General features: G+C 42.5%; 1 protein-coding gene across 1 annotated transcript; it reads left to right on the top strand.

Moving 5' to 3' along the window:
• The first annotated feature begins 35702 nt into the window (after positions 1-35702).
• Positions 35703-66994, top strand: LOC114260163 (uncharacterized). The gene is made up of 6 exons (XM_082876449.1): positions 35703-35876; positions 35969-36297; positions 36362-36856; positions 37112-37194; positions 65431-66027; positions 66702-66994. Exons 1-6 carry the CDS (start codon positions 35703-35705, stop codon positions 66992-66994), a joined length of 1971 nt encoding a protein of 656 aa, XP_082732575.1.
• The last annotated feature ends 5095 nt before the right edge of the window (positions 66995-72089 follow it).

Genomic DNA, 72089 nt, shown 5'->3' with positions numbered 1-72089 from the left:
GAAGCAAAACTTGGCAAAAATGGCCTGGCCGGTCGTCCGGTCGGATGTCCACTCGGACGTTCAGAGCTTTGAACCGTTTGAACTGCTGCTGTGCTGGGCTGTTTGAACCTTTGTTTTTGGGCTATTTGAACTCCTGATTTAAGCAAATATTAAATACATTCTAACAACATTTAGGATAAAGGTTTAGGAAAGAAATAATGGGGTAAAATAAATTGTGATTCTATTTTTCTCTTCTAAATAAATTAAAACATAATTAAATAAATCATCAAAATAAATTGTGAATCTATTTTTCTCTTCCAAATAAATTAAAACATAATTAAATAAATCATCAAAATAAATTGTGAATCTATTTTTCTCTTCCAAATAAATTAAAACATAATTAAATAAATCATCAAAATAAATTGGTCTAACAATCGCCCCCTTTTTGATGATGACACACAATGATGTTTTGATTTGTTTTGGGAGTAAGAAAAGCTCTCCGTCAAGTCATGCTCCCTGAATTCATTTCTAAATACATAGGTTAGCACATGTGTAATAAATAAGCTTTAATTAGAGACATGATATGAGACTAAGATATCAATCTATAAATACATAACATCAGATTAGTTTTCAAATAATACCATAATTTGAAAATAATACCATAATACATAACATCATAATTTTCTCTCCATGTGACATTATCAAAAGGAAATCATGGCTCAAAATTTGAAGGAGGAAGAGGAAAATGATAGTGATAAATGACATTAAAAACAGATAACCAAAACATATATTTATATATATATATATATATGATTTGCCCGCCTCTCTCTTTTCCATCGAAAATTGCATCAGACACGCGGCCTCGCTTTTACGTTAGCCAACCGACAAAAGCAAGATGAGTTAATCAACTTCCTCGGATCTCTCTCCCTCTTGTCTTCTTCTTCTTAATCTCTCTCTTCTCCTTCTTCTTAGCCGACTGACAAAAGGACACTTCTTGCCTGTTAAGACCACTTTCAACGCCGATAAACTTGCTTTGTTGTATGTGAATGAGATTATTAGACTTCATGGAGTGCCGATGTCAATTGTGTCAGACCGAGATCCGAAATTGGTTTCCAGATTTTGGCAGAGCCTACAAAGAGCTTTTGGAGCCGAGTTGAGGTTTAGCACAGCTTTTCATCCCCAAACTGATGGGCAAACAGAGAGGACGATTCAGACACTTGAAGATATGCTTAGACTATGTGTATTAGACCTCCAAGGAAGTTGGGGAGTACATTTGCCTTTGGTGGAATTTACCTACAACAACAGCTATCAAGCTAGCATTGACATGGCGCCGTATGAGGCACTGTATGGAAGGAAGTGCAGGTCGCCGATATGTTGGACCGAGGTAGGAGACAAAGCTCTGCTTGGTCCCGAGCTAATTCAAGTAACGACCGAGAAGATTAAGCTCGTTCAGCAAAGAATCAAAACCGCACAGAGTCGATAGAAGAGTTATGCCGACCAAAGAAGAAGAGAGATGGAATTTGAAGTCGGGGACCACGTGTTCCTAAAGATTTCGCCGATGAAAGGAGTTACAAGATTTGGGAAGAAGGGTAAGTTAGCACCCTGTTAGATCGAACTTTTTGAAATTCTTGAGAAGGTTAACCTCGCTGCCTACAGACTTGCTTGGCCACCAGGATTGAGCCAAGTCCATAATGTATTTCATGTTTCGATGTTGAGGAAGTATATTCGAGATCCGCTACATATGATCGACTATTTCGGAATTGTAATTAATGAAGATTTAGGCTACGAAGAGAAGCCGATACGGATTGTCGATAGGCAAGCGAAGCAGTTGAGAAGCAAGTCGATACCAATGGTCAAAGTTGAATGGAAGGAGCATTACGGAGGGGATGCTACATGGGAAATGGAAGAGGAAATGAAGGTCCGGCACCCAGAATTGTTTTCGGAACAAGGTAACTCAAGTTTGGGGACCAAACTTCTTTAAGGGGAGGAGGATGTAACAACCCTCATTTTGACATAGTCATACTTGCATACATTTATGAGTGATCTTGTTTTAATATGTGCATTTGCAAATCTTGTCTTGTTTTGCTCGAATGATTGCTTGCACGCTTTGTTCTTGTCTGGTGTGTTGCCGGGGTCATCTTAAGCCTAGACACCTTCGAAACTTTTGTCACTTAGAACTATCTTGGAACCCCGTTGGTTGTCATCCATCTTCACCCTGGCATATTGGCCGAGATGTCACCATCTAGGCCGAGGTGTGCGTCGCCTAGGCCGAGATGTGCATCATCTGGGCCGAGATGTTGATATGTAGCCGTTACAGATCCTTGATCCTTGCATGAGTGATTTTGTTCCTGGAATGGTATGACCTAGACCGAGGTGTGGCACAGTTTAGTCAAGTGTTGTCCTTCCAAGCCGATGTCCTTGCCCCTTGATTGCCGGAGTCTTGTTGTTAGCCGATGTCATTACTTGCCGGTGTGTTCGTGCCGCCTAGCTTGTTGAGTACACTTTGTCTTGGTCTTGTCTTATCAAGTCAGTCACCTTTTTGAGTTGAGCGAATCAGCCGATGCCACGTGTCCCGACAGAGGGATTAAGTCAGTGTTTGTCGTGTGAAGCATATCATTTGTATCAATCTTGCCTTTTTAGAGAGAGAAGCTCTAGTAAGAAGGAGGAGAAGTTTGAGCTAGAGAGGGTGACTTCCAAGCTTGATCGTTAGAGCTTGAGCCGTTAGATTCGAGTTTTGAGGTTAGAATCTTAACCTATTCTTGCTGTCCTTATTGATCATTTAGCTGCATTGCACGATCAAACCTGTTCTACATGCCATTCATCGATTTAAAGTTGGTTTAGAAAGAGAAAATGGTTTTCATGTGTTTTTGAAGAAAAGCTTCGTTTGATCCGAAAGTTTGCATTAAAGCTCATGTTTTTGTGTTTGTTTTGGTAAGATCCTTGAGTGTGGGTACCCAGGTCAATGTTTTTGAATTCATAGCATGAAGTGCCAGGTGTTGTAATAGCGAGTTTTGATCTTTGCATTCATCTTCCTCATGCTCATGTTCTTCAAGTTCTTCATGCTCATGTTCTTCATGTTTATCAAGAGGGAAACCCAGATTTTCCCGACTTCGCTTCTGAATGTGGCCATTGAAGCTACACCTCGGCAAGGAGGTGTGGGACCTCGACCTAGACCTGGTAGTCGCCCAGCGTGTTTTCCAAGGATAAGAAACTGTGTTTCGATTTGATTGACTTAGTTTTGAGGAATGCCGAGGTCATTTGCATGTGAGCTAGACTTGTTTTGAGTAGTGCATTCAATGGGCTTTGCCAGGTGTTCGTCAGGACTTGGACTTGCCTTGACCCCGTCGTTTGAAGAACTAGGTGAGTGGTATTTTTAATAAAGGTATGTTATAAGTTTTGATAAAGACCTTGCTTTGCTTTGTTTGAAAGTGTTTGTTAAGCATGAATAATTGTCACTGTTTTGTATATCAAGTATGACCTTGTCTTGTTGACGTTCTCGGAAAGTCCCTTGTGCTGGAGGACTCTAAACTTCCGCAGCACATCATGTCTTGAAAGTCCCTTGTGCTAGAGGACTCTAAACTTTCGCAGCACATCTTGTCTTGAAAGTCCCTCGTGCTGGAGGACTCTAAACTTTCGCAGCACATCTTGTCTTGAAAGTCCCTTGTGCTAGAGGACTCTAAACTTTCACAGCACCCTTGATTCGTACTCTAGTGTTAAAGGGCTACGGGCCTTGGTAACATAGGTCCCTCGTACTGGAGGACTCTAAACTTTCGCAGCACATCTTGTCTTGAAAGTCCCTTGTGCTAGGGGACTCTAAACTTTCGCAGCAGATCTTGTCTTGAAAGTCCCTCGTGCCGGAGGACTCTAAACTTTCGCAGCACATCTTGTCTTGGAAGTCCCTTGTGCTAGAGGACTCTAAACTTTTGTAGCACCCTTGTTTGAGATGCCTCTTTTGCTTTGTCTTGACTTGCCACGGACGGTTTACCGCGTGGACATGTTTGCCGAAATGTTATCTTTTGTAATATATGATGCTAGCAAGTATCCCTAGAAACTTTGAAGATTTGTTTGATGGGCGAGGTCCATTCCTTGTTATACATAGAGTTTGTCTTGTATTGTTTTGAAAGGATTTCGGCTATTATTCATGCAAACCCCTTTATTATTTATACCATTCACTGAGTATCCAAGCTCACCCTCTCTATATATATGTAGGTGATGAACAAGAAGGCGGTGACGCCTAGTTGTGATTTCTGGAGCTTGTTTTGGGTTTTGATTATGTTGGCTTAACCTGCATTTATGTCGGCAGTCTTGAAAATCATGCTTCTCGACTTGTAATAATTGTATTTCGAACACGTCGGCTGAGAAGCCTTTTGATCAAGATGTATGTTTTTGTATGATTTTTATGTCGGCAAAGAAGATGTCGGCAATCCGGCAGACTGTATTCTTAGACCTGTAATACGTACAATTTGTTTATGTCGGCTTGTGGAGCCCTTTGCTAATGTGAAAAACAAAAAGGGGAATTTGTACTTTGCTTTGTTTGTAATTAAGTTATAACCCATATGTAAATGGTTGCTATCTCATTTGACTTATGCACAGCTCTTATGGACTACTCTGTTTGTATAAATCGCTTCCGCACTTGTAAGCCCCATATAATTATACTCTGTTGTGTGTGAAATTTGTCAGTTGGCCTTTGGTAATCTTGGATTACTGGCCATCACAGCACCAAACTACTAGGGGCGGTTTGGGGTCGTGACAGAATGGTATCAGAGCACAAGTTCCTTGGTAGACGTTATTCACACACTTTGAGTCCTAAAGAGCATAGGATTTCCCCTTAGAAGGAAATTAGGATTGCATCATATTGCCTGCTATGTGAACAAGGTGTACATTGTCTCGGCATGCTTAACTGTTACTTGCCTACGTGATTACTTGCTCATTTTGTTTTAAAGCCACATTTTGCATACTCATAGCATCATGAGGAGAGGTAGACCTCCAGTTGGCCGAGATCAGTCGGAGGACAGAATAGACAGGCTGGAAAGGCTAGTTGAAGGTTTGGCCCGCGAGTTAAGGCAGACAAGACAGCAGTACGCTAGTGCTACATCGACTCAGGCCAAGCAGACAAACGGCTAGAATGCAGTTCGACCTCCACCCCCACCAGTACCGCAAGTGCCCCCACAACCAGCTTTATATGGGGACGGCACGATAGCTTTGATTAGAGAGTTTAAGAAAATGAAACCGCCGAGATTTCAAGGAGGCATAGAGCCGATGAAAGCCGAAGCCTGGGTCTTGGAAATGGAAAAGCTATTCGAGATCTTTCCCAGGACCGACACCCAGAAGGTGACATTAGCAGCTTTTACACTAGATGACGACGCCCGCAGATGGTGGATGATGGTTCGAGAAAGCAATCCAGACTTGACCTGGACCCGATTTTTAGAATTGTGCTACACCAAGTATTTTCCCTTAAGTGTTCGGAATCGCAAGGCTACCGAGTTTCAGACTTTGACGCAAGGCAGTTGAACCGTAGTTGAATATGACCATGCCTTTACCGAGTTGGCAAGGTACGCACCCCACATGGTCAATGATGAATATATGAAGGCTAGGAAGTTCAAAAGTGGGCTCCGTGGACCGATACAAGACCGCGTTAACATGCTCAACATGCCGACTTATACCGAAGTGTTGGACAAAGCTATTCTGGCTGAAGCTAACTTGAACAGATACTAGGGTTCGGGAGAGAGCCAGAGGAAAAGGCAGAGTTATGACAACCGTCGAGCACAGTTTCGTACCAAGAAGAAAGCGAACGTCAGCAGTTCAAGCAACCCAAGGCAAGAGAGTGGTACTAAGCCGATACGTTCCAGTTGTGGGAAGCCACATTTCGGGGTCTGTCGTCAGGCGTCTGGGGCTTGTTACGAATGTGGCGAAATAGGTCATTTTGTGAGGGACTGTCCGAAAACGAAGGCCGAGGAAAGCAAGAAAGATGAGAATACTTTGGGCTCCGTGCAGAAAGGTAACACTGGGAAAGGACCGATGAGGCAAGGCAGAGTTTTTGCACTGGTGCCAGGGGACACTCAAAATGCTGAGACAGTGGTGTCAGGTATGCTTTCAATTTGCTCTCAAAGTGCATATGTATTGATTGATTCGGGTTCTACGCATTCATTCATTTCTACTAAGTTTGCTGAGAAGATGGATAGGAAACTAGAACCCCTTGATTATGTACTATATGTATCTACTCCATCTGGGAGAACCATGAATGTTGCATCCATCTATCGAGCATGTGCCATTGTGATTGGAAATGTTGAACTTTTAGCGGATTTAATGCCTTTGGACATAACTCATTTTGATGTTATTCTAGGGATGGATTGGTTAGTGGCAAATCACGCATCCATAAATTGTGTTTCAAAGAGTGTTACGTTGAAACCCCCAAACCTAGCCGAGGTCACGTTTCAGGGAAAAGGGGTGGTATCCCCACCTTACTTAATTTCATCCATGAAAGCCTATAGATTGATCCAAAAAGGGTGTCAAGGTTATCTGTGTAGCATATTAAGTAATTTGAATGGAAGTGTTGAGCTAGCCAATGTCCCAGTGGTTAGTGAATTCCCCGACGTCTTTCCAAATGATTTGCCTGGTTACTTAGCTGATAGAGAGGTAAAGTTTACGGTTGACATCATCCCGAGAACCCAGCCCATCTCTAAAACACCTTATAGGATGGCCGCCGCCGAGCTTAAGGAATTGAAACTTCAACTACAAGAGTTGCTAGATAAGGGTTTTATTAGGCTGAGCACTTCACCCTGGGGAGCACCCGTCTTGTTTTTTGAGAAGAAGGATGGCACACTTCGTCTTTGTATTGATTACCGGGAACTGAATAAGGTAACCATTAAAAATAAGTACCCGTTACCGAGGATAGACGATTTGTTTTTCCAGTTGCACAGAGCACGAGTCTTTTCCAAAATTGACCTTAGATCGGGCTGCCATCAGCTTAAAGTCAAAGCCGAGGATGTTTAGAAGACCGTTTTTCGGACGAGGTATGGCCACTATGAGTTTTTAGTAATGCCTTTTGGAGTGACCAGTGCCCCTGCAGCCTTTATGGATTTGAGGAATAGAGTCTTTAAGCCATACCTAGATGAGTTTGTGGTTGTCTTCATCGATGACATATTGATCTACTCTAAGAGTAAAGCCGAACACGAGGAGCATTTGAGACTTACCTTACAGACTTTGAGGGATCGGAAATTGTATGCGAAATTTAACAAGTGTGAGTTTTGGCTTTCCACTATTTCATTTTTGGGTCATGTAATTGATGAAGAGGGTATTTCGGTCGATCCTAGTAAAATCGAAGCCGTTGTGAATTGGCCGAGGCCGATTAATGTGTCTGAGGTTCGTAGCTTCCTGGGATTGGCTGGTTATTACAGAAAATTCGTAAAGGATTTCTCAAGGATTGCAATTCCGTTGACATAACTGACTAAGAAGGGAGTGGCTTATGAGTGGACTAAGGATAGGGAAGCAGCCTTCCAGGAGTTGAAGACGAGGTTAGTCGCAGCACCAATTCTTGTACTACCATCAGGTAATGAAGAGTTTCATGTTTACAGTGATGCCTCGCATAAGGGTTTGGGTTGTGTATTAATGCAAAAAGGTAGGGTTATAGCATATGCATCTCGCCAGTTGAAGCCACATGAAAAGAACTATCCCACCCATGATTTGGAATTAGCAGCCGTGGTTTTTGCTTTGAAGATTTGGCGCCACTATTTGTATGGAGCTTCTTGTCAGGTTTTCACAGATCATAAAAGCTTGAAGTACTTGTTCACTCAAAAGGAAATGAATATGAGGTAGAGAAGATGGCTTGAGTTGTTGAAAGATTACGACATGCAGATTCAATATCCCCCAGGAAAAGCTAACACCGTAGCCGATGCTCTGAGCAAAAAGGTGGTTGGAAATTTGGCATGCCTAACCGTGATCTCAGTGGAGCCGACTATTGTTGAGGAGGTAAAGACAACGCAAATGGAGGATGAATTCTTCAAGAAGGTAGCCGACGAGATTGTCACAAAGCCGAGATCCGGGTACACCGTAGAAAATCAAGTACTCAAGTTTGAAAGAAGGTTGTGTGTGGCCGACGTCCTAGAGTTGAAAAGGAAAATTTTGCAGGAGGCTCACGGTTCCAAGTTTGCTGTTCACCCCGGGAACACCAAGATGTATCAGGATGTGAAGCAGACGTTTTGGTGGCCAAATATGAAAGGAGAGATAGTCGAGTTCGTGTCCCAGTGTCTGTATTGTCAACAAGTAAAAGCGGAACATCAAAGGCCAGCAGGACTTCTTCAACCTTTGCCAATTCCTGAGTGGAAGTGGGAGAACATCGCCATGGACTTCGTGGTTGGTTTGCCGAAGACAAAAAAGGGTATGGATTCGATTTGGGTTATTGTGGATAGACTAACTAAGTCAGCACACTTCTTGCCTGTTAAGACCACCTTCAACGCCGATAAACTTGCTTTGTTGTATGTGAATGAGATTATTAGACTTCATGGAGTGCCGATATCAATTGTGTCAGACCGAGCTCCGAAATTGGTTTCCAGATTTTGGCAGAGCCTACAAAGAGCTTTCAGAGCCGAGTTGAGGTTTAGCACAGCTTTTCATCCCCAAACTGATGGGCAAACAGAGAGGACGATTCAGACACTTGAAGATATGTTTAGACTATGTGTATTAGACCTCCAAGGAAGTTGGGGAGTACATTTGCCTTTGGTGGAATTTACCTACAACAACAGCTATCAAGCTAGCATTGGCATGGCGCCGTATGAGGCACTGTATGGAAGGAAGTGCAGGTCGCCGATATGTTGGACCGAGGTAGGAGACAAAGCTCTGCTTGGTCCCGAGTTAATTCAAATAACGACCGAGAAGATTAAGCTCGCCTAGCAAAGAATCAAAACCGCACAGAGTCGACAGAAGAGTTATGCCGACCAAAGAAGAAGAGAGATGGAATTTGAAGTCGGGGACCACGTGTTCCTAAAGATTTCGCCGATGAAAGGAGTTACAAGATTTGGGAAGAAGGGTAAGTTAGCACCCCGTTACATTGGACCTTTTGAAATTCTTGAGAAGGTTAACCTCGCTGCCTATAGACTTGCTTTGCCGCTAGGATTGAGCCAAGTCCATAATGTATTTCATGTTTCAATGTTGAGGAAGTATATTCGAGATCCGCTACATTTGATCGACTATTTCGGAATTGTAATTAATGAAGATTTAGCCTACGAAGAGAAGCTGATACGGATTGTCGATAGGCAAGCGAAGCAGTTGAGAAGCAAGTCGATACCAATGGTGAAAGTTGAACGGAAGGAGCATTACAGAGGGGATGCTGCATGGGAAATGGAAGAGGAAATGAAGGTCCGGCACCCAGAATTGTTTTTGGAACAAGGTAACTCAAGTTTGGAGACCAAACTTCTTTAAGGGGGGGAGGATGTAACAACCCTCATTTTGACTTAGTCATACTTGCATACATTTATGAGTGATCTTGTTTTAATATGTGCATTTGCAAATCTTGTTTTGTTTTGCTCGAATGATTGCTTGCACGCTTTGTTCTTGTCTGGTGTGTTGCCGAGGTCATCTTAAGCCTAGACACCTTCGAAACCTTTGTCACTTAGAACTATCTTGGAACCCCGTTGGTTGTCATCCATCTTCACCCCGGCATATTGGCCGAGATGTCACCATCTAGGCCGAGGTGTGCGTCGCCTAGGCCGAGATGTGCATCATCTGGGCCAAGATGTTGATATGTAGCCGTTACAGATCCTTGATCCTTGCATGAGTGATTTTGTTTCTGGAATGGTATGACCTAGACCGAGGTGTGGCACAGTTTAGTCAAGTGTTGTCCTTCCAAGCCGATGTCCTTGCCCCTTGATTGCCGGAGTCTTGTTGTTAGCCGATGTCGTTACTTGCCGGTGTGTTCGTGCCGCCTAGCTTGTTGAGTACACTTTGTCTTGGTCTTGTTTTATCAAGTCAGTCACCTTTTTGAGTTGAGCGAATCAACCGATGCCACGTGTCCCGACAGAGGGATTAAGTCAGTGTTTGTCGTGTGAAGCATATCATTTGTATCAATCTTGCCTTTTTAGAGAGAGAAGCTCTAGTAAGAAGGAGGAGAAGTTTGAGCTAGAGAGGGTGACTTCCAAGCTTGATCGTTAGAGCTTGAGCCGTTAGATTCGAGTTTTGAGGTTAGAATCTTAACCTATTCTTGCTGTCCTTATTGATCATCTAGCTGCATTGCACGATCAAACCTGTTCTACATGCCATTCATCGATTTAAAGTTGGTTTAGAAAGAGAAAACGGTTTTCATGTGTTTTTGAAGAAAAGCTTCGTTTGATCCGAAAGTTTGCATTAAAGCTCATGTTTTTGTGTTTGTTTTGGTAAGATCCTTGAGTGTGGGTACCCAGGTCAATGTTTTTGAATCATAGCATGAAGTGTCAGGTGTTGTAATAGCGAGTTTTGATCTTTGCATTCATCTTCCTCATGCTCATGTTCTTCAAGTTCTTCATGCTCATGTTCTTCAAGTTCTTCATGCTCATGTTCTTCATGTTTATCAAGAGGGAAACCCAGATTTTCCCGACTTCGCTTCTGAATGTGGCCATCGAAGCTACACCTCGGCAAGGAGGTGTGGGACCTCGACCTAGACCTGGTAGTCGCCCAGCGTGTTTTCCAAAGATAAGAAACTGTGTTTCGATTTGATTGACTTAGTTTTGAGGAATGCCGAGGTCATTTGCATGTGAGCTAGACTTGTTTTGAGTAGTGCATTCAATGGGCTTTGCCAGGTGTTTGTCAAGACTTGGACTTGCCTTGACCCCGTCGTTTGAAGAACTAGGTGAGTGGTATTTTTAATAAAGCTATGTTATACGTTTTGATAAAGACCTTGCTTTGCTTTGTTTGAAAGTGTAACGCCCTCAAAATTAACCCATTATATATATCATTGACATTCATTATTTAAAGAAGACAATCTATTAATTCATTCATCAGAGTATTACAAAATAAAGCATTACATGTATCATCGAATAAAATGCCCTACAGGCTTACATCTTTCCAAGCCAACACTTGGATACAAAAAAAAATATGAGTTCTAACTCAATACAAGAAAAGCCCTAGGCTTGAATGTTTACATGTACTAATAATTTAAGACAGTTAACTAAAAGTAGTCTTCTTCAATCCAGAAGCCAAACCCTCCCAAGCTAATTCCTTGGAGGTAGTTTATCACCTGAACCTGAAAATGATGTTCCCATAAAGGGTGAGCCACAGCCCAGTAGAAATATACTAAACCACATATAAGCAATGAATAAAGCAATAGCATTCAACAGATGGTTAACCAAGTTAATCAATTACTTTATTTTACAGTCTCATGACACTATTGTCTAAGATACGTTTTACTTTCCAATTTTATCAACATGGCTCAGAACCCAGCCAAACTTACAACAGTGAATCACATATATCATATTCACATCCCTCTAATATCAACAAACAAATGAGACTCAAGCTCAAATCAAACACTTCATACTTCCAGATTGATACACATTTTAGTGCTGTATCAATAAAACACTTCTATATAAATAAGCACACATAAAAGTGATGCTAATGGAGTCCATCCCCTATCTCCTCCCAAACAAAATCCGGTTTAGAGGTCCATCCCCTATCTTCCCCTAAACCGTGGAGTACATCCCCTATCTCCTCCCACACACAAACAATGTATGCAAATGCAATGCTCAATCAATACACGTATTTTCTGTATCAATGCCACAGTCAAAATTAATGACTTAACCAATGTGATTAGTTCCAGTTATTCCTAATCCACATGCAATGTCTACAACAATCATGACTATCCTCCACCGATAGCCCAAAACAGTTATTTCTAAACTGACAATAACTATGTCCACAATTCAATAGACAAATGATTCAAATTATCCAATTATGCCATTTAATCAATGAATTCCCCAATTCCATGAATTTAACCATCTTTTCCCAATATTTACCAAAGTATTCCCAACATATTAAAATACCAAAACTTAGAACATAACCTATAAAATGGAGTAGGAAATCCCTACCTCAAAGAAAACAACCCAAAAGGTGAAGAAAGAGATGAGTGCCCAAATACCAAAGTGCTCCAAATCGCCAAATGCTCAGATTAAATGGTAGCCCTTGCCTCACTCTATCTTTTATATGAAGGATCTAGGGTAGAAACACACCCTAAGTGGATCAAATCTAAGAAAGAAGGTGAGTAGGGAGAGAGAGAAGTCGGACCTAGGGTTTGGAATCAAAAGAAAATGAAAAAGACTGATTAAATCCCGCTGCTGTGTATATAAACTGGACAGGCTCGCTCGAGCGAAGACTTGGTCGCTCGAGCGACCAGACACAGAGAAACTACGCTCGAGCCAAGGAAGCCTTGCTCGAGCCAACAACTCAAATGCTCGCTCGAGCGAAAGAAAGCTCGGTCGAGCGAAGAACTCAAACCCTCAGGTCTGAACCCAGACACACGCTCGAGCGAAGAAACTATAGGTCGAGCGAAGGATGAACTAACTCGCTCGAGCGAAGAAAAGCTCGCTCGAGCCAAGAATGCACAGCTACAGGTCCAAATCAAACACCACCTCTCGCTCGAGCGAACAACTCCTCGCTCGAGCGAAGAACCAAAAACCTGGACAGCAACTCTTGGTTTCTAAACCCAACCAACCTGAAACAAACCTGCCCAACACATCCTATAATTCCAAATGGGAAAATAAGGAATAACAACAACAACCATTATACAATGACAGAATCTACGGAACAGTCCGGATACAATAATTAAATGGGAAAAGACCGGGGTCGCTATAGAAAGTGTTTGTTAAGCATGAATAATTGTCCCTGTTTTGTATATCAAGTATGACCTTGTCTTGTTGACGTTCTCGGAAAGTCCCTTATGCTGGAGGACTCTAAACTTTCGCAGCACATCTTGTTTTAAAAGTCCCTTGTGCTGGAGGACTCTAAACTTTCGCAGCACATCTTGTCTTGAAAGTCCCTCGTGCTGGAGGACTCTAAACTTTCGCAGCACATTTTGTCTTGAAAGTCCCTTGTGCTAGAGGACTCTAAACTTTCACAGCACCCTTGATTCGTACTCTAGTGTTAAAGGGCTACGGGCCTTGGTAACATAGGTCCCTCGTGCTGGAGGACTCTAAACTTTCGCAGCACATCTTTTCTTGAAAGTCCCTTGTGCTAGAGGGCTCTAAACTTTCGCAGCACATCTTGTCTTGAAAGTCTGTCGTGCCGGAGTACTCTAAACTTTCGCAGCACATCTTGTCTTGGAAGTCCCTTGTGCTAGAGGACTCTAAACTTTTGTATCACCCTTGTTTGAGATGCCTCTTTTGCTTTGTCTTGACTTGCCACGGACGGTTTACCGCGTGGACATGTTTGCCGAAATGTTATCATTTGTAATATATGATGCTAGCAAGTATCCCTAGAAACTTTGAAGATTTGTTTGATGGGCGAGGTCCATTCCTTGTTATATATAGAGTTTGTCATGTATTGTTTTGAAAAGATTTCGGCTATTATTCATGCAAACCCCTTTATTATTTATAGCATTCACTGAGTATCCAAGCTCACCCTCTCTATATATATGTAGGTGATGAACAAGAAGGCGGTGACGCCTAGATGTGATTTCTGGGGCTTGTTTTCGGTTTTGATTATGTCGGCTTAACCTGCATTTATGTCGGTAGTCTTGAAAATCATGCTTCTCGACTTGTAATAATTGTATTTCGAACACGTCGGCTGAGAAGCCTTTTGGCCAAGATGTATGTTTTTGTATGATTGTTATGTCGGCGAAGAAGATGTCGGCAATCCGGCAGATTGTATTCTTAGACCTGTAATTCGTACAATTTGTTTATGTCGGCTTGTGGAGCCCTTTGCTAATGTGAAAAACAAAAATGGGAATTTGTACTTTGCTTTGTTTGTAATTAAGTTATAACCCATATGTAAATGGTTGTTATCTCATTTGACTTATGCACAGCTCTTATGGACTACTCTGTTTGTATAAATTGCTTCCGCACTTGTGAGCCCCATATAATTATACTCTGTTGTGTGTGAAATTTGTCAGTTGGCCTTCGTTAATCTCAGATTACTGGCCATCACGGCACCAAACTACTAGGGGCGGTTTGGGGTCGTGACAATCCCTTTCTTCGTCTTCTTGAGAGAGATAGAACAGAGAGACGGAGCAGAGCAGAAAGGCTGCGAAACTCAATATGTTCTGTGTTAGGTCTCTGACTCTCCTAGCGTTTACATCTCTACTTCTACCAAATGGCCTCGTCCCATCCCCTCACTCTCTTTTCGGATCTGAATGACCCCTTAAGCGCTGCTGGGCCGAGTGCCCCAGCTCCTACTCTTCCCAACCTTCCCATGATGTCGATTAAGCAAATAATGGTAGCTCAATCAGACATTGAAGCAAATCATTTCACATGACGTCTTGTATGGAGACGGTGACTGCAGTCACAAAATTGGCTCACCGACTGCAAAACAGGACGAGTGAGCTCCATCTGATCAACGCCTAACTCTCTCTGCTCAAGTGCATGTACAAGGATGCGCGAGCAGAGATATGCACACTAAAGGCCAAAAATAAAGAGCTTAAGTGGCAGGCCACCTCCAGGGCCTGATTTGGAGCATCTACGTTCTTGGCCTTTGATAGTTGGCGGGGAGTTCTCACTCTCGACGAAAGTACGGGGGCAGGGCCTTCAAGGGCCTCCCAAGGTAATAAAAAGAGGAAGAAAACAATGGAAGAGATGAGTAAGTGAGATCAGCGTATGACCGTAAAAAAAGGAACGGTTTTTTTTTTATGTAAATTTTTTTATTTTGATCAGCGTATGGCCGTAAATAAAATGAAGGGTGTTTTTTTTTAATGTAAATATTTGTATTTTGATTTATTTTTGTTTTTATGTTTAAGTACTGAAAAATGAAATTAAAAACCAGAAAATAAAAAAAAATTAAAAAATTAAGCCCAAACAAAAAAATAATAATGAGAAAAAAAAGAAGAAATTAAGCCTAATAGCAAATTAAAAAAAAAATTAAAATAAAATAATGCCAGCAGAAATTAAACTTAATGGGACGTTGGTGTTGCTGGAATGGTAATGCAAAAAAAATACCATGAGGGTTTAAAAAAAACTCAATGTATGCAAAGTTAATTTTACCTCAAGATGAAGAACCCAAAAAAATTACACAGTTGAGAATATCAAACTGTTAAGGAGAATAAATGCATGAAGGACTTGAGAGCATTCAACTAATACAAATGTTTCCATATCAATGTAGCAATACGCCTATATGATTTTAACAAAAATTCAAGTTTCATAGTCATAACAAAACTTTTTAAGTAGAAATCGACATTCCAAGCTCGCCACGAATAAAATTGAAGCGATCCTCGCTCAGGGGTTTTGTGAAAATATCCGCCAATTGCTAGTCGGTGTTTACAAATTCAAGTACAATATCTCCTTTTTGAATATGATCTCTTAAAAAATAATGTCAAATTTCAATGTGTTTTGTTCGTGAGTGTTGAACTAGATTTTTATGTAAATTGATGGCACTAGTATTATCACATTTAATAGGGATATGATCATAATATAAATCAAAGTCCTCCAATTGTTATTTCATCCAAAGTATTTGGGCACAACAACTTCCGGAAGCTATATATTCAGCTTCGACCGTTGATAAAGCAACTAAATTTTTCTTTTTGCTAAACCAAGATACTAATGAGTTACCAAGGAAATGACAAGTGCCACTTGTGTTTTTTCTATCAAGTTTTCATTCGGCAAAGTCGGTATACACGTAACTAATTAAATCGAATGCAACACCTCTTGGATAAAACAGTCCCAAATTTTGAGTGCCAACAAGATATCTAAAAATTCTTTTAACAACACTAAGATGTGATTCCTTAGGATTTGATTGATATCTAGCACACATACAAACACTAAAACATAATATCGGGTCTACTTGCGGTTAAATAAAGAAGTGAGTCGATCATACCTCAATATTTTGTTTGATCAATGGACTTACCTTTTTCATCCTTGTCTAGCTTAATTGATGTGCGTATAGGAGTCTCGGCTACTTTTGAGTCATACATACCAAACTTTTTGAATAGTTCTTTTATGTACTCAGCTTGGTTGATAAAAATTCCTTCCTTACATTGTTTGATTTGAAGTCCAAGGAAATAATTTAGCCCCTCCATCATGCTCATCTCAAACTCACCTTGCATATACTTAGCAAATTCCTTACACAAGTTTTCATTAGTAGCACCAAATATAATGTCATCCACATATATTTGTACAATAAATAAATAATCATTGTTAGTTTTAACAAAAAGTGTTGTGTCAATTGTTCCTCTAGAAAAATTATTTTCAATCAAAAATTTACTCAATCGTTCATACCATGCACGAGGTGCTTGTTTCAAACCATATAAAGCTTTTAATAGTTTAAAAACATGATTTGAAAAAGCATGATCTTCAAAACCTCGGGTTGTTTAATATAAACTTCCTCATTTATAAAACCATTTAGAAATGCACTTTTTACAGCCATTTGATAAAGTTTGAAATCTCTCAAACATGCAAATGCAAGTAACATACGAATGGCTTCTAATCTAGCAACCGGAGCAAAGGTTTCATCGAAATCAATACCTTCTTCTTGATTGTATCTATGTGCAACAAGTCGAGCCTTGTTTCTTATAATTGTGCCGGATTCATCAAGCTTGTTTCGAAAGATCCATTTGGTACCGATAATGGTATGATCTTTAGGTTTTGGCACAAGTCCCCACACTTTATTTCTCTCAAATTGGTTAAGCTCTTCATCCATAGCTATCATCCAATGTTCATCGAATTCGGCTTCTTGAAATTTTTTAGGCTCAATCTGTGAGAGAAAAGCCAAGTTACTACAAATGTTTCTAAGTAAAGAGCGAGTTTCGATACCTTTTGTAGGGTCACCAAGGATTAAATCCTTAGGGTGATTATGAACAAACATCCATTCTCTTGGAAAATCATCATTGTTTCTTCCTTCTTCTTGAGGTGGGAGAATAGGTTGTTCAATCTCTTTGTTCAACTTACGTGGTTGGTTCTCTTCTTTGTAGATACTTGAATCTTCCACGTTTGGTTCCAAAATTATATCATCACTAACAATTTACTTTTGAGCAGAGATGTTAATTTCATCAAATGCCACATGTATAGATTCTTCCATAACAAGAGTTCTTTTATTAAAAGCATGATAAGCTTTGCTAGTTAGGGAATAGCCAAGAAAAATTGCCTCATTAGATTTTGAATCAAATTTACCTAAGTTACCCTTACCATTATTATGCACAAAACATTTACAACCAAAAACATGCAAGTGACTAATGTTGGGCTTTCTATCATGCCAAAGTTCATAAAGAGTCTTTTTGAGAATAGGTCTAATCAATGCATGATTTAAAATATAGCATGCGGTGTGAACGGCTTCGGCCCAAAAATATTTAGGAAGATTATTTTCACAAAGTATTGTTCTACTCATCTCTTCTAAAGTTCTATTCTTCCTTTCTACTACACCATTTTGTTGAGGGGTTCTAAGTGCTGAAAAATTATGTCCAATACCATGCTCCTTACAAAACAATTCAAATTTCTCATTTTCAAGTTCTCTACCATGGTTGGTTCGAATATTAGTAATAAGAAAGCCTTTTTCATTTTGAATTCTACGATAGAGTTTTGTGAAAGAAGAAAATGCTTCATCTTTGTGTGCCAAAAACATAACCCATGTAAATCTTGAATAATCATCAACAATAACAAGACAATAATGTTTACCATCTAGACTAGATGTCCTTGATGGACCAAATAAATCCATATGCAATAGTTGTAAAGGTCTAGTTGTGGAAATGTGAGATTTTGATTTAAACGATGTTTTAGTTTGTTTTCCTTGTTGACAAACACTACAAAGATGATCTTTTTCAAATTTAATTTTTGGAAGTCCAATGGCCAAACCCTTTCTCAAAAGTTTAGCAATTAAATCCATATGAGCATGACCAAGTCTTTTAAGCCATAACGAACTATTTTCATTATTAACTTATAAACATTTAACATCACTAGCATAGAGATCATTGAGATGAAAAACATAAACATTATCATGACGATTACCAATGAATGAAGCTTTATGATCATTTGTGCTTTCAATTGTGCAATGTGATTTATCAAAAATAACACGATTACCTTTATCACACAATTGACTAATACTAAGTAGGTTATGCTTAAGTCCATCAACAAGTAAAGCATTTTCTATAAAAGGGTTAGGAGAAATACTGATGCTACCAATACCGATGATTTTTCCTTTCTTGTTGTCTCCAAAAGTAACAAATCCTCCATATTGTAGACACCCCATTATTTACCGTCCTAAAGACTTGGACGTCATCGTTTGAGGGCTCGATGATTGTGCATGTTCGCGCTCGTTTGCAGTCCTCGGGGGTTTTCAGCTGCGCACTTTGCCCTTAAGTCTCTAAACTCTCTTGGTTTTGTGCTTGTTTTAAGCCAAACCTTGGTGCCCCCTTTTGCTTGGAGAGAGAAGTAGAGGTGTAGACCATTTTTCTCCCCTGCCAGCCAGTTTTCTCCCCTGTAGACCACCTGTGGTGGTCGGTCAGCTAGGGTGGGTGGTCGGTCGACCACCTTAAGTGGTCAGCAGCCTTCCACCACCTTCTTCTTTTTGTGTAGACCACATTTCCCCTTATGTCGACCAGCTTTTGTCCCTGTTGACCACATTGGGTGGTCGATCAGCTAGGTTGGGTCGGTCGACCACCTTGACTGGTCGGCGGCCTTTCTGCACTTTCTGCAGATATTTTTGGTGCCAGCTGTGCCAGCTGTTAAGCACAGAATGCATCCTCCCTGCACGTAGGGAGGGATGAAGCAAGCTTTTTGCTTGCTTGCTCTATATAAGGGGAGGTGCTTCCCCCTTATTAGAGGTTCAGAAAATTTAGAGCAAATTTTCCCCTCTCTCTCTCTCTAGAATTCTCTCTCGCTTCTCTTTTAGTGCTTGAAAGTGAGTTTCTTTCACATATTTGCACACAACCTCTTAGCCAAACACCACCATCATTGAGCTGATGTTCTTGGGGGTGATATTTGGGTTCTAAAAGCTAGTTTTGGGATGAAGAAGTTGTTGTTTTGCTGTGGTTGTTCAACGGTGAGCATCTCCCTCTTTTAAGCTTATTTTTGTACACAATCTTGGCCACCTTTGCATGCTTTTTTTTTTGCCTAAGTTTCAACTGCAAAAAGTTCTATATTTATGTGCTTAAAATGGTTGTTTATGGCTTTGTTTGAGTTAGGGGTGGTTTACCCCCTTTGGTGGCTTGTTTTGCCTTGTTTTGTGCCATCTTTTAAGGCCTTTGAGACCATCTCTTTTTGGCCCTCTCACCACTGAAGCTCAGAGGAATTTTAGTGGTGGAAAAGTAGTTTTGAGGCCCCAAATGGGTGGGGGTGGTCCCCCCTCATCTTCTCTTGTTTTCATGTGTTGATGGCCCTCCAAAGGAGCATGTGTTTCTACTTCTTGGTGGCTTTGTTTAGGCTCATTTTTGTGACTTTTCAGATCTTCCATAACTCTTTTTTAGGCTGTCTTGGTCACCTCTTGCATGCTTCTTGTACTTGTAGTGTAATCCTACTTGTAGCCTTACAAAGTAGCATGTCTTTGTGCTTTGAATTTGCTTAGTCCAAGCATGTTTTTAGCCATTATTTGACATGTCATAACTCTGATTTATGTTGGTTTGGTTGCCTCTTGCATGCTCCTTGCACTTGTAGTGCAATTTTCTTCACTAGCCTATTGTATTTGGTGTTTTAGCCTATTGATCTAGCATGTGTATGCTCTACTCCGGCACATTTTTGGTTATGTTTTAGCATGCTTTAGGTCTTATTTGAATGGTTTCGGTCATGCATGCTTCGCTTTGCATAGCTATAGTGTATTTGGCTTTACTAGCCTTGCACTTTGGGACCCCTAACATGCTATATTTGTGATGTGTGCATGATATGGCTTCACTTGATATGTAATTTCAGAGCATAAACTTCTATCATACTCTCATGTTTATCACTCTTTCATTGTGTTTAAGAGTTGTGCCCTTATGCCTTGTTTGTGAGCTAATTCAGGAGCCTATCTTTCTTGCCATATATGTTGCAAGTCCATCATGTTTTTGCTACCATTTTGACCTGCCTTAGGTCTGTTTTGAGTGCTTAACGTCATTTGAGTATTGCTTAGTATAGTTGTAGTGTAAAGCCCTTGACTAGCTTTGTATTTCAAGTCTCTTGGCATGCTTTATTTGAGCTATTTGCATGATATGACATCACTTGGCATGTAATTTTAGAGCATATGTCATTGCCACACTCTCATATTTTCCACTCCTTCAATGTGTTTGGGAGTTGTGTCTTCTTGCCTTGTTGGCGAGCCATCAAACATGCATATTTTCCTTGTGTTATATGCCTTGATCTTAGTATATTTCAGCCACTATTTTGGCATATTTAACCTCTCTCCGAGGTTGGTTTGGTCATTTATGCTTAATATTGTATGCCTATAGTGCTATGCTCTTTGCTAGCTTTGATGCCTTAGCTTCTAAACATGCCATGCATGCGTTGCTTACATGATAGAGCCTTGTGCATACCACTCTAGCATTGGTAGAGGAGAATGTTGTTTGCATGTGTGTTGCACTGCATTGTGTTTGGATCAGACGTTAATCCAAGCACGAGAAACGAGGGGCGTTTCATACTTGAAGTGATGAAACATGCCTCATTTCTTGGTCCCCGTCCCCCTTGATTATGCATGATAGGGTGGAGGCCTTTCGAGTCTTATGTGTGCATTCATCGAGTTTTGCGCAAGCTTGATCCTTTGGCCATCATGCATTGAAAATGTTTGGTTGTTGGCTCGAGAGTCAAGTGCCATACTCCTTTGAGCTTGAGATATGACAAGGAGTGTGGAAGTGCATACATTTTCTTGCAAATACATTGTCTTGCCTCTGTCTGTGCTCTGTTGCAGCAACAGGATGAATTTCAGCCCTGAAGGTGTTCTTGAGATCAGAAAGAAGTAATTTGAAAATCGGTGTAATTTCAAAAGAGTGCAAACAGAGGCGTCTTGAGGCAAGGCGATGGATTTCCGGGAGGACGCAACCGAGCATGCATATCTCCCTCACTCGCGAGGCCATTTATCACTTTTGCTAGCTAATTGTAGTTGATTACCTGTGTTGTATTTAGGTTAGTGCTTTGTAATATTCTAATTAGCTTAGATTAGCTAGTTATTCAATTTGGTTTGTAGTAATTAATTAGCTAGAAGAGTTAGTTAATTAGTTGGTTTGTAATAGTTTGCTTAATTAGCGTAGCTAGTTAGCTTTTATTTTATTCAGACCCTCCGTCGAGAGGGAAAATGTTGTAATAAGGGTGCGTGCGTTTGTGCATGTCTTCCAACCCCATTTCTTTCTCTTTTTTATTTACCCGCTTTCAGTGGTTAGATTAGGGCATGTTTCAATTAGCATACTTATGTTTTGCATGCATGCATCATTCATTTGTCAAACTGCATTGTATTTCAATACACTTACTTGAATATGTGTTTCAAACCATGTTATTGAGTGTTGCACTCATATGCCATCTTAGATAGATGAGCCTATTTAGTTGCATTTTTGTATATGTTGCATTAAGCATTTCACATAGTTAGGATCATGCATGATTTCTAACTAGTTTCCTGTTTTGGCTCGGAGTACACCGTAAGTGTTTACGTTTTAGCATCCTCGCAGCACATCTTGTTTTGAAAGTCCCTTGTGCTGGAGGACTCTAAACTTTCGCAGCTCCCTCCTGTTAGGAGGCTACGGGCCTTTGTAACATAGGTCTTTTGTGCTAGAGGACTCTAAACTTTTGTAGCACCCTTGTTTGTGATATCTCCCTTACTTTGTTTTGTTTTGCCACTGACGGTTTACCGCGTGGGTTTGTTTGTCCGGAATGTCATCATATGTAATGTGTTGATGCTAGTAAGCATCCCTTGCAGCTTTGAAGATTTGTTAGATGGACGAGGTCCATCCCTTGTTATGTAAAGATTTGACATGTATCGTTTTGAAAAGACTTCGGCTATTATTCATGCAAACCCTTTATTACTTATACCATTCAATGAGTATCCAAGCTCACCGTCCCTATATATATGTAGGTGATGAGCAAGAAGGCGGTGACGCCTAGATGTGATTCCCGAGCTTGTTTTGGATTTTTGTCATGTCGGCTTGACTTGTAATTATGTCGACAGTCTTGAAAATCATGCTTCTCGACTTGTAATATTTGTATTTCGTACACGTCGGCTTGAGAAGCCTTTTGATTAAGATGTGTGTTTTGTATGTATGTTACGTCGGCAATGAGGATGTCGGCAATCTGGCAGACTATGTTCCTTGACCTGTAGTTCATGCATTTTGTTGATGTCGGCTTGTGAAGCCCTTTGGTTAAAATGTAATATGTATTTTGGACCTTACTTTAATTGTATTCAAGTTGTAAAGCTGTGTAAGGATGTTTGCCATTCCATTTGACTTATGCACTACTCTTATGGACCACTTGTATTTGTAAATCATTGCTTCCGCACTTGTGAGCCCCATATCTTTATACTCCGATTGTGTGTGAATTTTGAAAGTTGGCCTTCGGTAATCTCGGATTACTAGCCATCACGGCACCAAACTACTAGGGGCGGTTTGGGGTCGTGACAGAATGGTATCAGAGCCCAAGTTCCTTAGTATACGTTATTCACACACTTGAGTCCTAAAGAGCATAGGATTTTCCCTTAGAAGGATGTTAAGAATTGCATCATATTACTTGCTATGTGAACAAGGTGTGCATCGTCTCGACATGCTTAATTGTTATTTGTCTATGTGTTTATTTGTTCATTTTGTTTTAAAGTCGTATCTTGCATACTCATAGCATCGTGAGGAGAGGTAGACCTCCAGTTGGCCGAGATCAGTCCGAGGACAGATTAGACAGACTGGAAAGGTTAGTTAAAGGTTTGGCCTGCGAGCTAAGGCAGACAAGACAACAGTATGCTAGTGCTACATCGACTCAGGCCGAGCAAACAAACGGCCGAAATGCAATTCCACCTCCACCTCCTCCAGTACCACAAGTGCCCCCACAGCCAGCTTTATATGGGGACAGCACGATAGCCTTGATCAGAGAGTTCAAGAAAATGAAGCCACCGAGATTCCAAGGGGGTATAGAGCCGATGAAGGCCGAAGCGTGGGTTTTGGAAATGGAGAAGCTGTTCGAGATCTTTCCCAGTACCGACACCCAGAAGGTGACAATAGCAGCCTTTACATTGGATGATGACGCTCGCAGATGGTGGATGATGGTTCAAGGAAGCAATCCAGACTTGACCTGGACCCGATTTTTGGAGTTGTTTTACACCAAGCATTTCCCCTTAAGTGTTCAAGATCGCAAGGCTACCAAATTTCAGACTTTGACACCAGGAAATAGAACAGTAGCTGAATATGACCGTGTGTAGACACCCCATTTTTGACCGTCCTCAAGACTTGGACGTCACCGTTTGAACACTCGGTGATTATCCATGTTTGTGTTCGTTTGGAGTTCCCGGAGGCCTCGGCTCGCGTGCTTTGCCTCAGGATCTTCGAACTCGACCGTTTAGTGTCTGGTTTCACACCAAACACTTGTGTCTTGTCTTTGAGAGGCAGGGTAGGGCTTGTAGACCATCCCCCACCCACCACCGGTAGTGGCTAGAGGCCACCGGCTGGTGTTTGCTGCCACCGGCAATGTAGCTTGCCGGCCGGCACCTTTTGTTGCCGGTCAGCACTATTTTGTGCTGGTCGGCACTCTTTTTTGGCCAAGATGGCATTTTTGGCCGGCCGATTACTGTTCATCTGCTTTTGCAGATATTTTTAGACAGCTGTCTTACTTTTGCATCCCTGCATACACGTGTATGGAGGGATCTTCCTCTTATGAAGCTTGTCTTGTAAGCTTTACAAGACAAGAAGCTTCTATATAGAGGAGCTCTCTCTCTTGTTGCAAGGGTTGAAGATTTTGGACATTAGAGGGAGAGAAAAATACAGACCAAGCTCTGGTTTTAGGGTTAGGATTAGATACACATCCTATCTCTCTCTTTTTTCCCTCTTGTGTGTGTAAAATAGTGTTTAGTTCATACTATTGCACACAAACACCTAGTGTTTCACCTTCCTTTGGCTCTTGAGGTTCTAAGGGACTGGTTTTGAAGTTTTGGTGTTGGATCCAAGCTAAAGGAGGCCATTGGAGCACCATTTGTGAAGAGGTCTACAAGGGTGAGAACCTAGTCTCATTTTTCCCCATTTTTGCATTGATTTTCTACTTGTCTTAGAGCTGTTTTTGTGCTTATTGTATAACATAAAAAAGTTCTGTTTTTTGGCCCTCTTTATTGTTTATTAAGAGTGTTTTGTTGTTTGAGGGTAGTTGACCACCCTTAAGCCTTGAAAGGCCTCATTTTAGGCCATTTTGTGCTAGCTCCGGGATTTTGGTGTTGGGGTCTCTTCACCACTGAAATCTTGAGGGATTTCAGTGCTGAAGATGATGCCTTGAAGTCCCAAGAAGGAGAGGGCCACCCCCTCTCCTTGTTGTCCTTGAAAAGGGCATATTTTGACCTCTTGAGAGAGCATTATGCTTGAGTGTGTGTTGAGCATGTTTGGTCTGTTTTTCATGCTTATATATCCATAATATAACATGATTTCAAGTTGGTTTTGGTACTCCATGCATGTTTAGCATAGTTGCCTTGTAATGCCTTGTTATGCCTTAACATGTCTTAGGTTGTTAGCCTTTGTTGCAACATGTTTTAGGCTTGGTCTTGTGAAGATTTTGTGCATGTTTTGCCATGTTCTAGGTCTGTCCTAGGTTGTTTGGGTCGAACTTTGCATGCATCATGTAGCCCCTTTGCATTCGGGCTTGTTGGCCTCAAGTATGTGGATGTGTGGCATGCGTTGCTTGTATTGTTTTGGTGATTTGGGGCCACCCTATAAGCTATTTCAGTCCCATTTTCATGCTTGCTTGATTGCCTTGCATGCCCCTTTGATGCTTTGGAAGCTTGTGTAGCAATGCTCCATGTTTTGGTGTCTATGTATGCCTTTGTATTTGAGCCACTTAGATGCCATCTAAGGAGTCCTTTGGCCTTGTTTTGACATGCTAAAAATCTGTTTTAGTAGTTTAATGCATGCCATGTTTGTTGTGATAAACATGCTTCAAAGCTTCATGACTTGCTTCAAGTACTTGGACCATGCTTGCATGCACATGCTTGCATGCACTTGCTTGTCTTGTTTAATATGATTTGGCATCATTTTATAACATGATTTTAGAGCTCGCGTTGCATGCCAATTGTTCATGATTGCCTCTTTCAAGTGTGCTTGAATGTTCCTTGCTTTGTGCCTAAGTGTTGGGCCTTAACATGTGTATGTGTGCATGCATGTTTAGCCTTCGTTTTTGGGCATTATGGCCACTGTTTTAGGCCTTATTAGAGCTGCCTAATTCATGTATAAGACCACCTTAGCATTAGTTTGCATTGCCATATGTATGCTTGTATGCTTGCATAAGCTTGTCACCATGCCATGTTGCATCCTTAGTTTGTATGCTTAGGTTGCCTTGCATCTTGCATGCATGCCTTGTTCCTTGACTTGATGATAGGAATTGGGTCTTGTTTGGTTTGATTTGGTTTGCATGCATTTGAAATCAAAGTTGCATACTTGGTTCTTTGGGTCATCATGCATGGAAATGCGTGATTGGTGGTCCGAGAATCGAGACACATGCCCCTTTGAGTCATTATCATGATAAGGGACATGGTTGGTGCATATATGCCTTGAATTGTGCTGCCATGCTTTGTCTTGCCCTCTGTTGCTGTGAGTTGCAGGTTCTGCAGGCTTTCTTTGCCGACCGGCAGTGTAAGGTGCCGGCCGGCAATCTTTCCTCTGCCGACAACTCCATTTTGTGCCGATGGCCACACACCAGTGCCGATGGTAATTCCACTCAGCCGGTGGCACTCCCCAGTGTCCAGGGATGCAGTCCTGAGGAGCCTCCAAAGGAGCAGAGGAAAGAAAACAGAGGTAGCTTGCGCATGGCGGCACGTTTCCCGAGGCGATTTATCTGCTTTTCTTAGTTTATTTAATTCGTTAATGAAATTAATTTGTAATATTAATTAGCTTGCGTAGTTAATTAATCTGTAATATTTATTCGATCCCTCCGAGTGAGGGTAAAGATGTAATAAGTGTGCGTGAATGTGTGTATGTCTTCCAACCTCACGTCTTTCTTCCCTTTTATTTACCTGCTTATGATGGTAGATTAGGGCACGTTTAAATTAGCATACCTTATGCTATGCATGCGTGCATTCATGCATTTATGCTACATGTATTAGGCTCGGTACATCACGCTAACTGCATTTGTACTTCAAATTCTAAACTGAATATGTGATAGTTGTGCATTTCTCACATGCCATGTTTAGGATAGCCGAGCCTATTCTAGCTACACTTTGTATGCGATGCATTAGGCACTTAACATGGACTTGGATCATGCATGTTTGCTAACGAGTTCTTTGTTTTGGCACAGAGTACGATGTAAGTATTTCCGCTTTAGCATATCGCATGAGTGTGAATGTTGCCATGTCAGCATGCTTAACATGTGGCTAGATGCTTATGTGTTATAAACTGCTTGGATGCCTGTGGGTGAAGGTTGGATTGTTTGAGTTGGAAGAACTCATTGAAATCCGTGTTTTAGCCTACTTGCGAGTAGCAAATTCAAAACATTTTCCAAAACAAACGGATATGCAATGCTTATTTCCAAATTAGGCAATCTAGTCTATACTTGTTTGCTGCGCGCATAACATAGTAATTCTAGGCTAATAACCGGGATAAGAACACATAACGTTTTCAAAATCGGATATCATGGTTAATAGAGGCCGGTCTTCGGACCGGGCGAAAGGGGGTGCTCATAGCTGACCTTTCCCGATCGTACCCAAGCTCCCGAGCCGAGACAACTCCGGTGATGACGGACATGTGGCCTTCGGCACCGAGTCAGGGTTTCCTAAATTCTCCCATAAAAAATATTTAGGTGGCGACTCTGTATCTGGCAAAGCAGTCCATGTTTGGCACTACTTTTTTCAAAAATCTGTTTCTCAAAACGATTTGCCAGATTTGGACTCTTTGGTTCAGATTAAGAACCGTGACACAAATCGAGTCCGAACTGTAGCATGAGGCCCCTCGCGGGCTTGTTACACCGTGCCTTTACCGAATTGGCAAGGTATGCGCCCCATATGATCAACGATGAACATATGAAGGCTAAGAAATTTGAAAGTGGACTATGTGGACCGATACAAGACCGAGTTAACATGCTCAACATGCCGACTTACGCTAAAGTACTGGACAAAGCCATTCTGGCCGAAGCTAACTTGAACAGATATCAGAGTTTGGGAGAGAGCCAGAGGAAGAGACAGAGTTATGACAATCGCCCAGCACAATTTGGTACCAAGAAGAAAGCAAATGTTGGCAGTTCAAACAATCCAAGGCAGGAAAGTGGAACTAAGCCGACATGTTCAAGTTGTGGGAAGCCACATTTCGGGGTTTGTTGTCGGGCGTCTGGTGCTTGTTATGAGTGTGGTGAAATAGGCCATTTTGTGAGGGACTGTCCAAAAACAAGAGTTGATGATGGTAAGAAAGATGAGAATACCTCGGGCTCCGTACAGAAAGGTAACGTTGGGAAGGGACCGATGAGGCAAGGCAGAGTTTTTGCACTGGTACCAAGAGACACTCAGAATGCCGAGACAGTGGTGTCAGATATACTCCCAATTTGCACTCAAAATGTGTATGTATTGATTGATTCGGGTTCTACGCATTCATTCATTTTTGCTAAGTTTGCCGAGAAGATTAATAGGAAACTAGAACCCCTTGATTATGTGTTATCTGTATCTACTCTATCTGGGAGATCTATGAATGTTGCATCCATCTATTGAGCATGTATTGTTGTGATTGGGAATGTTGAATTGTTAGCTGATTTAATGCCATTGGACAAAACTCATTTTGATGTTTTATTGGGGATGGATTGGTTAGTGGCAAATCACGCATCCATAAATTGTGTTTCTAAGAGTGTCACGTTAAAGCCCCCAAACCTAGCCGAGGTCACGTTTCAGGGTAAAGGAGTAGTATCCCCACCTTACTTAATTTCATCCATGAAAGCCTATAGGTTGATCCAAAAGGGGTGTCAAGGTTATTTCTGTAGCATACTAAGTAATATGAATGGAAGCGTTGAGTTAGCCGACGTCCCCGTTGTTAATGAGTTCCCCGACGTCTTTCCAAATGATTTGCCGGGTCACTTAGTTGATAGAGAGGTAGAGTTTACTGTTGACATCATGTCGGGAACCCAGCCCATCTCTAAAACACCCTATAGGATGGCCCCCGCCGAGCTTAAGGAATTGAAACTTCAACTGCAAGAGTTGCTAGATAAGGGTTTTATTAGGCCGAGCACTTCACCTTGGGGAGCACCCATCTTGTTTGTTAAGAAGAAGGATGGTACACTTCGTCTTTGTATTGATTACAGGGAACTGAATAAGGTAACCATTAAGAATAAGTACCCGTCGCCGAGGATAGATGATTTGTTTGATCAGTTGCAAGGAGCACGAGTCTTTTCCAAAATTGACCTTAGGTCGGGCTACCATCAGCTTAAAGTCAAAGCCGAGGATGTTGAGAAGACCTCTTTTCGGACGAGGTATGGCCACTACGAGTTCTTAGTAATGCCTTTTGGAGTGACCAATGCCCCTGCAGCATTTATGGATTTGATGAACAGAGTCTTTAAGCCATATCTAGATGAGTTTGTGGTTGTCTTCATCGATGATATATTGATCTACTCTAAGAGTAAAGCTGAACACGAGGATCATTTGAGACTTACCTTACAGACCTTGAGGGATCAGAAATTGTATGCTAAGTTTAACAAGTGTGAGTTTTGGCTTTCCACTATTTCATTTTTGGGTCATGTAATTGATGAAGATGGTATCTCGGTCGATCCTAGTAAAATTGAAGCCGTTGTGAATTGGCCGAGGCCGACCAATGTGTCCAAGGTCCGTAGTTTCCTGGGATTAGCAGGTTATTACAGGAAGTTCGTGATGGATTTCTCAAAGATTGCAATTCCGTTGACACAACTGACTAAGAAGGAAATGGCTTACGAATGGACTGAGGATACGGAAGCAGCCTTCCAAGAGTTGAAGGCGAGGTTAGTTGCAGCACCGGTTCTTGTACTACCATCCACTAATGAAGAGTTTCATGTTTATAGTGATGGTTCGCATAAGGGTTTGGGTTGTGTATTAATGCAAAAAGGTAAGGTCATAGCATATGCCTCTCGTCAATTGAAGCCACATGAAAAGAACTATCCCACCCATGATTTAGAATTAGCAGCCGTGGTATTTGCTTTGAAGATTTGGCACCACTACTTGTATGGAGCTTCTTGTCAGGTTTTTATAGATCATAAAAGTTTAAAGTACTTGTTCACTTAGAAGGAATTGAATATGAGGCAGAGAAGATGGCTTGAGTTGTTGAAGGATTACGATATGCAGATTCAATATCATCCCGGTAAAGCTGACACCGTAGCCGATGCTTTGAGCAGAAAGACGGTTGGAAATTTGGCATGTCTAACCACGATCTTAGTGGAGCCGACTATTGTTGAGGAAGTAAAGACAAGACAGATGGAGGATGAATTCTTCAAGAAAGTAGCCGATGAGATTATCACAAAGCCGAGATCAAGGTACACCATAGAAAATCAAGTGCTCAAGTTTGAAGGAAGATTGTGTGTGGCCGACATCCCAGCGTTGAAAAGAAAAATTTTGCAGGAAGCTCATGGTTCCAAGTTTGTTGTTCACCCAAGGAACACCAAGATGTATTAGGATGTGAAACAGACGTTTTGGTGGCTGAATATGAAAGGAGAGATAGCCGAGTTCGTGTCACAGTGTCTGTATTGTCAACAAGTGAAAGCAAAACATCAGAGGCCAGCAGGAATTCTTCAACCTTTACTGATTCCTGAGTGGAAATAGGAGCACATCTCCATGGACTTTGTGGTTGGTTTGCCGAAGACACAAAAGGGTATGGATTCGATTTGGGTTATCGTGGATAGGCTAACTAAGTCAGCACACTTCTTGCCCGTTAAGACCACCTTCAACGCCGATAAACTTGCTTTGTTGTATGTGAATGAGATTGTTAGACTTCATGGGGTGCCGATGTCAATTGTGTCGGACTAAGATCCGAAGTTGGTTTCCAGATTTTGGCAGAGCCTACAAAGAGCTTTCGGAGCCGAGTTGAGGTTCAGCACAGCTTTTCATTCCCAGACTGATGGGCAAACAGAGGGGACGATTCAGACACTTGAAGATATGCTTAGACTATGTGTATTGGATCTTTAAGGAAGTTGGGGAGTACATTTGCCATTGGTGGAATTTACCTACAACAACAGTTATCAAGCTAGCATTGGCATGGCGCTGTATGAAGCGTTGTATGGAAGGAAGTGCAGGTCGCCGATATGTTGGACCGAGGTTGTCACACCCCAAATCCGGGCATGACCGGCCGTGGCCCATAGGGCTTAGCCCAAGGCACACGTAAGCCTAAACATGAACCCAAAAACCAAAAAGAATAAATGTGATGATAGCCTAGAAATAAATAAATCAACACTCAATCCAGTGAAATACCACAAGTGAAAACAAGTCATAACCAACTTCCTAAAAATATATGCATACTAAATGGGACACAAACCGCCCATAAATTAAAATAATTCTAAATAAAACCCAACCACAATGTATGCACAAAACTCAACAAAGCAACCTAAAACAAATTAAATAAATGCCTTAGAGGTCCATGCAATTGAGTCTCCGCTACGCCGTGAGTCGACTCTAAGTCCTTCTAACACCTGGAAATGGTAAACAACTAAGTCAGCTGATAGCTCAGTGAGTAGCAACATGGATAGTAAATACAGTTTTGAAAACAGGGTTCAATTCCAAAATAAGATATATATCACAGAAACTAGATTGACATACAGTTTGGTAAATACAATCTGTTTCAAAAAGAAGGTTCCACAGTTCAACACTTAAAATACTCATGTCTCGCAATAACATGATAAACGACATTTTCCACTTAAAACAGATTATGACATGAACACCAATAATTTTTTGGGTACCAAGAAAAACAAATAATATGCCACGCAGCTCTCAAGGCTATAAGCCCCGTTGGATCCAATATCGAACTAAGAGTCATCCTCAGGGTGGCACCTGGGCCTTTTCTCAAAGACGATCCGATTGAAGGCCACTTAGTTGTTTTTAAAGGTCTTTTCCTTACAATCGTTAAGCACTAGAGTCATCACGGCCCAACCCGGATTTGTTCCCTAGTGGCCAGAGTCACCACACACAGTGGAATAATTTTCCTGGACTAAATACACACATGGTCCCAATAATCAATACACCTCAGTTTCGCAAAACATGGTAGTTCATCATTATAAACATGAGACCCAAACAAATAGTTTACAGTATGCCAAGTTCACACATGTTTCAGAAATAATTTGATTCAATTGATAATATAATAATTTATCAAAACAGTTTAGTCAAGAAACAACAATTTAATTTTCCAACAGTTTAGGGTAGGGGAACATTTATAAAAATATGTAGCATGAAACTACTCACCTGAAAACGAAATAATATAATTCTCGAATAGAGTGTAAAAGTCCAACTGGTGCCTTGAACTAAGTATAAAAACTACATGTCACAACTAATTTAAAAATACAAAAAAATAGGAACTAAGTAACCTCAACTAAAGCGCACTAACACGGCTCAACCCAACTCACCGTTACTCTTAAATATTACCTAAGTTCATGTTCTTCAAGGTCTAAAATCACCCAAGACATGGGTTCCGATCAAAACTTAATTAATTGTGACTTTGAGATAAAACAGAATTTCAAACAAGCCTTTCCAACCTATTCGCTAACTTTGAAAATTACAAAACCCACTCCATGCTATTCAAAAAATTCCAATAACCTCCAGATATGATCTAATATATCCTAAGTTTCAAACCCAATTGGTTTCACTTGATTTTCTTATCAAAATAATTATTTACAATTTATTATATCCAAACAGGTTGTTTTCTGCAGCACTTTAAAGAAATTGATGGTTCTCTTAATATACACAAGCAATCAATGCAAAGCGAAAAACGTACGAAACTAGACTCGTAACCGGTTCTAATGACACTAATTTGATAATTTTTGGATTTATACCCAAAGAGAACAACACTCCCGAATTTACTGTTTCAGACTGGTTTCCTGGACAGATTTGAATACCTCAATTTATATGGATTTCGACTCCAAAAAATTATGCAAAAAAACAGATATGCAATTCAATATGTAATTGATCTACTGTAAAAATTTCAGATTAAAATTCATCCGTTTGATATGGTTTCTTGATTTTTAAAGTTCGTGATTATGCGCAGAATTTTTGAATTAAGAATAATACCCATTCTTTATACATGAATTTAACTCCTCAAATTTCTTAATAGTATATATATATACAAAATACATAAACTTACAACCTCTCCATCAATGAACTAAATAATAATAGAGTAAGGATAAAGAACAAAAACAAAAGGAAGAAGAGAGATAAAGACCTACCACACACCCAAAAATCCTTCTTCTTTGCAACCCTTTTTTTTTTTCCTTCTTTTCTCTCAATCTCTCTCTCTCCCCGTGGCTGCCTCCTGCTGCTGCTATAGAATGTATTAGGCAACCTAGGGTTATCTATCTAAACAAAAGGCTCTAGTTTATTATCTCTTTATATTATTTTATTTTCTAACCCATTAATTTAAATAAAATATAACTATTAATGTAACAAAATATACTTACAAACTTACCCTCTATTTTTTTTTATATAATAAATCTTGCCTCTAAATTAAATACTTTCACCACAAATTTATTTTAAGTTTCAAATTAATTAAAAGATCCTCCAATAATATTTAATTTGCACCTTAGAATTCACCACCAAAATATTTGAAATTGTAATATTATTATTTAATTATTTACTTAATTTTTATATTCGGGTTCTCACAGAGGTAGGAGACAAAGCTCCGCTTGGTCCCGAGTTAATCCAAGTAACAACCGAGAAGATTAAGCTTGTTCAGCAAAGAATCAAAACCGCACAGAGTCGACAGAAGAGTTATGCCGACCAGAGAAGAAGAGAGTTGGAGTTTGAAGTCGGGTACCATGTGTTCCTAAAGATTTCGCCGATGAAAGGAGTTACAAGATTTGGGAAGAAGGGTAAGTTAGCGCCCCGTTACATCGGGCCTTTCGAAGTTCTTGAGAAGGTTAACCTTGCTGCCTACAGACTTGCTTTTCCGCCAGGATTGAGCCAAGTCCATAATGTGTTTCATGTTTCGATGTTGAGGAAGTATATTTGAGATCCACTACATGTGATCGACTATTTCGGAATTGTAATCAATGAAGATTTAGGCTATGAAGAGAAGCCGATACGGATTGTCGATAGGCAGGTGAAACAGTTGAGAAGTAATTCGATACCAATGGTGAAAGTTGAATGGAAGGAGCATTACAGTAAAGATGCTACGTGGGAAATGGAAGAGGAAATGAAAGTCCGACATCCAGAATTGTTTTTGGAACAAGGTAATTCAAGTTTGGGGACCAAACTTCTTTAAGGGGGGTAGGATGTAACAACCCTTACTTCAACTTAGTCATACTTGCGTACATTTATGTATGATCTTGTTTTGTTATGGGCATTTGCAAATCTTGTCTTGTTTTACTTGAGTGTTTCTTGCATACTTTGTTCTTGCCTGGTGTGTTGCCGAGGTCATCTTTGGCCTAGACACCTTGAAACCTTTCTACACTTAGAACTATCTTGTAACCACTTCGGTTGACCTCCATCTTCACCCTGGCATATTTGCCGAGATGTCTCTATCTAGGCCGAGGTGTTCAGCACCAAGGCCGAGATGTGTATCATCTAGGCCGAGATGTTTACCCTTGCACCCTAGTGATTTTTGTTCCTGGAATGGTATGACCTAGACCGAGGTGTGGCACATCTAGGCCAAGGTGTGCCACAGCTTAGTCAAGTGTTGTCCTTCCAAGACGATGTCGTTGTCACCCTACTTGCCGAAACTTTGCCCTTGGCCGAGATCATCACTTGTTGGAGTGCTCTTGCCGTCTAGCTTGTTGAACACACTTTGTCATGGTCTTGTCTTGTCAAGTCAGTCACCTTTTTGATTAGAGCCAATCAGCTGATGCCACGTGTCCCAGTAGAGGGTTAAGTCAGTGACTGTCGAGAAAACATATCATTTGGTATCAAATCTTGTCTTTTCGAGAGAGGCCCTAGGAAGGAGAAGGAGAAGTTTTGAGTGAGAGAGAGAACTTCCAAGCTTGATCGTTGGAGCTTGAACCGTTAGATTCGAGTTTTGAGGTTAGAATCTTAACCTACTCTTGTTGTTCTTATTGATCATCTAGCTGCATTGCACGATCGAACTTGTTCTGCACATCATGGATTGATTTAAAGTTGGTTTTAGAAAGAGAAAATTGTTTTCATGTGTTCTTGAAGAAAAGTCTCGTTTGATCCGAAAGTTTGCATCTAGAACCATGTTTTTGTGTTTGTTTTCATAAGATCTTCGAGTATGGGTACCCAGGTCCATGATTTCAGAGTTTTAGCATGAAATCTCAGATTTTGTAATAGCAAGTTTTAATCTTTGCATTCATCTTCCTCATGATTCATGTTCTTCATGTTCATCATGTTCTTCAAGAGAGGGAAACCCAGATTTTCCCGACTTCGTTTCCTTGACTGTGGCCATCGAGGCCACACCTCGGCAAGGAGGTGTGGGACCTCGGCCTAGACCTAGTGGTTGCCCAGCTTGTTTTCCAGCGATAAGAAACTCTGTTTTGTTTCAATTTGACTTAGTTTTGAAGAATGCCGAGGTCATTTACATGCATGCCAGACTTGTTTTGAGAAGCGCATTCAATAGATTTTGCCGTGTGTTTGTAGGACTTAGACTTGCCTTGACCCCGACGTTTGAAGAACTATGTGAATGGTATTTTTAAAGAATAATTTGAAAAAATAAATACGTTTTGTTTAGTTTTTTAAATGAGTTTTGAGTTTTGAATTATATTTTGAAAGATAAGTTGTTTAAAAGAATTTTGAAAGTTGAAAATTAATTGCTTCCACCACCATCCATCAACATTAATTTCCATCCTATTGCCGTATTGTAAACTTCACCCCAAGTCTTTGAGTATATCTGTGTCTCAACAAACTTTTTTCTTTAACGGCACACATTTTAAGAAGATAAAATAATATTAAATAATAAAATTTAAAAGTAAAAAAGCCTAGGAAATTTCATATTATAATATTATATATATATATACTATCTTGATGAAATAATCGATTAATCCATTACAAAAAAAATCATGTCAAAGTGGCTTACTGTGCTCTGCACTGCCCTTGTGTGGTGTTGCTATTTTTGCAGTATCCCTGCTGCCACTTCTATGGCAAATAATGCGACAGATAGAGCTGCATTGGTGGCCTTCAAGGCTGCAATTGTTCAAGACCCATTTGGTGCCCTCTCTTCCTGGAATCATTCACTCCACTATTGCCACTGGAACGGTATTTTGTGTAGTCGTCGACATCCTGATAGAGTCATTGGGATAACTCTAAGGTCGCAAGGCCTGGTTGGATCGCTCTCACCTCATGTCGGAAACCTCTCCTTTCTCGAAAGAATCGTTCTTCCAAACAATAGCTTCCATGGCCAAATCCCATAGGAGATGGGTCGCTTGTTTCGGCTACGAACAATAGTATTCAGCAACAATTCGTTTGGCGGTGGAATACCTAACAACCTTTCTCGCTGCTCAAAACTTGAATGGCTGAATTTGGTCGACAACAACCTAACTGGAAACATCCCAGCTGAGTTGGGCACTTTGTCAAGGCTTAGAACTTCAGTCTTGGCTAAAAACAAACCATCCCTCCTTTCATTGGAAACCTCTCATATCTTTTCCAAATCTCTTTAGTAGATTGTAATTTGCATGGGCAGATTCTGGGGGAAATTGCTAGACTTCGGCGCCTGAAATTTGTCCTGTTATCGATAAATAACCTATCTGGCAAGGTTCCTTCTGGCCTTTACAATATCTCCACCATCATTTCGTTATCAGTAGCTGTTAACCAACTTGAAGGAAATATTCTTCCTGATATAGGCTCCACACTTCCTAATCTCAAGGATCTTTATATTGTCGGCAATTTGTTTACTGGTACACTTCCTACGTCACTGTCAAATGCTTCCGAGCTTGAATCAATAGACTTCTCTGAGAATAATTTCAGCGGGACAATGCCAAGAGATCTTGGAAAACTTCTGGGTCTTAGATAGTGTTTATGAAAATCGGTTGCAGGATGACTTCACTTTTATTTCGTCTCTAACAAATTGCACCAGTTTAGAAGTTATTCAAGTGGGTGACAATCTTTTTAGAGGTTCATTGCCTGACTCCATAGCTAATCTCTCCACATATCTTAGCGTGATAATTTTTCCAATTAATCAAATACATGGAATCATTCCATCTGGCATCGGGAACCTCCTCAACCTCACTGACTTATCTATGGCAACGAATAATCTTGCTGGCCCTATTCCATCCTCCATTGGCAGACTTCATAAGCTGCAATCTCTGTTGTTAGACCAAAACAAATTTACAGAACTTCCATCTTCGCTTGGTAATTTGACTTCATTGATTACTCTCAACTTGGGAGAAAACAACATCCACGGAAGTATACCTCCGAGTTTGGGCAATTGTCATAGCTTGTTGGAATTAGTCCTTTATAAAAATAATTTCAATGGTTCATTACCCACTGAAATTATGAGTCTCTCCTCCATTTCAACATTCCTCTTGTTAGATCACAATGCACTATCCGGTTCTCTTCCATCACAAGTTGGGTCTTTGAAAAACCTAGGATACATGGATGTATCCTATAATAAATTATCAGGACCCATTCCGAACACTCTAAGCTACTGTTTGAGTCTCGAATGGCTTTACTTGGAGGCCAATTAATTTGGAGGAGAGATACCTCAAAGTTTGGGAATGCTGAGGGGCTTAAGAGAGTTGGATCTTTCGCACAACAATTTGTCAGGGAAGATCCCAAGTTATCTAGGCAAACTTCAACTAGATATGTTGAATTTATCTTTTAATAGGTTACATGGAGAAGTTCCAATACAAGGAGTGTTTCAAAATGGGAGTGCAATTTCAGTTGTTGGAAATAATGATCTATGTGGAGGTATTGCAAAATTAGGCCTTCCTCTTGTCTATCCTCTAAATCAAGCAACAACAAGCTATCTCACTGTAGACACCCCATTTTTGACCGCCCTTAAGACTTGGGCACTACTGATGGTTTGCTCCGTGTTGAGAGATGTGCAGGGCAAAGATTCAGTTTCTTCGGCAAGGAGAGAGGCAAATCCTTCAAAACACTTTGTTTAGGGGTTTGGAGTTGAAGAAAAGAGGAAAGGAGAGGAGAAAACTAGCTTGGGAGAAGTTCGGCATGAATCCGGATAGAAGCGAGTCGCGCAGCCCTCGCTGAATCGGGCTTATCTGTCTGTACGCTTGGAGTTTAGCTATGGGGCCACCACCGTTGAAAAGCTTACTTTCGGGGCTTCATTTTGCACTCAAGAATCTCCTAGAGCCAAGTCCGGGTGGGGGAGATATGATCAGTTGAAGTCGGGTATCATCCCGGTTGGATCGAATCTGCGCGGCTTCACGGAAAAGGTCATAACTTTTTGCACAGAAGGAATTTTAATGCAAGGTTTGCGCCATTGGAAAGCTAACTTCCGGGGCTTTAATCTGGACATCCACCGGTACTTTTTTGACCTCACCGGCTACCCATCGGCACTCTGTTTGTGCTGACCGGCAATTTATTGTGCCGACCGGCCATTTATTGTGCCGACCGGCAGATTAAAGTGGCCGACCGGTAGTTTTTGCTAGCCGACGACCTTCCGGAGCATTCTGCAGATTGAGTGGATTCCAGCTGTGCCAGCTGGAATGCACAGAATCGATCCCCCACGTGCATGTGTGCTTGTTTTGCACCTTGTGAGCCTTTGAACCCCCTAACCTTCTAGAAGCTTGAACCTTTTGGCCAAGCTTCTTGGAGAAGCTTGGCCAGCTGTTTTAGCTTCCTCTAGAAGCCTTGCCCCCCCCCCCTTGAACCCCTTGGCCCCTTTGAAGCTTGTCTTAGAAGCTTAGCATGGCTTATATAAGCACCTCTCCTCCTCCTTTGTTGAGGTTGGATTCTTGGAACAAAAAACCAGAGATATATAGATATATCTGATATATACATACATATATCCATATACCTCCCTCTATCTCTCCCATTCAACCATCAAACACCCTTGTTCTTGGGCCATTTCTTCATCAACTCATAGCACAAGGCATCCAACGCCTATTCCAGCAGCTTGAGGCTGTTCTACAAAGCTTAGGAGCACCTAAACTTGGTCCAAGAGGTGCTGATTTGCTGGTCTTCAAGGGTGAGTCCTCATCTTCCCTTTTCTAGCCTTTTCTTGCTTCATATCTAAGCCATAGTTTCTTGCACCTTTGGGCTCCGACCCAAACTTCAAATCATCATATTTTGCGGTCCTCTTCATGTTTGATTGAGGACCTCTTGCTGTTTGAGGATAGTTGCTAGCACTTCCTTCTTTATCTCTCCTTTAGGCCCTAATCTTGCATGTTATTTTTGGCCTATGTGTAATATGTTTTCGGGGATGTAGTAAAATGTAGATAGGCTTATTTTGAGCCCTTCTTCAACATTGAAGAAGGGCTCAACACTGTTTGGGACTTCCATGTTGCACTTCCCTTTATATCCTCTTTTTGGTCCCATTTTTGTATGTCTTGGAAGCCCCTGATGTTGCTGTTTTTGGACCTTGGTCCGAACTAAAAGTGGCTTTATTTTGACCTTCTTAACATGTTTTATTAAGGGTCTTCGCTTGTTTGGTGAATTCTTTGTATACCTCATGTTATAGCCACTTTTTGAGCCTCATTTTGCATTGTATTTCTAGCATGTTTGTATACTGATTTCGGGGCTGCCATGAACTGTAAATGTGCATATTTTGGGCCCCTCTTCAATGTTGTTGAAGGTCCCTAACATGTTTGGGGACAACAGCTGTGAGTTGCTTCATAATCGCATGTTTAGGGCCGTTTTTTGTATGCCATTTTAGCCCCATCTTTGCTTGCTGATTGGCCATGTCGTAAACTGTAAAAATGCTTGTCTCAGAGCTGTCTTGCTTCTGTCTTCATGCTCCATGTCCATATTATGCATGCTTTGTATAGCTGTAAGCCATTTCGGGTGCCTAATTTCGCATTTCGGGAGGAATTCCATGCATCGGTTGTGTTTTCGCCTCATTTCGGGGCTGTTTTCCCCCACATTTCAGTGCTGAAATTCCATTAGCATGATTGCATGCCATTTCCATGCTATTGCATTGCGTATGCCATTGCCTCGGTTTGCGTGCCCGTGTGCACGCATTTCGAGGCACTCCATTTTCATTCATCGGCCTCTTATGTGAGTGTGGCTGAGGCTCTCTCATGTTAGTATAAGTCCATGTTGCATTCTATATGCCGTTTTAGCCATTACATTGCATATGCCATTGCCTCGGTTTGCGTGCCCGTGTGCACGCGTTTCGAGGCACTTCATTTTCATATTATGGCCACTGTTTTGGGCCTAACTAGAGCTGCCTAATTCATGTTTATGACCATCCCTTGCTTATTTGCATGCTCACCTTGCATGTTTGCTTGTATCGGCATGTTGCATCCTTAGCTCGTATGCCTAGGTTGCATTGCATTGGCATGCATGCCTTGCCTCTTGATCATGTGATAGAGGTTGGGTTTTAGTTTGTTTGATTGGTTTGCATTTCATTTGACATGAAAGTTGCATACTTGATTCCTTGGGCCATCATGCATGGAAATGCGCGATTGGTGGTCCGAGAATCGAGGCACATGCCCCTTTGAGTCATTACCATGATAAGGGACATGAATGGTGCATATATGCCTTGAATTGTGCTGCCATGCTTTGCTTTGCACTCTGTTGCTGTCAATTGCAGGTTCTGCAGACATTCCTTGCCGACCGGCAGTATATATTGCCGACCGGCAGTAAACAAGCAGCCGATGGATTCATCTTGTGCCGGTGACTACACCACACTGCCGGTGGCGATTCTACTCAGCCGGTGGCACTCCTCAGTGTCCAAGGAAGCAGTCCTGAGGTTTTGGTAGCCTTCAGAGGAGCAGAGGAAAGAAAACAGAGGCAGCCTATGCATGGCGGCGCATTTCCCGAGGCGGTTTACTGTTTTCTTAGAATAATTAATTTGTTAATTAATTTGTAATATTTAATTATCTCGCGTAGTTAATTAATTTGTAATATTTATTTGGTCCCTCCGAGCGAGGGCAAACTTGTAATAAGTGTGGGTGTGTGTGTGCATGTCTTCCAACCCCCACTTCTTTCTCCCTTTTATTTACCTGCTTATGATGGTAGATTAGGGCACATTTATTTTAGCATACCTTATGCTATGCATGCGTGCATCCATACATTTGTACTGCATGCATTAGGCTCGGTACATCACGCTAACTGCATTCGTACTTCAATTCAAAAATTGACTATGTGATAGTTGATCGCATTTCATATGCCATGTTTAGGGCTAGCCGAGCCTGCCTAGATCGCATTTTGCATGTGATGCATTAGCCACTTTTAACATGAACTAGGACACGCATGTTTGCTAACTAGTTTACTGTTTTGGCACGGAGTACGATGTAAGTATTTTTGCTTTAGCATCCAGCATGCGTGTGAGTGTTGCCATGACAGTATGCTTGCCATGCGGCTAAGTGCTTACATGAGATAAACTGCTTGAATGCCTGTGGGTGGAGGTCGAATTGCTTAAATTGGGATAATGCGTTAAAACTGCGATTTTTAAGCCCACTAGATAGTGGCAAAACCATCTTTTCCAAAAGCCCACTTGAAGGTGGCAAAACCTGCATTTTAGCCTACTTACGAGTAGCAAACCATTTTCAAAACGAACGTGAAATGTTTTGTCCCAATTTGGGTGATTTGGTCTATACTTGTTTGCTGCGCGCATAACATAGTAATTCTAGGCTAACAATCGGTTTAAAAACACATAAAGTTTTCAAAAACGGATATCACGGTTAGTAGAGGCCGGTCTTCGGACCGGGCGAAAGGGGGTGCTCATAGCTGACCTTCCCCGATCGTACCCAAGCTCCCGAGCCGAGACAACTCCGGTGATGACGGACATGTGGCCTTCGGCACCGAGTCAGGGTTTCCTAAATTCTCCCATAAAAAAAATATTTAGGTGGCGACTCTGTATCTGGCAAAGCAGTCCATGTTTGGCACTACTTTTTCAAAAATCTGTTTCTCAAAACGATTTTCCAGATTTGGACTCTTTGGTTCAGATTAAGAACCGTGACACAAATCGAGAGTCCGAACTGTAGCACGAGGTCCCACGCGGGCGCTGTTACAGTTTCTGGCGACTCTGCTGGGGAATTTAGAGAGCTTGACTTGAACTCGTGATATCCTGTTTTGATCTCATTTATGTGTTTCTTTGCATTGCATGTGCATTGGTGCGCCTAGGAACACAGTGTTTGCCATCTGCCATTCCTAAACGGTTTGCCGGAGGCTTGTCTTGTCAAGACATGTCCATAAGGCTGACCGCTATGGGCTCTGACAGCATGGGAACACAAACCCCGGTTTACCGGGGCACCCTTTTGACCATTCGACCTAGTACATATTGAAATCCATAGTGACCATTCCAAACTAGGACAGGTTGCTCACCCGATGTTAGGTTGTTTGAAACCGCTGTGTGCGTAGTGAAACCCTAGTTCCTGACAAAATAGGACAGGGAAACCCTACCCCAACATAGGGGTGTTTTGGCTCTCTCTTACTTGCTATGTGCTTTTAGAGTGTATCTCTACAGGAATGCATATACCAGTTTACAAGTCTGGGTATCAGGCCTGTGGGCATCAGCATCAGTATTTGGGGAATCAGTTTTACCTGAGGGTATCAGTTTACAGGCAGATATTTAGGAAACAGTGATCAGTATTGGGTACATTCATCCTAGTATGCTCAAATCTGTTCCAGTGAAATTAGGCTGAGATGCTCTCTGTTTTCCCTTTTGCAAGGTAGTCCTGGAACCATAGCTTCAGAAGGCTCCGATATCTCCCGAGGTTCATCGGACTTGTGCTGATAGACTTTGTCAGGTCAGAGACTCAGTTCAAGGGTAATCAGGGCCAGAGCAGGCTAGTCAGGCACAGATCATCAGTTCAACAGTCTTCAGATCAACAGTCATTATCCATCTCGCCTGTGTGCAGTCGGGTTGAGATATCTGCTTTTGCCACAGAGACAGATATACCGGTTGCTCAGTTAGATTAGAACAATATGTCGAGTCTGGAAGAGATGGTGCGCCAACTCCAGGATAGTATGAAATCCATGCAGCAAGACACTGTCCGTCAAGCAGAATTCGCCAAGCAACAGGCTGTGGTCATAGCCCAACAGGCAGAGACAATTGCCAGATTGGAGCAGCAAACTGGAGTATCTACTTCGCACCAGGCTCCTCCCCCACCAAGAGTTCCCACACTCGGGGACGCAACCCACGTCCAGGAGGATACCGACCTTCCAACGGGGCCAGCTCCGCCCCCGATCCCGCCTCAACTATCCAAAGCACCCACTCCTATCAATCAATCGGATTCTCCCTTCGAGCCCGAGGTGGAGCCCGTGGCATTAAAAATGCACAAGCTTGAAAAGCTGTTCAAGAAATCTCAAGGTGTGAAATCCATTCCGGACATTGGAGACGGATACACTGACACAGCTGTGACGCTGCCAGATCGGTTTAAGATGCCACAAATCGATCGTTTTGACGGATCTGAGGATCCCATGGTACACCTGCGACTATTTTCAGACGTCCTAAGACCAATGGGCCTCACTAGATTGCAGAAGCTGTCTTTGTTTGGCCGGACCCTGTCGGGTGTAGCGGCCGCATGGTATGCCAAATTGGAGGATGACGTCAAGAGAAGTTGGGATGAGATGGCTGAGGCCTTCGTCGCACAGTATTCATACAATACCCAAATCGAGATTACGACCCGTGATCTTGAGACGACGAGGCAGGAGCCTAAGGAGAGCTTCTCAGAATTCGTGGCCCACTGGAGGGCCAAGGCCTCAATGATGACCATTAGGCCAACAGATAAGGATCAAATACGGATGATTGTGCGCAATCTCCAGCCTAAGCTAATGCAGAGAATGATTGTAATCCCCTTTCCCACTTTCTCAGATTTACACGATATGGGGGTACAAATCGAAGATGCAATGAGGCAAGGTCTGTTTGACCAGGATAAGGAGCAGCCCAGGAGGGCATTCTCCCGCAGTTCGAATGTGACCACCAGCGGTGACGCAGCTGCAAGATCATCTGAAGTGGGCATGGTCACCACCACCACACCAAGAGCAGCCACCCCCTTTGTTGGTGCATCCACTTCAAACCCCCGAACTTCAGACTATCTGCCCCGAGGTAAGAGGGTTTTCACCCCACTCTATATGTCTTTGTCTAAAGCCCTGGGGGTCCTACTCAGGAAAGGACATCTGAAACCGTTAGAGCAACGGCCTTTACCCGATCCTCTCCCTCCAAAACATGACCCGACTAAGTACTGTGCTTTCCATCAACAAACCGGTCATGACACCGACAGTTGCGTCCGTCTCCACCACGAGATACAAAATTTGATTGACAACGGGGTCATCCCCGCACCAGGTCCTGCGAAGTCTATCGACACTTGATCAGTGAACTTGCGGGGGGATAATGTGATGTGATCAGAGGTTGGACCACCTGCGGGCGGCACTCAGTTTACTCCAGATATGGTGTATGGCACGCACTGTTTTGAGCATTTGTGAATGTTAGTTTTGTACTTTCTGACTTGGGTATTGGGTCAGTCTTGTCGTTTTGTATTGGGTCAGTCTTTTCATGCTGAGTCAGTCGGGTCTGTCTTGTTGTGTCGAGTCAGTCCTGTTTTGTTAAAATCGGGTGATTCCGGGGGTGTTACTTCGGATATCACTAGTTTGCTTTGTGTTTGTCCTTTAGAGTCTGTTTCTGCCAGGGAGCCAGTTGTGCCAACAGATTTGAATGAACAGCAGTGATTTTCACACTCTTGTGTTTGCTTCTGCCGTGTGCCAGTTGTGCCGGAAGTATTGAATGGAATGACAGTGCTCTTCGCCTGCCTTTTCTGTGCCTTGAAATCATTATATCGACCTAAGTTTTTTTTCAAAACTTTTTTTGAACACTGCGGCGAAAACGAAGAGGAAGGAATTCCTCGGGATTTGCAAAATTTTGATCATTTGAGAGAAAGAGAGGCATGCTAAGCCCTTAATGAATGAAATCATGCTTGTTAGCGTGAGTACTGAGAAGGACCCTGGCTTGATCCAGATTGGTCCCACACTGTCTTTAGCACGAGCGATCTGTCGCTTTCTTAAAAACTTTCAAAAACAAAATGTTTTGCGCGGTCCTGCGAAGACCTGTGTGGAATCGCTCTTGAGATTGTGCAGCCTAGGATCGCCCTCAGCCTCGAAACTCAACCCCTTCGCTCCCAAACCTTGAACTTGAATTCAGAAGGTTCAACGGTCAACTACGATGTGAGGCCTGTGTGGCTAGATTCGAAGCAGCCCTCGGACAAGAGGCAAGAAAGTCAGATCAAGAAGACCTTATCAGAAGAAGCTTGTAAAGCTAGAACAGAAGTACCCTTCAAACTAGGGGCAAAGATGTCAGACGTGCTCGAAGAGCCGAAGATGAGTCCTCTTGCAAATCAACAGCCACTCTCCTGGATACGGATGGCTTCGAAACCCTATAACCATTTGGCATGGACCAAGCTACACTTTTACCCTTGAGAGGCTCGCTGGGCCGAAAACCCGGAAGGGCGACCCAGGCAAAAGTTAGAGCAAGAAAAAGAAGAAAAAGAACAAAAAAAGAAAAAAGAAGAAAAAAGAAAAAAAAAAGAGAAAGAAAAGAACAAAAAAGGAAAATCAATGAAAAGAAAAGAAATGAAAAGAATTGAAAAGAAAAGAAAAACAAAGCTCGCAAGGTCGAAAACCCGCATCGGGCGCCTTGGCAAAAGTTAGAGCCTAAAAAGGAGAGGTTAAATACCCGAGTGTACCTTAACCCCGAACTACGTAAGGCTTGATTCCCATGTTTGGGATACGTAGGCAACTTCATCTTGAAGTCCAGCCACAAACACTTCGAATTCGATCATATCCATGTAATGGTTCTGATAATCTTTGCCTTCTCTGTATCCGAGAGTTCGGTTGCAATCATCGCTCTGAGGACTGATTACTAGGGGTGCAACTCGGGCGGGTTCGGTCGGGTTGGGGGTCTGCCCAAGCCTGACCCGAATTGTATTTGGCAGTGCCCAAGCCCGTCCAAGCCCGACCATGAACCCGAGCATTGCTGCCCAAGCCCAGCCCGAGCTTTGTATTTTGAACTCGGGTTAGCCCGAATTGCCCAAGTCCAGAAACCTGTAGGTAGATCTAAGGGTAGGCATAAAAGATGCTAATCTAATGGTAGAAGACTAACCAAAAAAAAATAAAAAATAAAAATTAAGACTAACTCTTTTACTTAATAGAAGACTAACCAAAAGAAAAATAAAAATAAAAATTAAGACTAACTCTTTTACTTAATTTATAGATATTACATAATTTATTAAATTATATATATATATATTAGATATAATTTATTATATAATTTATATAATATATTAAATTCAATTCAGGTTCGGGTTGCTCGGGTTGGCCATTGGTTCTGCCCAAGCCCAGCCCGAATTGCAATTCGGGCATCAAAAATTTGCCCAAGCCCGTCCAGATTACAAGATATAGTTGCCCAAGCCCTAAAAAAACTCGGGCTGGACTCGGGTTGCTCAGGTTGAGCCCGCCCGAGTTGCACCCCTACTGATTACAATACACTACGGGGCCATTCAGACAAGGGGCAACTTTCCGTTGCCATTCAATGCGCTGCGGTGCCGTGCAAACAAGGGGCAACTTTCCGTTGCCATGTAGCTCTCTTCGAGCAAGGGAGCAATTTTCCTCCAAATCTGAGGTTGTGCGTCTCAAGAGTGGGTTCCGTGCTTGTTAAGCATTGGCCGTTTGCAAAAATAGTTTTTGAGAATTTTTACTGAGGTTGACTGATCCCTCGAAAATTATTCCATCTTTTCCAAAACTGGACCATTTCTTGGACCCAAAAAAGGAAAATTTTCAGTGCTCATAGCCTGACTTGCATGATTTCAAATCAAAAATCGAACAAGTGTGTTAATCTGACTCTCATGTTGGTCAAAATTGTTTTAGTAGAAAAACAAAAACAAAAAATGGTCAAAATAATGAACTAGGGGCACAGTTGAGTCAGGCTTCCTGTCTTTCCCCCGTTGTCAGAACATACTTGCCAAGAAGGGCACTCTACCTGCCAGAAAAGGGCACAACTGAAGTCAACAACAAAGGGCTAAAAGCTCTCTCATCCTCCAAGCAACGAGGAATCAAGTCAAGTGCGAAGCACAAACTGGAAAGGATCAAGATATTCCACTCCCTCATCTGGACAGATCTGATCACGTCCAAACTCCCCAGCGGAGCATCGTCAACCGATGTCAATTGCAGATCTGCTGCGCGTCTGGTCGCATTGCAACCCCTCTGTGGGAGAAATTCACTGTTGTGAACAAGAGTCTGGTAAAATACCAGGGGCAAGAGCCCACAATTTCCAGCTTATCCATCAACCACCCAGGGGAGGGATGAAAAACGAGAGATTAAAGAATAGAGAGATGTGCGCTGAGAGAAAAAGCGAGAAAAGGGTTTTGAGAGAAAAACCGAGCTTGAGAGCCGAGTGATGTGAGAATCACAAATAAGAAAGGGTGGGAATAATACCCGGTGAAACAGGCTCCCTGTGCACGTCTGTGTGTCGTGTCTTTTGTTTTGTTTGTCTCGATTCTTGCTTTGAGTCGTTCCGAGCGTGTCTCGACGTGTTTAGGTTGTTTACCTTTTGTTTTCCGTTGTTGAGTCTTTCTCGTTGTGTTCAGTCGTAGGCTCAATACCTGGTCGAGAACTCATTTTCTCAATTTCAAAAAAATGATTTGTTGTGTGCTCAGAGTGCTGTGCCATTCTCCACATTTGTGCAAAAAAGGAAATTTGTTCTTTCGAAAACTGCAGGGTCCACCCCCGATAAGTGTGAACGGTGAAACCAGGACCTATCTGAAGCTATGATAGTTCTAGACTGCAAAGCAAAAGCAAAAGAGCGAAAATCGAAGTATCTGAGTTTGTGTCAACTTCAGAAAATTCCGTGATTGTACTCCGGACGTACCTCTGCAGGGCCTTGTCAATGCTCCGAAATATGAGTGTACCTCTACCTCAGGCGCAAGATCAATCTTGCATTGTGATGCACGTTCCAATTGCATTGTTATGCACCCACTTCACTAGCATTGTTATGCTCATTCATTGCATTGATTTTGCACATCTATCCAGCATTGTCATGCTCATTACATTTGCATTGTCATGCACCTTTTCACTTGCGTTGTCACGCACTTTCCACTTGCATTGTTATGCACGCTCTCTTATTCGGAAACACTGGGATACGTCCTTATGCTTTCCCTTCTCATTCGGAAACTCCGGGATACGTCCCTATGTTTCTTTCTCTTTTTCCGAAACTCCGGGATACGTCCCTATGTTTCTTCTCCTTTTTCGAAACACCGGGATACGTCCCTATGTTTCTCCTTCTTTCCGAAACACCGGGATACGTCCCTATGTTTCTTCTTCCATTCCGAAACACCGGGATACGTCCCTACGTTTCTCTCTCTTTCCGAAACACCGGGATGCGTCCCTATGTTTCTTCTCCTTTTTCGAAACACCGGGATACGTCCCTATGTTTCTCCTTTTTTCCGAAACACCGGGATACGTCCCTACGTTTCTCTCTCTTTTCGAAACACCGGGATGCGTCCCTATGTTTCTTCTCCTTATTCCAAACACCGGGATACGTCCCTATGTTTCTCCTTTTTTCCGAAACACCGGGATACGTCCCTACGTTTCTCTCTCTTTCCGAAACACTGGGATACGTCCTTATGTTTCTCTCCCTTTTTCCGAGACACTGGGATACGTCCTTATGTTTCTCTCCCTTTTCCGAGACACTGGGATACGTCCTTATGTTTCTCTTCCTTTTCCGAAACACCGGGATACGTCCCTACGTTTCTTTCTCCTTTTCTGAAACACCAGGATACGTCCCTATGTTTCTTCTCCTTTGTCTAATCCTTGGGATACGTCCCTAATCTTTGGGATACGTCCCTAACCTTTGGGATACGTCCCTAATCTTTGGGATACGTCCCTAACCTTTGGGATACGTCCCTAACCTTTGGGATACGTCCCTAATCTTTGGGATACGTCCCTAACCTTTGGGATACGTCCCTAACCTTTGGGATACGTCCCTCATCTTTGGGATACGTCCCTAACCTTTGGGATACGTCCCTAACGTTTGGGATACGTCCCTAACCTTTGGGATACCTCCCTAAGCTTTGGGATACGTCCCTAAGCTTTGGGATACGTCCCTAACCTTTGGGATACGTCCCTAACCTTTGGGATACGTCCCTAAGCTTTGGGATACGTCCCTAACCTTTGGGATACGTCCCTCATCTTTGGGATACGTCCCTAACCTTTGGGATACGTCCCTAACCTTTGGGATACGTCCCTAATCCTTGGGATACGTCCCTATGTTTCTCCCTCTTCAGTTAAAAGCGTTCGGAATACGTTCCAATGCTCACATCATTCCGAAACACCGGGATATGTCCCTATGTTTCTCCCTGTCCCATTTCCCCACACAATTTCAGTGTGTTTGGAATTCATCTTAGGTTGCATTGTCATGCACACCTCTTCACTTGCGTTGTCACGCGCATTCCACTTGCATTGTTTTATCAAGCCGGCTTCGCGTAGCGTATAAGTCCAACTTTCAAAATCGGCTTCGCGTAGCGTATAAGTCCAACTATCAAACCGGCTTCGCGAAAGCGTATAAGTCCAATTACAAACCGGCTTTGCGTAGCATATAAGTCCAATGTTCAAACCGGCTTCGCGTAGCGTATAAGTCCAATTGTCAAAGTCTTCCTGCATATCATTTGCATCCTGCCCCTGAACTACGCTGGTTTGATTCCTTGCAAAGGGATACGTAGGCAGCCTGTGGGCACAACCATTTATTTATCGGTATTTTGTTTGTTTGTCCAAGTCTTCGGCCTTGTCAAAAATGGGTCGTCTCTGGGCTTTGACATTCACTCCCGTCATTGTTATGACTTTCGAGTTCTGTCAAAGAGGGGCAACTGTAGACACCCCATTTTTGACCGCCCTTAAGACTTGGGCACTACTGATGGTTTCCTCCATGTTGAGAGATGTGCAGGGCAAAGATTCAGTTTCTTTGGCAAGGAGAGAGGCAAATCCTTCAAAACACTTTGTTTAGGGGTTTGGAGTTGAAGAAAAGAGGAAAGGAGAGGAGAAAACTAGCTTGGGAGAAGTTCGGCATGAATCCGGATAGAAGCGAGTCGCGCAGCCCTCGCTGAATCGGGCTTATCTGTCTGTACGCTTGGAGTTTAGCTATGGGGCCACCACCGTTGAAAAGCTTACTTTCGGGGCTTCATTTTGCACTCAAGAATCTCCTAGAGCCAAGTCCGGGTGGGGGAGATATGATCAGTTGAAGTCGGGTATCATCCCAGTTGGATCGAATCTGCGCGGCTTCACGGAAAATGGCATAACTTTTTCCACAGAAGGAATTTTAATGCAAGGTTTGCGCCATTGGAAAGCTAACTTCCGGGGCTTCACTCTGGACATCTACCGGCACTTTTTTGACCTCACCGGCTACCCATCGGCACTCTGTTTGTGCCGACCGACAATTTCTTGTGCCGACCGGCCATTTATTGTGCCGACCGGCAGATTAAAGTGGCCGACCGGCAGTTTTTGCTAGCCGACGACCTTCCGGAGCATTCTACAGATTGAGTGGATTCCAGCTGTGCCAGCTGGAATGCACAGAATCGATCCCCCACGTGCATGTGTGCTTGGTTTGCACCTTGTGAGCCTTTGAACCCCCTAACCTTCTAGAAGCTTGAACCTTTTGGCCAAGCTTCTTGGAGAAGCTTGGCCAGCTGTTTTAGCTTCCTCTAGAAGCCTTGCCCCCCCCCCCCTTGAACCCCTTGGCCCCTTTGAAGCTTGTCTTAGAAGCTTAGCATGGCTTATATAAGCACCTCTCCTCCTCCTTTGTTGAGGTTGGATTCTTGGAACAAAAAACTAGAGATATATAGATATATCTGATATATACATACATATATCCATATACCTCCCTCTATCTCTCCCATTCAACCATCAAACACCCTTGTTCTTGGGCCATTTCTTCATCAACTCATAGCACAAGGCATCCAACGCCTATTCCAGCAGCTTGAGGCTGTTCTCCAAAGCTTAGGAGCACCTAAACTTGGTCCAAGAGGTGCTGATTTGCTGGTCTTCAAGGGTGAGTCCTCATCTTCCCTTTTCTAGCCTTTTCTTGCTTCATATCTAAGCCATAGTTTCTTGCACCTTTGGGCTCCGACCCAAACTTCAAATCATCATATTTTGAGGTCCTCTTCATGTTTGATTGAGGACCTCTTGCTGTTTGAGGATAGTAGCTAGCACTTCCTTCTTTATCTCTCCTTTAGGCCCTAATCTTGCATGTTATTTTTGGCCTATGTGTAATCTGTTTTCGGGGATGTAGTAAAATGTAGATAGGCTTATTTTGAGCCCTTCTTCAACATTGAAGAAGGGCTCAACACTGTTTGGGACTTCCATGTTGCACTTCCCTTTATATCCTCTTTTTGGTCCCATTTTTGTATGTCTTGGCAGCCCCTGATGTTGCTGTTTTTGGACCTTGGTCCGAACTAAAAGTGGCTTTATTTTGACCTTCTTAACATGTTTTATTAAGGGTCTTCGCTTGTTTGGTGAATGCTTTGTATACCTCATGTTATAGCCACTTTTTGAGCCTCATTTTGCATTGTATTTCTAGCATGTTTGTATACTGATTTCGGGGCTGCCATGAACTGTAAATGTGCATATTTTGGGCCCCTCTTCAATGTTGTTGAAGGGCCCTAACATGTTTGGGGACAGAAGCTGTGAGTTGCTTCATAATCGCATGTTTAGGGCCGTTTTTTGTATGCCATTTTAGCCCCATCTTTGCTTGCTGATTGGCCATGTCATAAACTGTAAAAATGCTTGTCTCAGAGCTGTCTTGCTTCTGTCTTCATGCTCCATGTCCATATTATGCATGCTTTGTATAGCTGTAAGCCATTTCGGGTGCCTAATTTCGCATTTCGGGAGGAATTCCATGCATCGGTTGTGTTTTCGCCTCATTTCGGGGCTGTTTTCCCCCACATTTCAGTGCTGAAATTCCATTAGCATGATTTCATGCCATTTCCATGCTATTGCATTGCATATGCCATTGCCTCGGTTTGCGTGCCCGTGTGCACGCATTTCGAGGCACTCCATTTTCATTCATCGGCCTCTTATGTGAGTGTGGCTGAGGCTCTCTCATGTTAGTATAAGTCCATGTTGCATTCTATATGCCGTTTTAGCCATTACATTGCATATGCCATTGCCTCGGTTTGCGTGCCCGTGTGCACGCGTTTCGAGGCACTTCATTTTCATATTATGGCCACTGTTTTGGGACTAACTAGAGCTGCCTAATTCATGTTTATGACCATCCCTTGCTTATTTGCATGCTCACCTTGCATGTTTGCTTGTATCGGCATGTTGCATCCTTAGCTCGTATGCCTAGGTTGCATTGCATTGGCATGCATGCCTTGCCTCTTGATCATGTGATAGAGGTTGGGTTTTAGTTTGTTTGATTGGTTTGCATTTCATTTGACATGAAAGTTGCATACTTGATTCCTTGGGCCATCATGCATGGAAATGCGCGATTGGTGGTCCGAGAATCGAGGCACATGCCCCTTTGAGTCATTACCATGATAAGGGACATGAATGGTGCATATATGCCTTGAATTGTGCTGCCATGCTTTGCTTTGCACTCTGTTGCTGTCAATTGCAGGTTCTGCAGACATTCCTTGCCGACCGGCAGTATATATTGCCGACCGGCAGTAAACAAGCAGCCGATGGATTCATCTTGTGCCGGTGACTACACCACACTGCCGGTGGCGATTCTACTCAGCCGGTGGCACTCCTCAGTGTCCAAGGAAGCAGTCCTGAGGTTTTGGTAGCCTTCAGAGGAGCAGAGGAAAGAAAACAGAGGCAGCCTATGCATGGCGGCGCATTTCCCGAGGCGGTTTACTGTTTTCTTAGAATAATTTGTTAATTAATTTGTAATATTTAATTATCTCGCGTAGTTAATTAATTTGTAATATTTATTTGGTCCCTCCGAGCGAGGGCAAACTTGTAATAAGTGTGGGTGTGTGTGTGCATGTCTTCCAACCCCCACTTCTTTCTCCCTTTTATTTACCTGCTTATGATGGTAGATTAGGGCACATTTATTTTAGCATACCTTATGCTATGCATGCGTGCATCCATACATTTGTACTGCATGCATTAGGCTCGGTACATCACGCTAACTGCATTCGTACTTCAATTCAAAAATTGACTATGTGATAGTTGATCGCATTTCATATGCCATGTTTAGGGCTAGCCGAGCCTGCCTAGATCGCATTTTGCATGTGATGCATTAGCCACTTTTAACATGAACTAGGACACGCATGTTTGCTAACTAGTTTACTGTTTTGGCACGGAGTACGATGTAAGTATTTTTGCTTTAGCATCCAGCATGCGTGTGAGTGTTGCCATGACAGTATGCTTGCCATGCGGCTAAGTGCTTACATGAGATAAACTGCTTGAATGCCTGTGGGTGGAGGTCGAATTGCTTAAATTGGGATAATGCGTTAAAACTGCGATTTTTAAGCCCACTAGATAGTGGCAAAACCATCTTTTCCAAAAGCCCACTTGAAGGTGGCAAAACCTGCATTTTAGCCTACTTACGAGTAGCAAACCATTTTCAAAACGAACGTGAAATGTTTTGTCCCAATTTGGGTGATTTGGTCTATACTTGTTTGCTGCGCGCATAACATAGTAATTCTAGGCTAACAATCGGTTTAAAAACACATAAAGTTTTCAAAAACGGATATCACGGTTAGTAGAGGCCGGTCTTCGGACCGGGCGAAAGGGGGTGCTCATAGCTGACCTTCCCCGATCGTACCCAAGCTCCCGAGCCGAGACAACTCCGGTGATGACGGACATGTGGCCTTCGGCACCGAGTCAGGGTTTCCTAAATTCTCCCATAAAAAAAATATTTAGGTGGCGACTCTGTATCTGGCAAAGCAGTCCATGTTTGGCACTACTTTTTCAAAAATCTGTTTCTCAAAACGATTTTCCAGATTTGGACTCTTTGGTTCAGATTAAGAACCGTGACACAAATCGAGAGTCCGAACTGTAGCACGAGGTCCCACGCGGGCGCTGTTACAGTTTCTGGCGACTCTGCTGGGGAATTGAGAGAGCTTGACTTGAACTCGTGATATCCTGTTTTGATCTCATTTATGTGTTTCTTTGCATTGCATGTGCATTGGTGCGCCTAGGAACACAGTGTTTGCCATCTGCCATTCCTGAACGGTTTGCCGGAGGCTTGTCTTGTCAAGACATGTCCATAAGGCTGACCGCTATGGGCTCTGACAGCATGGGAACACAAACCCCGGTTTACCGGGGCACCCTTTTGACCATTCGACCTAGTACATATTGAAATCCATAGTGACCATTCCAAACTAGGACAGGTTGCTCACCCGATGTTAGGTTGTTTGAAACCGCTGTGTGCGTAGTGAAACCCTAGTTCCTGACAAAATAGGACAGGGAAACCCTACCCCAACATAGGGGTGTTTTGGCTCTCTCTTACTTGCTATGTGCTTTTAGAGTGTATCTCTACAGGAATGCATATACCAGTTTACAAGTCTGGGTATCAGGCCTGTGGGCATCAGCATCAGTATTTGGGGAATCAGTTTTACCTGAGGGTATCAGTTTACAGGCAGATATTTAGGAAACAGTGATCAGTATTGGGTACATTCATCCTAGTATGCTCAAATCTGTTCCAGTGAAATTAGGCTGAGATGCTCTCTGTTTTCCCTTTTGCAAGGTAGTCCTGGAACCATAGCTTCAGAAGGCTCCGATATCTCCCGAGGTTCATCGGACTTGTGCTGATAGACTTTGTCAGGTCAGAGACTCAGTTCAAGGGTAATCAGGGCCAGAGCAGGCTAGTCAGGCACAGATCATCAGTTCAACAGTCTTCAGATCAACAGTCATTATCCATCTCGCCTGTGTGCAGTCGGGTTGAGATATCTGCTTTTGCCACAGAGACAGATATACCGGTTGCTCAGTTAGATTAGAACAATATGTCGAGTCTGGAAGAGATGGTGCGCCAACTCCAGGATAGTATGAAATCCATGCAGCAAGACACTGTCCGTCAAGCAGAATTCGCCAAGCAACAGGCTGTGGTCATAGCCCAACAGGCAGAGACAATTGCCAGATTGGAGCAGCAAACTGGAGTATCTACTTCACACCAGGCTCCTCCCCCACCAAGAGTTCCCACACTCGGGGAGGCAACCCACGTCCAGGAGGATACCGACCTTCCAACGGGGCCAGCTCCGCCCCCGATCCCGCCTCAACTATCCAAAGCACCCACTCCTATCAATCAATCGGATTCTCCCTTCGAGCCCGAGGTGGAGCCCGTGGCATTAAAAATGCACAAGCTTGAAAAGCTGTTCAAGAAATCTCAAGGTGTGAAATCCATTCCGGACATTGGAGACGGATACACTGACACAGCTGTGACGCTGCCAGATCGGTTTAAGATGCCACAAATCGATCGTTTTGACGGATCTGAGGATCCCATGGTACACCTGCGACTATTTTCAGACGTCCTAAGACCAATGGGCCTCACTAGATTGCAGAAGCTGTCTTTGTTTGGCCGGACCCTGTCGGGTGTAGCGGCCGCATGGTATGCCAAATTGGAGGATGACGTCAAGAGAAGTTGGGATGAGATGGCTGAGGCCTTCGTCGCACAGTATTCATACAATACCCAAATCGAGATTACGACCCGTGATCTTGAGACGACGAGGCAGGAGCCTAAGGAGAGCTTCTCAAAATTCGTGGCCCGCTGGAGGGCCAAGGCCTCAATGATGACCATTAGGCCAACAGATAAGGATCAAATACGGATGATTGTGCGCAATCTCCAGCCTAAGCTAATGCAGAGAATGATTGTAATCCCCTTTCCCACTTTCTCAGATTTACACGATATGGGGGTACAAATCGAAGATGCAATGAGGCAAGGTCTGTTTGACCAGGATAAGGAGCAGCCCAGGAGGGCATTCTCCCGCAGTTCGAATGTGACCACCAGCGGTGACGCAGCTGCAAGATCATCTGAAGTGGGCATGGTCACCACCACCACACCAAGAGCAGCCACCCCCTTTGTTGGTGCATCCACTTCAAACCCCCGAACTTCAGACTATCTGCCCCGAGGTAAGAGGGTTTTCACCCCACTCTATATGTCTTTGTCTAAAGCCCTGGGGGTCCTACTCAGGAAAGGACATCTGAAACCGTTAGAGCAACGGCCTTTACCCGATCCTCTCCCTCCAAAACATGACCCGACTAAGTACTGTGCTTTCCATCAACAAACCGGTCATGACACCGACAGTTGCGTCCGTCTCCACCACGAGATACAAAATTTGATTGACAACGGGGTCATCCCCGCACCAGGTCCTGCGAAGTCTATCGACACTTGATCAGTGAACTTGCGGGGGGATAATGTGATGTGATCAGAGGTTGGACCACCTGCGGGCGGCACTCAGTTTACTCCAGATATGGTGTATGGCACGCACTGTTTTGAGCATTTGTGAATGTTAGTTTTGTACTTTCTGACTTGGGTATTGGGTCAGTCTTGTCGTTTTGTATTGGGTCAGTCTTTTCATGCTGAGTCAGTCGGGTCTGTCTTGTTGTGTCGAGTCAGTCCTGTTTTGTTAAAATCGGGTGATTCCGGGGGTGTTACTTCGGATATCACTAGTTTGCTTTGTGTTTGTCCTTTTGAGTCTGTTTCTGCCAGGGAGCCAGTTGTGCCAACAGATTTGAATGAACAGCAGTGATTTTCACACTCTTGTGTTTGCTTCTGCCGTGTGCCAGTTGTGCCGGAAGTATTGAATGGAATGACAGTGCTCTTCGCCTGCCTTTTCTGTGCCTTGAAATCATTATATCGACCTAAGTTTTTTTTCAAAACTTTTTTTGAACACTGCGGCGAAAACGAAGAGGAAGGAATTCCTCGGGATTTGCAAAATTTTGATCATTTGAGAGAAAGAGAGGCATGCTAAGCCCTTAATGAATGAAATCATGCTTGTTAGCGTGAGTACTGAGAAGGACCCTGGCTTGATCCAGATTGGTCCCACACTGTCTTTAGCACGAGCGATCTGTCGCTTTCTTAAAAACTTTCAAAAACAAAATGTTTTGCGCGGTCCTGCGAAGACCTGTGTGGAATCGCTCTTGAGATTGTGCAGCCTAGGATCGCCCTCAGCCTCGAAACTCAACCCCTTCGCTCCCAAACCTTGAACTTGAATTCAGAAGGTTCAACGGTCAACTACGATGTGAGGCCTGTGTGGCTAGATTCGAAGCAGCCCTCGGACAAGAGGCAAGAAAGTCAGATGAAGAAGACCTTATCAGAAGAAGCTTGTAAAGCTAGAACAGAAGTACCCTTCAAACTAGGGGCAAAGATGTCAGACGTGCTCGAAGAGCCGAAGATGAGTCCTCTTGCAAATCAACAGCCACTCTCCTGGATACAGATGGCTTCGAAACCCTATAACCATTTGGCATGGACCAAGCTACACTTTTACCCTTGAGAGGCTCGCTGGGCCGAAAACCTGGAAGGGCGACCCAGGCAAAAGTTAGAGCAAGAAAAAGAACAAAAAGAACAAAAAAAGAAAAAAGAAGAAAAAAGAAAAAAAAAAAGAGAAAGAAAAGAACAAAAAAGGAAAATCAATGAAAAGAAAAGAAATGAAAAGAATTGAAAAGAAAAGAAAAACAAAGCTCGCAAGGTCGAAAACCCGCATCGGGCGCCTTGGCAAAAGTTAGAGCCTAAAAAGGAGAGGTTAAATACCCGAGTGTACCTTAACCCCGAACTACGTAAGGCTTGATTCCCATGTTTGGGATACGTAGGCAACTTCATCTTGAAGTCCAGCCACAAACACTTCGAATTCGATCATATCCATGTAATGGTTCTGATAATCTTTGCCTTCTCTGTATCCGAGAGTTCGGTTGCAATCATCGCTCTGAGGACTGATTACTAGGGGTGCAACTCGGGCGGGTTCGGTCGGGTTGGGGGTCTGCCCATGCCTGACCCGAATTGTATTCGGCAGTGCCCAAGCCCGCCCAAGCCCGACCATGAACCCGAGCATTGCTGCCCAAGCCCAGCCCGAGCTTTGTATTTTGAACTCGGGTTAGCCCGAATTGCCCAAGTCCAGAAACCTGTAGGTAGATCTAAGGGTAGGCATAAAAGATGCTAATCTAATGGTAGAAGACTAACCAAAAAAAAATAAAAAATAAAAATTAAGACTAACTCTTTTACTTAATAGAAGACTAACCAAAAGAAAAATAAAAATAAAAATTAAGACTAACTCTTTTACTTAATTTATAGATATTACATAATTTATTAAATTATATATATATATATATATATATATTAGATATAATTTATTATATAATTTATATAATATATTAAATTCAATTCAGGTTCGGGTTGCTCGGGTTGGCCATTGGTTCTGCCCAAGCCCAGCCCGAATTGCAATTCGGGCATCAAAAATTTGCCCAAGCCCGTCCAGATTACAAGATATAGTTGCCCAAGCCCTAAAAAAACTCGGGCTGGACTCGGGTTGCTCAGGTTGAGCCCGCCCGAGTTGCACCCCTACTGATTACAATACACTACGGGGCCATTCAGACAAGGGGCAACTTTCCGTTGCCATTCAATGCGCTGCGGTGCCGTGCAAACAAGGGGCAACTTTCCGTTGCCATGTAGCTCTCTTCGAGCAAGGGAGCAATTTTCCTCCAAATCTGAGGTTGTGCGTCTCAAGAGTGGGTTCCGTGCTTGTTAAGCATTGGCCGTTTGCAAAAATAGTTTTTGAGAATTTTTACTGAGGTTGACTGATCCCTCGAAAATTATTCCATCTTTTCCAAAACTGGACCATTTCTTGGACCCAAAAAAGGAAAATTTTCAGTGCTCATAGCCTGACTTGCATGATTTCAAATCAAAAATCGAACAAGTGTGTTAATCTGACTCTCATGTTGGTCAAAATTGTTTTAGTAGAAAAACAAAAACAAAAAATGGTCAAAATAATGAACTAGGGGCACAGTTGAGTCAGGCTTCCTGTCTTTCCCCCGTTGTCAGAACATACTTGCCAAGAAGGGCACTCTACCTGCCAGAAAAGGGCACAACTGAAGTCAACAACAAAGGGCTAAAAGCTCTCTCATCCTCCAAGCAACGAGGAATCAAGTCAAGTGCGAAGCACAAACTGGAAAGGATCAAGATATTCCACTCCCTCATCTGGACAGATCTGATCACGTCCAAACTCCCCAGCGGAGCATCGTCAACCGATGTCAATTGCAGATCTGCTGCGCGTCTGGTCGCATTGCAACCCCTCTGTGGGAGAAATTCACTGTTGTGAACAAGAGTCTGGTAAAATACCAGGGGCAAGAGCCCACAATTTCCAGCTTATCCATCAACCACCCAGGGGAGGGATGAAAAACGAGAGATTAAAGAATAGAGAGATGTGCGCTGAGAGAAAAAGCGAGAAAAGGGTTTTGAGAGAAAAACCGAGCTTGAGAGCCGAGTGATGTGAGAATCACAAATAAGAAAGGGTGGGAATAATACCCGGTGAAACAGGCTCCCTGTGCACGTCTGTGTGTCGTGTCTTTTGTTTTGTTTGTCTCGATTCTTGCTTTGAGTCGTTCCGAGCGTGTCTCGACGTGTTTAGGTTGTTTACCTTTTGTTTTCCGTTGTTGAGTCTTTCTCGTTGTGTTCAGTCGTAGGCTCAATACCTGGTCGAGAACTCATTTTCTCAATTTCAAAAAAATGATTTGTTGTGTGCTCAGAGTGCTGTGCCATTCTCCACATTTGTGCAAAAAAGGAAATTTGTTCTTTCGAAAACTGCAGGGTCCACCCCCGATAAGTGTGAACGGTGAAACCAGGACCTATCTGAAGCTATGATAGTTCTAGACTGCAAAGCAAAAGCAAAAGAGCGAAAATCGAAGTATCTGAGTTTGTGTCAACTTCAGAAAATTCCGTGATTGTACTCCGGACGTACCTCTTCAGGGCCTTGTCAATGCTCCGAAATATGAGTGTACCTCTACCTCAGGCGCAAGATCAATCTTGCATTGTGATGCACGTTCCAATTGCATTGTTATGCACCCACTTCACTAGCATTGTTATGCTCATTCATTGCATTGATTTTGCACATCTATCCAGCATTGTCATGCTCATTACATTTGCATTGTCATGCACCTTTTCACTTGCGTTGTCACGCACTTTCCACTTGCATTGTTATGCACGCTCTCTTATTCGGAAACACTGGGATACGTCCTTATGCTTTCCCTTCTCATTCGGAAACTCCGGGATACGTCCCTATGTTTCTTTCTCTTTTTCCGAAACTCCGGGATACGTCCCTATGTTTCTTCTCCTTTTTCGAAACACCGGGATACGTCCCTATGTTTCTCCTTCTTTCCGAAACACCGGGATACGTCCCTATGTTTCTTCTTCCATTCCGAAACACCGGGATACGTCCCTACGTTTCTCTCTCTTTCCGAAACACCGGGATGCGTCCCTATGTTTCTTCTCCTTTTTCGAAACACCGGGATACGTCCCTATGTTTCTCCTTTTTTCCGAAACACCGGGATACGTCCCTACGTTTCTCTCTCTTTCCGAAACACTGGGATACGTCCTTATGTTTCTCTCCCTTTTTCCGAGACACTGGGATACGTCCTTATGTTTCTCTCCCTTTTCCGAGACACTGGGATACGTCCTTATGTTTCTCTTCCTTTTCCGAAACACCGGGATACGTCCCTACGTTTCTTTCTCCTTTTCTGAAACACCAGGATACGTCCCTATGTTTCTTCTCCTTTGTCTAATCCTTGGGATACGTCCCTAATCTTTGGGATACGTCCCTAACCTTTGGGATACGTCCCTAATCTTTGGGATACGTCCCTAACCTTTGGGATACGTCCCTAACCTTTGGGATACGTCCCTAACCTTTGGGATACGTCCCTAATCTTTGGGATACGTCCCTAACCTTTGGGATACGTCCCTAACCTTTGGGATACGTCCCTAACCTTTGGGATACGTCCCTCATCTTTGGGATACGTCCCTAACCTTTGGGATACGTCCCTAACCTTTGGGATACGTCCCTAACCTTTGGGATACGTCCCTAACCTTTGGGATACGTCCCTCATCTTTGGGATACGTCCCTAACCTTTGGGATACGTCCCTAACCTTTGGGATACGTCCCTAATCCTTGGGATACGTCCCTATGTTTCTCCCTCTTCAGTTAAAAGCGTTCGGAATACGTTCCAATGCTCACATCATTCCGAAACACCGGGATATGTCCCTATGTTTCTCCCTGTCCCATTTCCCCACACAATTTCAGTGTGTTTGGAATTCATCTTAGGTTGCATTGTCATGCACACCTCTTCACTTGCGTTGTCACGCGCATTCCACTTGCATTGTTTTATCAAACCGGCTTCGCGTAGCGTATAAGTCCAACTTTCAAAATCGGCTTCGCGTAGCGTATAAGTCCAACTATCAAACCGGCTTCGCGAAAGCGTATAAGTCCAATTACAAACCGGCTTTGCGTAGCATATAAGTCCAATGTTCAAACCGGCTTCGCGTAGCGTATAAGTCCAATTGTCAAAGTCATCCTGCATATCATTTGCATCCTGCCCCTGAACTACGCTGGTTTGATTCCTTGCAAAGGGATACGTAGGCAGCCTGTGGGCACAACCATTTATTTATCGGTATTTTGTTTGTTTGTCCAAGTCTTCGGCCTTGTCAAAAATGGGTCGTCTCTGGGCTTTGACATTCACTCCCGTCATTGTTATGACTTTCGAGTTCTGTCAAAGAGGGGCAACTGTAGACACCCCATTTTTGACCGCCCTTAAGACTTGGGCACTACTGATGGTTTGCTCCATGTTGAGAGATGTGCAGGGCAAAGATTCAGTTTCTTTGGCAAGGAGAGAGGCAAATCCTTCAAAACACTTTGTTTAGGGGTTTGGAGTTGAAGAAAAGAGGAAAGGAGAGGAGAAAACTAGCTTGGGAGAAGTTCGGCATGAATCCGGATAGAAGCGAGTCGCACAGCCCTCGCTGAATCGGGCTTATCTGTCTGTACGCTTGGAGTTTAGCTATGGGGCCACCACCGTTGAAAATCTTACTTTCGGGGCTTCATTTTGCACTCAAGAATCTCCTAGAGCCAAGTCCGGGTGGGGGAGATATGATCAGTTGAAGTCGGGTATCATCCCAGTTGGATCGAATCTGCGCGGCTTCACGGAAAATGGCATAACTTTTTGCACAGAAGGAATTTTAAAGCAAGGTTTGCGCCATTGGAAAGCTAACTTCCGGCGCTTCACTCTGGACATCTACCGGCACTTTTTTGACCTCACCGGCTACCCATCGGCACTCTGTTTGTGCCGACCGGCAATTTCTTGTGCCGACCGGCCATTTATTGTGCCGACCGGCAGATTAAAGTGGCCGACCGGCAGTTTTTGCTAGCCGACGACCTTCCGAAGCATTCTGCAGATTGAGTGGATTCCAGCTGTGCCAGCTGGAATGCACAGAATCGATCCCCCACGTGCATGTGTGCTTGGTTTGCACCTTGTGAGCCTTTGAACCCCCTAACCTTCTAGAAGCTTGAACCTTTTGGCCAAGCTTCTTGGAGAAGCTTGGCCAGCTGTTTTAGCTTCCTCTAGAAGCCTTGCCCCCCCCCCCCCCCTTGAACCCCTTGGCCCCTTTGAAGCTTGTCTTAGAAGCTTAGCATGGCTTATATAAGCACCTCTCCTCCTCCTTTGTTGAGGTTGGATTCTTGGAACAAAAAACCAGAGATATATAGATATATCTGATATATACATACATATATCCATATACCTCCCTCTATCTCTCCCATTCAACCATCAAACACCCTTGTTCTTGGGCCATTTCTTCATCAACTCATAGCACAAGGCATCCAACGCCTATTCCAGCAGCTTGAGGCTGTTCTCCAAAGCTTAGGAGCACCTAAACTTGGTCCAAGAGGTGCTGATTTGCTGGTCTTCAAGGGTGAGTCCTCATCTTCCCTTTTCTAGCCTTTTCTTGCTTCATATCTAAGCCATAGTTTCTTGCACCTTTGGGCTCCGACCCAAACTTCAAATCATCATATTTTGAGGTCCTCTTCATGTTTGATTGAGGACCTCTTGCTGTTTGAGGATAGTAGCTAGCACTTCCTTCTTTATCTCTCCTTTAGGCCCTAATCTTGCATGTTATTTTTGGCCTATGTGTAATCTGTTTTCGGGGATGTAGTAAAATGTAGATAGGCTTATTTTGAGCCCTTCTTCAACATTGAAGAAGGGCTCAACACTGTTTGGGACTTCCATGTTGCACTTCCCTTTATATCCTCTTTTTGGTCCCATTTTTGTATGTCTTGGCAGCCCCTGATGTTGCTGTTTTTGGACCTTGGTCCGAACTAAAAGTGGCTTTATTTTGACCTTCTTAACATGTTTTATTAAGGGTCTTCGCTTGTTTGGTGAATGCTTTGTATACCTCATGTTATAGCCACTTTTTGAGCCTCATTTTGCATTGTATTTCTAGCATGTTTGTATACTGATTTCGGGGCTGCCATGAACTGTAAATGTGCATATTTTGGGCCCCTCTTCAATGTTGTTGAAGGGCCCTAACATGTTTGGGGACAGAAGCTGTGAGTTGCTTCATAATCGCATGTTTAGGGCCGTTTTTTGTATGCCATTTTAGCCCCATCTTTGCTTGCTGATTGGCCATGTCATAAACTGTAAAAATGCTTGTCTCAGAGCTGTCTTGCTTCTGTCTTCATGCTCCATGTCCATATTATGCATGCTTTGTATAGCTGTAAGCCATTTCGGGTGCCTAATTTCGCATTTCGGGAGGAATTCCATGCATCGGTTGTGTTTTCGCCTCATTTCGGGGCTGTTTTCCCCCACATTTCAGTGCTGAAATTCCATTAGCATGATTTCATGCCATTTCCATGCTATTGCATTGCATATGCCATTGCCTCGGTTTGCGTGCCCGTGTGCACGCATTTCGAGGCACTCCATTTTCATTCATCGGCCTCTTATGTGAGTGTGGCTGAGGCTCTCTCATGTTAGTATAAGTCCATGTTGCATTCTATATGCCGTTTTAGCCATTACATTGCATATGCCATTGCCTCGGTTTGCGTGCCCGTGTGCACGCGTTTCGAGGCACTTCATTTTCATATTTTGGCCACTGTTTTGGGCCTAACTAGAGCTGCCTAATTCATGTTTATGACCATCCCTTGCTTATTTGCATGCTCACCTTGCATGTTTGCTTGTATCGGCATGTTGCATCCTTAGCTCGTATGCCTAGGTTGCATTGCATTGGCATGCATGCCTTGCCTCTTGATCATGTGATAGAGGTTGGGTTTTAGTTTGTTTGATTGGTTTGCATTTCATTTGACATGAAAGTTGCATACTTGATTCCTTGGGCCATCATGCATGGAAATGCGCGATTGGTGGTCCGAGAATCGAGGCACATGCCCCTTTGAGTCATTACCATGATAAGGGACATGAATGGTGCATATATGCCTTGAATTGTGCTGCCATGCTTTGCTTTGCACTCTGTTGCTGTCAATTGCAGGTTCTGCAGACATTCCTTGCCGACCGGCAGTATATATTGCCGACCGGCAGTAAACAAGCAGCCGATGGATTCATCTTGTGCCGGTGACTACACCACACTGCCGGTGGCGATTCTACTCAGCCGGTGGCACTCCTCAGTGTCCAAGGAAGCAGTCCTGAGGTTTTGGTAGCCTTCAGAGGAGCAGAGGAAAGAAAACAGAGGCAGCCTATGCATGGCGGCGCATTTCCCGAGGCGGTTTACTGTTTTCTTAGAATAATTAATTTGTTAATTAATTTGTAATATTTAATTATCTCGCGTAGTTAATTAATTTGTAATATTTATTTGGTCCCTCCGAGCGAGGGCAAACTTGTAATAAGTGTGGGTGTGTGTGTGCATGTCTTCCAACCCCCACTTCTTTCTCCCTTTTATTTACCTGCTTATGATGGTAGATTAGGGCACATTTATTTTAGCATACCTTATGCTATGCATGCGTGCATCCATACATTTGTACTGCATGCATTAGGCTCGGTACATCACGCTAACTGCATTCGTACTTCAATTCAAAAATTGACTATGTGATAGTTGATCGCATTTCATATGCCATGTTTAGGGCTAGCCGAGCCTGCCTAGATCGCATTTTGCATGTGATGCATTAGCCACTTTTAACATGAACTAGGACACGCATGTTTGCTAACTAGTTTACTGTTTTGGCACGAAGTACGATGTAAGTATTTTTGCTTTAGCATCCAGCATGCGTGTGAGTGTTGCCATGACAGTATGCTTGCCATGCGGCTAAGTGCTTACATGAGATAAACTGCTTGAATGCCTGTGGGTGGAGGTCGAATTGCTTAAATTGGGATAATGCGTTAAAACTGCGATTTTTAAGCCCACTAGATAGTGGCAAAACCATCTTTTCCAAAAGCCCACTTGAAGGTGGCAAAACCTGCATTTTAGCCTACTTACGAGTAGCAAACCATTTTCAAAACGAACGTGAAATGTTTTGTCCCAATTTGGGTGATTTGGTCTATACTTGTTTGCTGCGCGCATAACATAGTAATTCTAGGCTAACAATCGGTTTAAAAACACATAAAGTTTTCAAAAACGGATATCACGGTTAGTAGAGGCCGGTCTTCGGACCGGGCGAAAGGGGGTGCTCATAGCTGACCTTCCCCGATCGTACCCAAGCTCCCGAGCCGAGACAACTCCGGTGATGACGGACATGTGGCCTTCGGCACCGAGTCAGGGTTTCCTAAATTCTCCCATAAAAAAAATATTTAGGTGGCGACTCTGTATCTGGCAAAGCAGTCCATGTTTGGCACTACTTTTTCAAAAATCTGTTTCTCAAAACGATTTGCCAGATTTGGACTCTTTGGTTCAGATTAAGAACCGTGACACAAATCGAGAGTCCGAACTGTAGCACGAGGTCCCACGCGGGCGCTGTTACACTCACAAGATGAAAGTGATCCTACTGGTGGTAGGTCTTGTGATATTTTTATCTTTGTTTGTTAGCTTCTTTATATTTCTTCAACGGCGTCATGTTTCAAAAAAGTGCTCTAGCACGCCATCAATCAAACTTCAATTTTTGAGGGTTTCTTATGCAGAGCTTCTCAAAGCCACCAATGGATTCTCAGAGGCTAATCTAATTGGTTTGGGGAGCTATGCTTCAGTTTACAAAGGGATTCTTGATCACGTTCAGATGGTTGTTGCAGTGAAAGTACTCAATCTTCAAACTAGAGGAGTTTCTAAGAGCTTCATATCAGAATGCAAGGCACTAAGAGCCATAAGGCACCGAAATCTATTGAAATTTTTGAGTGTTTGCTCTAGTGTGGATTTCCATGGTAATGAATTCAAAGCTCCGGTATATGAATATATGGCCAATGGAAACTTGGGCAATTGGTTGCATCACGTCAGAGTTAGAGACCAAGGGCAACCAGAAGAACCCATAAATCTTAAACTAATTCAGAGGCTGGACATTTCCACTGATATTGCCTCTGCACTTGACTATCTTCATTGTGGTTGTGAGTTGACAATTATTCATGGTGATCTAAAGCCAAGCAATGTTCTTTTGGATGATGAGATGACGGCCCATATTGGAGATTTCGGGTTAGCAAAGATTATTTCTACCGTTTCAAGTGATGTGGCACAAGGTCAAAGCAATTTAGTTGCGATAAGGGGAACCGTAGGCTATGTTGCTCCAGGTACAAAATCTTTTTAATTTTCTTGGAGTAGAAAACTGAACATGCAATAGGAAAAGTAATAATATATACACACACACACACACATATATATACACCTTGCATGGTAGAATAATATCAGCACAAAAAACCATGGCGTTCTACAAAATAGTGGGCTCCTGCATGTTTATAAGCATTGTTTTCATACATATTTTGTGCCTTTTTTTAATGCTCCATATGTGTTCTTCCACCTCCTCAGTATTAAGAAACCAAGTAGTAAGTTTATTTTCCTTAATGTGGGCATGCTTAATCTCAGTGTAAATATTGCCATTCAATTTCAAGTTTACTTTCTTTAATGTGGCCTTGCTTGAACTTGGCTATGGAATACCTAAGTTAAATCTCTACGCCGCCGCCTCTATTTTTTTCTTTTCTCTCTTCCCCCCCCCCCCCCCTTAAACTCTTCATTATGTAATTCTAGATCTTACTCAAACTTGTGTAGTTGATTCTGACAGAACTTTTCATGCAAGACTAATTTTTGTTTGCTTCAATAAAACTTATATTGTTATTGACGGAGATGAAATTAAGGCAATCATATATACCACATTTTCTATTGGGATTACAACTATGTCAACTAACTGGACTCACTTTTCACACTAACATTACAAACAATTTGCACACTAACATTAGACAATTTGTAGAGTACAGCATGGGTGAAATGGCTTCCACACTAGGGGATGTATATAGCTTTGGGATTCTTTCACTGGAGATATTTACAGGTAAGGGACCAACTGACACTATGTTTAAAGATCATCTAAATCTTCATAACTTCATTAAGAATGCTTTGCCTAATCGGGTGATGGAGATTGTGGATCCTTGCATTCCATTGGAGCATAACACAAGAAGTTGGATTAAAGACTGCATGGTTTCCATTATGAGAATTGGGGTTGCATTGTTCAATGGCATCACCAACAAATCGAATGGAAATGGGTAGTGTTATTAGCGAATTGCGTAAGATAAAAAATACATACATGAATGAAGGGTTGAACCAAGGCTAGGCAATTGGAAGAGATTTTGCAACATAAAAGCCAAAGGTGTGTATCATACCCTCTTGACCCATGCATATCCATTACCAAAATGAGAAATGTTATACACAAACGAATTTTTTACCTGATTTTCTTACCACTAGATACAAAGACATTGAGTTCTCAATATATTTATTAATATTATGGACCCCACTAAATTTTTGACTCGTCGTAAGAAAATTTGATGAGAAATTTGTTTATGTATGGCATTACTCGACTAAAATGCATCTTTCCCTCTTCTGAAACATCTCAATTTCATGTTCTCATTTTTCTTTTCTTTTTGATTGGCTCTAATTTTTTTATTTTTTACTTTTTTTAAAGTGAACTAAAGCATGTTTATTGTTTTGTTGATCAAGGTTACTTCCAAGGTCCTCCAATAATGGTTACCTCCTCAATATGCTACTCCATCAGCCAATAGAGTACAAGTGGTAGCTTTGTGTTTTATTGCCTCATTTATGAGTTCATATGATCATTCATCATCCTCATCAGCTGCTTGAATAAATAATTGTAGACGCGCCCGCGGAGGGGCCTTATGCTACTACAGTTCGGACTCTCGATTTTTTGTTTGCGGTTCTGAGTCTGAACCAAAGAGTCCAAATCTGGCAAATCGTTTTGAGAAAACAGATTTTTGAAAAAGTAGTGCCAAACATGGACTGCTTTGCCAGATACAGAGTCGCCACCTAAATATTTTAAAATGGGAGAATTTAGGAAACCCTGACTCGGTGCCGAAGGCCACATGTCCGTCATCACCCGAGTTGTCTCGGCTCGGGAGCTTGGGTACGATCGGGGAAGGTCAGCTATGAGCACCCCCTTTCGCCTGGTCCGAAGACCGGCCTCTACTAACCGTGATATCTGATTTTGAAAACTTTATGTGTTCTTATTCCAATTATTAGCCTAGAATTACTACGTTATGCGCGCAGCAAACAAGTATAGACTAGATTGCCTAATTTGGAAATAAGCATTGCATATCCGTTTGTTTTGGAAAATGTTTCGGATTTTGCTACTTGCAAGTAGGCTAAAGCACGGATTTCAACGAGTTTTTCCAACTCAAGCAACCCAACCTTCACCCATAGGCATTAAAACAGTTTAACACATAAGCATTTAGCCGCATGGCAAGCATACTTTAACATTCACACACATGCGAGATGCTAAAGCATAAATACTTACATCGTACTTCGTGCCAAAACGATAAACTAGTTAGCAAACATGCGTGATCCTAGCTCATGTTAAAAATGACTAATGCAACACATACAGGATGCAATCGAAGTAGGCTCGGCTAACCTAAGCATAGCATATGAAATGCGATCAATTTGATGCACGTATTCAATTTGGAATTGAAATACAAATGCAGTTAGCATGATGTACCGAGCCCAATGCATGCAATACAAATGCATGAATGCACGCATGCATAGCATAAGGTATGCTAAATTAAACGTGCCCTAATACTAACCATCAAAGCAGGCAAGTAAAAGGGAAGAAAGAAGTGGGGATTGGAAGACATACACACCACTCACACACACTTATTACAGATTTGCCCTCGCTCGGAGGGACCAAATAAATAATACAAATTAATTAACTACGCAAGCTAATTAAATATTACAAATTGCCTAATCAACTAAGCAAATTAACTTAAGCTAAGAAAACAGTAAATCGCCTCAGGAAATGCGCCGCCATGCATGAGCTGCCTCTGTTTTCCTTCCTTCACTCCTCTGGAGGTTGTCAAAACCTCAGGACTGCTTCTCTGGACATTGAGGAGTGCCACCGGCTGAATAGAATTGCCACCGGCAGTGTGGTGTAGTCACCGGCACAAGATGAATCCATCGGCTGCTCGTTTACTGCCGGTCGGCAATATATACTGCCGGTCGGCAAGGAATGCCTGCAGAACCTGCAATTGACAGCAACAGAGGGCAAGGCAAAGCATGGCAGCACAATTCAAGGCATATATGTACCAATCATGTCCCTTATCATGGTAATGACTCAAAGGGGCATGTGTCTCGATTCTCGGACCACCAATCACGCATTTCCATGCATGATGGCCCAAGGGATCAAGTATGCAACTTTCATGTCAAATGAAATGCAAACCATACAAACAAACCAAGGCCCAATTCCCATCACCAACTCAAGGAACAAGGCATGCATGCAAGATGCAATGCAACCTAGGCATACAAGCTAAGGATGCAACATGGCATGGCAAGGCACTTATGCAAGCATACAAGCAAACATGTGGCAATGCAAATGGATGAAAAGATGGACTTATACAAGATTTGGGCAGCTCTAATATGGCCCAAAACAGTGGCCAAAGTGCTATGATGAGGGACCAAATACACATGCACACATACACATGTTGAAAGGCCAACAGTTAGGCACAAATTGGACAACTCTCAAACACATTTGAAAGAAGGTAATCATGGACAATTAGCATGCAACATAAGCATTGAAAATCATGTTAAAACATGGAGCCAAACCAAGCAACAAGTCAAGCTAAGCATGCAACAAATGGCCTAAATGCTTTAAGCAAGTCAAAAGGGCTTGAACCGTGACCAAGCCAACCAAGCCTCACAAGGCTAAGGAGACTTAAAATAGGTTCAAGGCAGGCCTAGACCATGCAAAATGGACTCTTAGATGGCATCTAAGTGCCTCAAATTTAAAGGCATGCAAAATGGCCAAAACACGGAACATGCTAGCCAAGCTTCCAAAGCATCAAAGAGGTAACTAAAGCAAGCATACGAGCATACTATAAGGTCTGAAATGACATGATGGATGATTCCAAATCACCAAATCAATGCAAAAATGTCATGCTATACACTCATACGCTTAAGGCCAACAAGCCAAAATGCAAAGGGGCTATATGATGCATGCCAAATCCGACCCAAACAACCATGGAAAGACCTAAAACATGGCAAAATATGCACAAATGCTCCACAAGACTAAGCCTAAAGCATGCTCCAACAAGGGCTAACAACCTAAGGCACATTGAGGCAATATCATGGCATTACATGGTAGGTATGCTAAGCATGCATGGTATACCAAAACCAAGTAAAAACAGAGGTATAATAAGACATATTAAGCACAAAAAACAACTAAGGCATGGTCAACATGAAGCCTAGCTAGGTGCTCTCTCAAGAGGCCAAAAATGGTCCATTTTAAGGACAACAAGGAGAGGGGGTGGCCCTCTCCTTTTGGAGACTTCAAGGCACCATCTCCACCACTGAAATCCCTCAAGATTTCAGTGGTGAAGAGGCCCAAACACCAAAGTCCCGAAACTAGCACAAAATAGCACAAAATGAGGCTTTTCAAGGCCTAAGAGGGGTCAAACACCCTCAAACCACAAAACACTCTTAATAAACAATCAAGAGGGCTAAAAAATAGAACTTTTTTGTATTATACACTAAGCATAAAAACAGTTCTAAGATAGGTAGAAATAAGGTGCAAAAATGGGGAATAAAGGGGTGAGATTCTTACCCTTGAAGACCTCTTCAACAATGATGCTCCAATGGCCTTCCTTTGCTTGAATCCAACACCAAAACACTAAAATCAGTCCCTTAGAACCTCAGTAGCTAGAGGAAGGTGAAACACTAGGTGTTTGTGTGCAATAGTAAGACACAAAACACCTAGAGCACAAAGAGAGAAAAAGAGAGATAGGATATGTATGGATCCTAACCCTAAAAACCAGAGCTTCTCTCTGTGTTTTTTTGTCTCTAAAATTTCTAAAGTCTCTAACCCTAAGGCCAAGAGACAAGGCTTCTCTTTATAGAAGCTTATTGTCTTGTAAAGCTTACAAGACAAGCTTCCATGAGAGAAATCCCTCCATACACGTGTATGGAGGGGAGCCAAAAGCAAGACAGCTGTCTCAAAATATCTGCCAAAGCAGATGCACAGTAGTCGGCCGGCCAAAAATGCCATTTTGGCAAAAAAGAGTGCCGACTGGCAGAAAATAGTGCCGACCTGCAACAAAATGTGCCGACCGGCAACAAATAGTGCCGATGACAGCAAAAACCAGCCGGTGGCCTCTAGCCACTGCCGGTGGTGAGTGGGGATGCCTCACAAGGCATTCCCTGCCCTTCCAAGGCAAAACACAAGTGTTTGGTGCAAAACCAGACACTAAACAGTCGAGTTCGGAGATCCTGAGGCAAGGCGCGCGAGCCGAGACCTCCGAGAACTCCGAACGTACACAAACATGGATAATCACCGAGTGTTCAAACGGTGACATCCAAGTCTTGAGGACGGTCAAAAATGGGGTGTCTACAATAACTGTCACTTTTTTTTTCCTTCCTTCGACTAGATTGTATTATATAAAAAATATGTTCATGTGAGATATTTCCAACTAAGATTGTGTGTTAGAATTATCATTTTGTTGTATCTTTCCTTTGAAATTGCATGGCCATATAGTTCCCGCTCTTTAGTCATTGTTAAATTGTTGCTCAAAATTGGCATTTATGTACCATTTGTTTTTGCAAAAAATGTTATTTATAGAACGCGTTTTTCTATGTTTGATTACCACCTTGAAATTGATAAGTTAGAAGAGAGATCAGGGATCTTTGTTTGTGTTTCTGTGTATATATATATTTTCTAAGTTGGTCTTTGTCCTTTTACATCAATACATAGGGGTTACTTTGTTTTTTTAATGAGTGTGATCTCTAGAAAAAAGATCACGTAAACACTTTTAAACAATTCAAATTAGTCCGTCATTTATTGTTAGAATTTTGAACGAAAAAAGATCATGTGCAAGATTAGAGATATCAAAGTGAAATTCAAAAGAAAGTAGAAGACTATTGATGTATTAAATAAATTTTACTTTAGTCTCTCTAATTTTTGCATGTGGTTTTTTTCTGTTTAAAATTTTAACGACCCATAAGGAAGGATTACATTATAACAAAATTGAAAGGGTAAATTACACTTTGCACCCCTTCATTTTGTACCAAATCTCACTTTGGCTCCCTACACATGAAATCATGACAGTTAACCCCCTGCACTTCTGGTCAAATCACATTTTGGTCCCTACAC

The sequence above is a fragment of the Camellia sinensis genome, chromosome 6, assembly GCF_055761805.1.
Source record: "Camellia sinensis isolate YWXY chromosome 6, ASM5576180v1, whole genome shotgun sequence".
Classification (NCBI taxonomy): domain Eukaryota; kingdom Viridiplantae; phylum Streptophyta; class Magnoliopsida; order Ericales; family Theaceae; genus Camellia; species Camellia sinensis.
Note: the sequence above shows the minus strand (reverse complement) of the source record. Positions and strands in the feature narration are given on the sequence as shown.

Excerpts from the sequence above, each read along its gene's own strand:
- LOC114260163 (XM_082876449.1), top strand. The coding sequence starts at position 35,703 with ATGGGTCGCTTGTTTCGGCTACGAACAATAGTATTCAGCAACAATTCG. Across the intron at positions 36,298-36,361 it reads AAACTTCTGGGTCTTAGATA|TTTAGAAGTTATTCAAGTGG; the intron begins GTGTTTATGAAA and ends AAATTGCACCAG. Across the intron at positions 36,857-37,111 it reads TCTCTTCCATCACAAGTTGG|GTTACATGGAGAAGTTCCAA; the intron begins GTCTTTGAAAAA and ends ATCTTTTAATAG.